Consider the following 61608-nt stretch of genomic DNA (forward strand, 5'->3'; position numbering starts at 1 on the left):
TAGACCCCATTAGAGGTTCACGGTGCCATAAGCTCGTTGAACAGGCTTTGTGTGAAATATAACAGCCTAGGACTGCTTTTAGTATCCCTGTGGTCCAGCGGTTAACTTTCCCCGGTCACAGTCATGGGCCTGTGGGCCATGGGTTCGAACCTAGGAGTTGAGGTGTTGATTATATATATAGGTATGTGTATGTGTGTGTATATATATATATATATATATATATATATATATATATATATATATATATATATACATACATATATATATATATATATATATATATATATATATATATATATATATATATATACATATATACATACACACACATACATACACATATACATATAAAATAGAGTGGAATTTAAAAACATAAGTATAATGGGGGAGCAGTACAACCTGGGTTGTACAGTAATAAGGTTGAACAAGAGGACAGAGCTTTCCGGATTATGTCTAGTTGGCAATTATGTGTATTGCAATGGTAATTACTTATTTATTTACATGATAGTTCCCGATAAAACGGATTTGGTGGTACAATAAAAGCAGGTACTGTAAATATAGTAAGTGTTACAAGAAATATTAATTCTTCGACAATATATATTTTTTAGAGATGATTTAAAGGAAGGGAGCGTAGTCTTTGCTCGGATGGGTGGGGGTAAGTTCTTCCATACCTTCACACCATGATATTTTATGGAGGTCTGGGACTGAGAGGTGCACACGGGGGTGGTCTTAGTTGCTCTGGGTGCCTTAAGTTTTATCTCTGATTATTCCGGAACTGGAAGTAATTATTGTCAAGCAAGTGATTGATAGATTTGTAAACAAAGAGGGCACAGCAGTAAGTGTTAATATCTTCGAATTTTAAAAATTTCAATATAACAAATTTTTCGTTTGTGTGATCTGTTTTTTTCAAGTAGGTCATTGTCCGTACAACTCTCTTTTGTGCAGAAACCAGAGATTGTGTTTTTGAAGAGCCAGAGGCCCCCCATACTGTGTGACAGTGTATCAAGTGTTGGTAAACAAGATCATGATAGATTTATTTCATTGCTGTGAGAGTGAGTGACTGTCGAGTGTGATACATGATACCGCACTGTTTATTGATTTTACTGTGTATGGCTTGTATGTGGTTTCTCCAGTTAAGTTTCTCATCAACAATAACTCCGAGGAATTTAGTATTTTGTTCGCGTTTGAGGACTATATTACCAAGGTACAGGGGCTTCAAATCTGGAGGTAAGTTTTTTCTTCTGTGAAAGATCGTGTAGTGGGTTTTCTCAAGATTTAGGGTCAGTTTATTATGTATTACCCAGGTCCCGACTTTAGTTAATTCAGTGTTCATAGTTCTCATCAAGGAATGGAGGTCTAAGTTGCTGGCATAGAGATTACTATCGTCTGCAAATAAGTTGTATTTTATGAGTGGGCTGGCGTGGACTATGTCGTTTATGTACAACAAAAACAGTACTGGACTGAAAATTGAACCTTGGGGGACTCCATACAAGATAGGCGAGGAGTCAGATTGGTGGTTATTATAACAGACATACTGCATCCTGTTGGACAGAAATGAGGTAAACCAATTGTGGGACAGGCCCCTAACGCCGTAATGTTCAAGCTTTGAAAGGAGGATGGTATGGTCGACAGTATCGAAGGCTTTAGAGAGGTCCAAGAATATACCGACTGTGAACTGACTGTCATCAAAGAAATTTAAGATGTCGTTAGTAGAGGATAGCAGAGCACTCTCAGTCGACCTTCTAGCTCTAAATCCAAACTGGGAGTCTGTAAAGATGTCATTGGCATTGCAGAAGGAATTTAGTCTATTACATGCTAGCTTTTCCAGTATCTTACTCAAGGCTGGGAGGACTGATATGGGGCGGTAGTTTAATGATGTATTTCTAAATGAGTTTATTCATAATCGTTGGAATGACCGTTTCTGGGGAGAAAGATATTTAGCTAAATTATATAAAGATACGTACATTAATTTTTTTCAAACTTAAGCATGTAGGAAGTTTATCAGAAATATTTTACATGAATTAACTGTTAAACTCTGGTAGCAAATTTACGCTTTCGGAAGACGCATTTAATCTACTTATTCTTGCTCACAATAAGGCATACTAAAACAAATTACGTATCAGTAATACTACATTATGCAAGAACTAACATTTGAAAAGATCAGAATCACATTGAAATATTACATGGCCGCCAGCAGAGGCAGGAAATATGACTGCGAACAGTTTGTCACACTCATCCACCAACTTTCAGCTCGGAAAAATAACACTTTTTTTTTATTGGCCACCCACCACCACATTAGGCCACCCATTACCACCCACCAATACACTAGGCTACCCAAAACCACTCACCACCACACTAGGCTACCCACCACCACCCATCACTACACTTACTGTGCTAGACCACCCAGTAGGTTTGCTCCTCCTCCTGATTGTCCTGGACCCAAGAAGAACCTGGTGTTAGGGTCTTGTCCTCCTTGTTCTCCTCCCGTTGGGATTCCTTGTCTTCCTCCTTGTCTTCCTCCTCCTTGTCTTCCTCCTCCTTGTCTTCCTCCTCTTTGTCTTCCTCCTCCTTGTCTTCCTCCTCCTTGTCTTCCTCCTCCTTGTCCTGCACCTCCTCCTTGTCTTCCTCCTTCTTGTCCTCCACCTCCTCCTTGTCCTCCACCTTCTCCTTGTCCTCCTCCTCCTCCTCCTCTTCTTCCTCCTTCTCCTTGAGGTGTGACCACATCAACCAGCAGGAGACAGAAGACCGTCACCAGAAGTATATGACCAACCCTCATGTTGAAGCCTGTAACATCTGTAACACACATAACACCTGTAACACATATAAGACCTGTAACAATATAACACCTGTACACACAACACCTGTAACACCTGTACCACCTGTACCACACATATAACTCTTATAAGTTCTGTACCACACATAACACCTGTAAGATTTGTAACACAAAACACTTGTATCACACATAAAACCTGTGACACACATAACACCTGTAACACACATAGCACCTGTAACACACATAGCACCTGTACCACACATATAACTCTTATAAGTTCTGTACCACACATAACACCTGTAAGATTTGTAACACATGTAACACCTGTATCACACATAAAACCTGTGATACACATAACACCTGCAACACATATAACACCTACTACTACTACTACTTTGATGTCACTCGGAATCGAGTATGACGATCATCCACCTATGATACAATGATATGCGCTATTAAGGATGTCACCTACGTTAGTGAGTTCTGAGGTGACTAAAGAGACCGATACGGGACCGGCAGGGTCGATAACAGATGTTGCATATGTGGGGGGCTACATCAAGTGCGGAGGGGGGGGGCAGCGGCAGCGTCTTTCCGGCGTTGGCGCTTGTCTGCCTCGGTTTGCAGTCGGACTAACTCGAAAGTATTGACATCTTCTTGTGTGGTGATCCCCCAAGCGTTATTGTGTGGAGTAATCGTCTCCCAGGTAATGGGGTCTATTTGGCACTTTTTTCATGTTTGTCTTAAGACTATCGTTATACCTTTTGAGTTGCCTGCCAGCGTTACGTTTACTGTTCGTTTGGTGACTGTAAAGTAGCTGCTTTGGCAGTCTACTGTCGTCCATGCAGGAAACATGGCCAGCCAAGTGTAGTTGTGCAGGGATAATGGTAGCCTCGATGCTTCTACAGTTGGTGTCAGCAAGAATACTGGCATTTGTTCTCTTGTCTTCCCAGCGAACTCTGAGAATGTTGGCGAAAGTTTTCAAGGGCCTTTAGGTGCCTCCTGTATGTGATATATGTCTCGCTGCCATATAGCAGGGCAGGGAGGACCACTGCTCGATATACATATTACTTTGTAGATAATATCAGCTCCCTACAGCGGTGGTGGACAGGTGGGAGCCGAGATACCGAAAGAGGGTAACATAAGAGAGGGTAGTACCATTAAGCTGGATGGGTGGTGGAGGTGAGGCTGAACCAGGGGCAGGCTGAAAAAGAATTTGAGTCAGCCACAAATATTGGAAAAGAGAATTGGTGCTAGTACACACCCTTGTTTAACCCCCGATTGGAAGGGGAAGAACTCAGACTGGGTGTTATTGTGCGGGACACTGCCGTTCATGCCATCGTGGAGTTACCTCACAATGGCGATGAATTTTGGTGGGCAGCCAAAGCGGGTGAGGGTCCACCAGAGGGCTTCCCCGTTGACCGAGTCGAAGGCCTTGGTTAGGTCGATGAAAGCCATGTGCAGGTCACGACGCTGTTTTCTGCACTTTTTCCTATATCTGACGGGCATCAATGATCATGTCAGTGCTGCCACGTGATGGTTTAAAGCCACGGACAGCAGCGAGATCCCGCGGTAGTTGCCACAGTCTGACCGGTCTCCCTTGTTCTTATAAATATTGACGATGGAGACGTCTTTATGAGCTTGAGGGATTTCCTCCTTTTCCCATATATTCTCATACTCTCCAGGAGAGAGTGCAGACGGCTGGTAAGCAGAGGTCCTCCTGCTTTATACACCTCGGCTGGGTTTCCATCAGGCCCTGAGGTTTTCTTATTTTTCATCTGTTTGATGGCAGAGGCTACCTCATCCAGGGCTGGAGGATAGCTGAAATGGGCCAGGTCTGGATGCTGAGGGACCAGCTGGGTAGTAAGGAAATTCACATCGATGTTTCGGTTGAGCAGCGAATGATAGTGCTCTTTCCAGCACTGGCCTTCTTCATCTTTAATTAGGGAGTTACCGTCGGATGAGCGGAGGGGGGCTGCACCATGAGTGATTGTCTCTTAAAATATTTTAGTGGAATTGAAAAATTCGTTCATCTTGTGTTGATCTGCATGTTTTTGCGTTTCACATGCTTTATTTTTCAACCATTTGTTCTTTAGATTGAGAAGTTCGTGCTGGGCCACCACTTTCTTTTTTCGGAAGGTACCAGCTTTGATCCAAGAGTGATGGTTGTTCTGCCAGTCAGTTAAAGCAGTACGTTTATCATTGGCGAGTACGTTCATTTCCGCATCATTTTCATCAAACCAGTCCTGGTGCATTCTTTCGATTTGGCCGAGTGTGTCCCTGCAGGTTTTGTCATGACATTAACGAGAATACCCCATCCGGCACTGGGTTGTTTGTTGTCGGGTTGTTTATCAGCCCATGATCGAGCTGCTCTCTGAAAGCATTTGCTACCGCTGGATCCTCCAGACGCTAAGTGTTAAAACCTCTTCTGGAGGTTTGTTGCCTTCGCCATTTTGGGCGATCTGAAGTGAGAGGTTGGTTCTAACGAGCCGATGATCTGTGTCACAGTGGTCTGAGCCTTGCATGGATCTGGTGATGAGGACATCTCAGCGATCTCTTTCTTTGACAATGATGTGTTCAATGAGATGCTAGTGTTTGGATTGTGGGTGTTGCCACGAACCCTTATCTTCTCTGGAGATAAATGTTAGCACTCTGTCAAGGTCAATATAAAAGGCCTCCTTGATGTCATCATCTGCCTCCAGTGTTGGAGCGTATGTAATGATGAAGAAGGCATGGCATGAGTGATTCATTGGGACTCGGAGTGTAATATGGCTCTCGATGATCCCAACAGGCATTTCAGTTAGCCTATTGGTGGATGGCAAAGCCAACTCCATAAATGTTGTTTCTCTCCGCAGCAGGCTTACCCTTCTTGAAGAAGGTATAGCTAGACCCTCGTTCAGTGAGTCGACCATCGTCTGGGAGCTGGGACTCATTAATGGCTGCTATGTTGATCTTATACCTAGCCAGCTCTTTTGCCTCAAGGGCGGTTCTTCTTTCAGGCACTCATTTCTTCCAGTATCTGGAAGGGTCCTGACATTCCATGTAGCGACCAAAAGAGGTTGCATAGTTTGTTTTTGTTTAGAGCTGTGATTATGATTGTGTTTTCGACCACATAAGGATGACCTTACTGAGACGGGTGCGGTTGCCCAGTTAGGTTGGTTCTTTAGGCAGGCTATGTTTAGAGCACCTTTTCTCGCCCCCCCATTTAGGGTGAGCAGAGTGGCTCCTCGAAAGGCTGTACAGATAAGACCGGATTGCACTGCTGCCTAGATCCCAGTGCATAAACGACCATATAACACCCGTAACACAACATCTGTAACACATAACTCCTGAACACATGTAACACCTATAACACATATAACACCTGTAACATACGTAACACTTGTAACACACACCACTTGTAACACACATAACACCTATAACACATATAACACCTGTAACATACAACACTTGTAACACACATAAAACCTCTAACACAGTGGTTCTCAACCTTGTTTGCCCCATGCACCCCTTTCACCATATATCAGAATGTCATTCCCCCCTCCTTTCCAAGATTGTCTGCCTCAAAAAGTGCATTCCAAATAATATGCATATAATACTGAAAATCCTTTATTTTTTCCATATTAGTATCAGTTCCCCCCCCCCCTGAAAACCTGAGGGGGGAAATTCCCCCCTGGTTGAGAACCCCTGCTCTAACACGCATAACACCTGTAACACATATATCACCTGTAACACACATAACACCTGTAACACACAATGCCTATAACACATATAGCACCTGTAACACACATAACACCTGTAACACATCACACCTGTAACACAGAAGGTCTGTAACACACATAACACCTGTAACACACAATGCCTATAACACATATAGCACCTGTAACACACATAACACCTGTAACACATCACACCTGTAACACACAAGGTCTGTAACACACATAATACCTGCAAAACCCATAACACCTGTAACACACAATGCCTATAACACACATATCACCTGTAACACACAATACCTGTAATGCACACATAACACCTGTAACACACAAAGTCTGTAACACACATAGTACCTGTAACACACAATACCTGTAACACACAATGCCTGTAACACAACAGCTGTAACAGGTTTGTATTACAGATGTTACACTTGCAACACACATAACACCTGTAACACGCATAACTCTTGTAACATATAACACCTGTAACAAACATAACACCTGTAACACACAAAACATTTGTAACACACACAACAGTTCTAACACACTAAAACATCTGTAACACATAGCACCTGTAACATACATTACAATTGTAACACGTAACATATGTAACACACATAGCACCTGTAACACACATTGCACTTGTAACATGTAAAATCTGTGACACACAACAGCTGTAATATATATAACAGCTGTAACCCACATAACAACTATAACATATATTTAATAATGTTGCCCGTCGTGTACGAGGATGGCCCCCACCAAGGCGTGAATTTATTTAAGGTGTAAATGCGGTCGCCAATACAACAACCAAAACCCTAAGTTAACTAGCTGCATGACCCAATGTCAAGTAATAGTCCGAGAAGACCGGACAACTCGCCAACTGCACAAATCGATTAACATCCAGGGTCCCAGTTACTACTGGGTAGACCGAGGCAAATGACGTAAAGAAAGTTGCCTATATTTTTACCCCGCCCGGGGATCGTTCCACTCGATTGCGAGGCGAGCATGTTGACTATCACGCCCCTGTAACACACGTAACAACTGTAACACACAGAACACTTGTAACATACATAATACTTGTAAAATATGTAACACATGTAACACACGTATCATCTGTAACACAACACCTGTAACTCATAACATTTGTAATACAAACCTGCAACACACGAAACACCTCTAACATCTGTAACATCTGTAACACAGCACCTGTAACACACGTAACATGTGTAACACAACACCTGTAACACGCGTAGCACCTGAAACATCTATAACACAAACACCTGTAACACACGTAGCCTAACATGTAACACCACCACCACAAAAAAACTTTCACTTACCTCCACCTAGTTATTTTGGGTGACTCTCTAAGTCTGTGGTTACCTGAATCTCTTTGTACACACACACACACACACACACCCACACACACACGCACACACACACACAGCATTATGTTAATGCTAAGGTGCAAGCACTGCTTGCTTCCTCTCGCTTTCAGCTACCGCCGCTGGCTATCCCTCGTGGCAAACAGGGAGGCAACTTGCATAAGTCTTCCGCTGCCAGTACACAGCTTCTTCACCACCAGGGGATCTCGGAGTAGCAGTGGGCCCCAGAGGGACGGCGTAAAGGCCCACTGGCATATGGATACGTCCTTGCGGGTTAACCTTGGTAGGTATAAGGCTAAGGGAGTAAATCCCGAACGAAAAATCTGCTGTGGAGCCCCGCATCTGGGAAACTTGCTTACAGAGCTCCAACAAGACCCCAACGGCGGTTTAGGCGGAAGAGGTGACCAGCATGGGGACCCAACGACTAAACCGGCGGAAGATGGCACTGCATGATGGACAGGGCACTAAGGCGAAACCCAACAAACTGGGTTATTGGCAGTCCATTGCAACTCTCCCTCTCCCCAGTCGTTGCAACACTTGTACCACTGGATCAGGAAAAGGGAGAGCCAAGATGTGTGGTTGCAGTCTGCGCTCCTGCCTCACCGCATAAATCAACTCATGCGCAGCCATTATCCAGCTCATCATACTCATCAACATAAAACCCTAATGCCCCAAAAGTCCTATGGCGACGGACGAGTGGCGATGGGACAGGCAGAGATGACTGCCGGGACTCTCTAGTCATAACTCCGCACATGGGCGGCACAGATAAGATGGTCGTTTATGCGCTGGGATCTAGGCAGCAGTGCAATCCGGTCCTATCTGTACATGTGAGCAGCCCTTTCGAGGAGCCACTTTGCTCACCCTAAATGGGGAGGGGCTAGAAAAGGTGCCCTAAACATAGCCTGCCTAAAGAACCAACCTGACTGGGCAACCGCACCCAGTAAGGTTATCTTTATGTGGTCGAAAACTCAATTATAATAACAGAAAACAGGACAAAACTATACAACTTCTTATGGTCGCTGCATGAAATGTCAGGACCCTTCTGAATACTTGCACAAATGCACGCCCTGAAAGAAAAACTGCCCTTGTGGCAAAAGAGCTGGCTAGATATAACATCGACATAGCAGCCATTAGTGAGTCCCGGCTCCCAGACGAGGGTCGACTCACAGAACGGGAGTCTGGCTATACCTTCTTTAGGAAGGATAAGCCTGCTGCGAAGAGAAACCTCCTTTATGGAGTTGGCTTTGCCATCTGCCAACACATCCTACACAGGCTAACTGAAATGCCTCTTGGGATCAAAGAGCGCCTCATGACGCTCAGAGTCCTACTGAACCACTCACGTGATGCCTTCTTCATCAGTGCATACGCTCCAACACTGGATGCAGAGGATGACATCAAGGAGGTCTTTTACTCCGACCTTGACAGACTACTAACCTCTATTCCCAGGGAAAATAAGGTTGTACTCTTTGTTGACTTCAATGCCAGAGTTGGTAGAGATGCTGACATTTGACAGGAATCATACGGAGATATGGACTAGGAAAGTGTAATCCCAACGGCCTACTCCTCCTCAGCAAGTGTGCTTCACACAACCTCACTATCACCAATACCTTGTTTAGGCAGGCCGGCAAGTTCAAGGGTTCGTGGCAACACCCACAATCCAAAAACTGGCATCTCAGAGAAAGAGATCGCCAAGATGTCCTCATCACCCGAGCAATGCGTGGCTCAGACCACTGCGACACTGATCATCGGCTCGTCAGGGCCAAGCTCTTATTTCACGTCGCCCCAAAACGGTGAAGGCAACAAGCCTCCAGAAGAGGTTTTAACACTAAGCGTCTGGAGAATCCAGCAGTAGCACATGATTTCAGAGAGCAGTTCGAACATGGGCTGATAAACAACCAACAACAAACAACCCAAATCCCAATGCTGAATGGAGTTTTCTCGACACTATCATGACAAAAACCGGCAGAGAGACCCTCGGCCAGTTCGAGAGAATACACCAGGAATGGTTTGATGAAAATGACCCAGCAATCAATGTACTCAACAATGATAAAGGTGCTGCTTTAATTGACTGGCAGAACACCCCTCAGTCTAGGATCCAAAGCTGATACCTTCCGCAGGAAGAAAACGACGGCCCAGCGCGAACTTTGCAATCCAAAGAACGACTGGTTTAAAAATAAAGCAAGCGAAATATTTTATAGTCCAATCACTCATGGCACAGCCCCCCTCCTCTCATCCGACGGTAACGCTCTAATTTAAGACGAAGAAGACATCCGTCAGCGCTGGAAAGAGCACTGCATTTCTCTGCTCATCCGAAACACCCATGTGGATATCCTGACTACCCAGCAGGTCCCTCAGCATCCAGAGCTGACCCATCTCAGTTGTCCTCCATCCCTGGATGAGGTAACTTCTGCTATCAAACAGATGAAAAATAACAAAGCCTCAGGGCTTGATGCCTCACCAAAAGTAGTTCCTCACCAACACTAATACCTCACCAACACTAATACCTCACCAACAGTACTGCCTTACCAACAGTAATACCTGACCAACAGTAGTTCCTCACCAACACTAATACCTCACCAACAGTACTGCCTCACCAACAGTAGTGCCTCACCAACAGTAGTGCCTCACCAACAGTAATACCTCACCAACAGTAGTGTCTTACCAATAGTAGTTCCTCGCCAACAGTAGTGTCTCACGTGTAGTTCCTCACCAACAGTAGTGCCTCACCAACAGCAGTGCTTCACCAACAGTAGTACTTCAACAACAGTAATTTTTACGTGTAGTGTCTCACCAACAGTAGTGTCTCACGTGTAGTCTCACCAACAGTAGTGTGTTACGTGTAGTGTCTCACCAATAGTAGTGCTTTACGTGTAGTGCCTCCAGCAGAAGTCCCTCAACAACTGGTCACCACAACACTGGCTGCTCAACACAGGCTCGCCTCCACAGTGTCCCTGAATATATCTGGGGAATCCCGCTGCCAGGTGTAGTTATATACCTGGCTACCTGAGAACTAATGAACACAGGTAAATTGCCTCTACAGTTTAGCATCGACATCTACATAACACAATTTCATCAAAATCATCATCAGTAATGTATAACATTAAGAAATATTTTACTTCATAATTACAGAAACTTAATAAATACTGCTGTGTTTTTTACTGTATGATATTTTTCTGTGTTCACTCAATTTAACAATTATTGTCTTGTGTTATTATATTGCAGAAAATGAACGATGTGATATGGAAAAAAAATTCATCTTATAGTATTGATTTAACCCCGTTACTGTGCGGAGGCCACTTTTAGTATGTTATTTGGCTAACGTCAGAGATTTTATTGAGTACAGACGGGAGCCCTTACACAAGGGAATGTTCTTCCTTGTGTTTGTGGTGGTGTGATAATGGTAGTGGTGGTGCCCCAACTCCGACAACTGCTGCAGATATTGACTATGAGGCTACTGTCACTGAATGCCGCATAGATCTGCGGCTCAACTAATTTAACACAGATAGGATAGCTACTTATGTATTAGGATATTGAATATTAAGGTAATTAAATGGTGGCGAAGGTATGGCTATTGGGGGAGGCTGGAGGCCACGTTTAAAAAAAAAAAGTAGTAGTAGTAGTAGTAGTAGTTGTGATTGCGGTGGTAGTGGTGCCGGTAGTGGTAGCAATAGTGGTGGTGGTGGTGGTGTTACGCCGTAGGGACGGTAGTGGTGGTAGTAGTCCTGGTGGTGGGAATGGTGGGGATGGTGGTAGTGGTGATGGTAGTGATAGTGATAGTAGTGGTGGTGATAGTTTTAGTGTTACGCCGTAGGGACTGTAGTGGTGGTGTTATTGGTGTTGACATTGGTGGGTGATTGTGATGGTAGTGGAAATGATTATGGTGGTGGTAGTAGTATTGATGGGGTTAGTTGTGTGGGTGGTGGTAGTAGTTGTGTATGTGGTGGTAGTAGTTGTGTGGGTGGTAGTGATAGGGGGGCGATGGTGGTAGATATTGATATTGATATTGAAACAGCTTATTTAGTCAGAAAAATATAGATAAAGTCGATAACAATATTAACATGGCTGAGCCAGTTGAGAGCCTGAGCTCTCTTGTAGTCATCTGATATATACTGTACATTTATCTCAAGGAAGTATTATGTAACATTTAGTATCATCTGGAATAGTACAATAGCATGGTGGTAATAAGAACATATCAGAATGTTACCACGGTTATCACTTCGTTAATTTTTATTTTTTTTACATTTATAATATAAATACCTATTTTATAGTGGTGTCGTTATACATAAATATGACAAGGGAGGGAAGCAGCACAGCATGGGTTGTATTAAGTTGGAAGAAGAGGACAGAGTTGTCAGGATTATGTCTAGTTGGCAAATATATTTATTGCAATGGTAATTTCTGTCTACTGTACATGACAATTTCTGATATAACGGTTTTGGTGGTACAATAAAGGCAGGAATATAAAGTAAGTATTACAAAAATATTAATACTTAGACAATAGATATTTTTTAAGAGATGATTTAAAGGAAGGGAGCGTAGTCTTTGCTCGGATGAGTGGGGGTAAGTTGTTCCTCACCTTCACACCGTGACATTTTATGGAGGTCTGGGACTGAGAGGAGCGCCTGGGGGTGGTCTTAGTAGCTCTGGGTGTCTAAGTTGTATCTCTGATTATTCCGGAACTGGGAATAATTGTTGTCAATCAAGTGATTGACAGATTTGTAAGCAAATAGAGCACAGCCGTAGGTGGTAGTGATAGTGGGTGGTGGTTGTGTGGGTGATGGTGGTAGTAGTGATAATGGTGATAATGGTGATAATTTTGTGGATGGTAGTAATAGGGGTGATAGTAGTGGTTGTGGTAGTTGTGTGGATGGTGGTCGTAGTGGTGGTTGGGGTGGTGGTGGTGGTGATACGGGGTGTGGTGTTTGTGGTAGTGGTGGTTATTAGTGGTCGACTGGTTGACCTTGTGAGGTACAAGATAGAACGAGGAAGAATGTATTCGGCAGGTGGTGTAGCCTCAGGATGTGTGTGTGTGCGTGTGTGTGTGTGTCGTGGTCAACAGGCATGGAAGCAAACAGAGACAAGCATACATAAACACAATTGAACACACACACACACACACACACTCACACGTCCTGTACGCATATATTCATGCACACACAAGCTTTTTCCACTTTGTTCGACTGCTGAAACAATATAAACACACACTATTATTGTAAAGGAGGACACGACTATTAACACCACTACCGCCACCACTACCATCACCTTCACTACTACCACCACTACATACTTCCACTACTAGTCTACCACCATTTTTCTCATTCTTTTGGTTATATGACTCACTGACTCAACAAGTGACTCACACCCTAATGTTTCATGCCAAAGGATTTTTTCTGATAAGGAGCCATCAGGCTTATGTGACCCACTTTCAATTATAAGGTATTAGAGTAAGTTAAAATTCATATAACACGTGGACTTTAGAAGTAAGTTTTGGTTTGGTTATGTTAGGTTAGGTTTTATTAGTTAAAATCCAAATGTTAAGGGAGAATTTTCGGCGTTAGGTTAGGAGGGGTTGGTTTAGTGAGGTTAGGTTGGTTAGATTAGGTTAGGTCAGTTAGGTTACGTTTGGTTTTGATAGTTAAAATCTAAATGTCAAGACAGAAATTTTGGAATTAGGTTAGGATAGGTTGGATTAGATATATTAGTTAAAATTCAAAAGTCAAGACAAAATTTTGGAGTTGGGTTAAAGTTTATTAGTTTACCATCCATATAATATAACTCAGACAAGAGTAAGAGAAGGATTTATTATTAAACTCCTTATATAGTATCATGACTTATGTGACTGTTAAATAAGATTATCTTAAGATACCCGAGTTAGGTAAGATTTTCTAGACCTAAAATCCATATCAGGAGTTGATATCGGTAAATGACGATCAATTCCGGATACAGGGAGGATTTGTTGGTTAAAATCTATGTATACTGTGCTCGTATTTACTCCCTGTATATAAACAGGTGTCCAGTACCTTCCAATACTAGCCATTTTCTTTGTATTTCTGTAAGTTCACTTTACAGCAACGGTAGGGAAGGTCATGTGGAACGGGTAACAGCTCTGTAAGGATTGGGAATGGGAACCATGTTGCTCTAACATTTTTGACTCAAAATATCAGTTTGCCAAATCTCCTGAAGTTTGGCAGATGGTTTGTGGGACACCAAGTGTACTACAGTATCTATAATACTGTAATAACTTTGTAATGTAACTACACTACTGTAGTGAATTTACTTTTGTTGTGACAGTCACATAAGTGCTCAATAACACTTTTTAGGTGTCAAGGATTTTCTTTAAACACATTATTGAAAGTTTTTCTTTTATTTGTGGTAACACTTTACTTTATATACAGTACTGTATAAATGTTCACAGTATATATAGTTATTTATGGGAAACATAGTTATCAGCTCCTCTACTTGGACATGCAGACTATGTTTTTCTAGTGGCTTGCGATGTGTTATGAACGATTTATACCTTCATTTCTATCAGAAATCACTACTTGTGTATGTTAAGCTAATCTTATAATTTATAATATAATTTAATCTAACCTAACCTAACTTACCATATGACCCGTATTTTCTTATGACCAAAACCAAAATAATACCAATATTGTTTGGAATGTTTTAACTATGAAATTTGTAGTAGGGCAGTAAATATCCATTGAATTAGTTAATGTGCTTAGTAATATTTATATATTCAATATACAGGGAAATATTTCTGAGTTGCACAATAAAGCACAATTATTTATCTAATAATATTTATTTACAGAGCCGATCAGCCGAGAATGTTGGACAACTACTTCCAGGGTTCATCAAGGCAGATGAAAGAAATTTACCAAAAGTAGATGTCTTTATGATAGTAGAGTATTATTTAGAGCTCCGCCATCCAGCTTTGAAGCTCGTTAAATTACATTTGTTATCTGATCATCTCAAGGCCATCCCCTGGCCATGGACATCCCTAGTCCATCCACAACATTAAATATAGACATCAGTGACGGAAACTTACATTTTCCAGACATGAAATACAGAACAGTGATGAAAACTTCCATGTTGGAGTTATCGGTCTTTTGCATCATTTTGGCACCCAGCAAGTAAATACACACAATGATACTTGAACAGTAATTCATTTCAACCCAAAAATAAGGTATGCCTGTGCATATCAACATTGTATATGGCCACAAGTCCTGTATTTCTGCTGGTAACAATGCATACACCACAGCTGGCTAACTCAAGGCTTCCGCTCTGCGGCTCGCACTCATCAGTGACGTCACAACCAATTACAGAGCTTTTCGCAGTCACGTGACTTTTTAGCAACTTTAACCCTTATTTCTTTCACTTTTTGGCCCAATTTATTTAAAAAATATCATTACCATAGTGAATTTAAGCGTTTTCCTTACTCATTGACCTGCTATCTTACGAAAAAAATCCCACCGACAACTCGTCCATTCCCTGTCCACCTACCTTTCCTCACACCACAAAGGCGGACCCTCCTCCACTTCAGAAACAATTAGCTCTAAATACCATACACAGACTCTCTACCTCAATCCCTGCCTTACACCATCTATACACCGACGGTTCCCTACAGACAGACGGAAGAGCGGGTTGTGCTCTCTTCTCACTGGATGTGGACCCACCGGCGGGAGGTTGGGTCGGCTGTAAACTTCCGAACTGGTCGAGCTCAACCTATAGTGAATTACAAGGACTATTTCTTGAATGCAGTTGATCTCCTCCTTCAGAGGAGATTGAACGGTATAATCATGTGGGATTCTCAATCTGCTCTCCAGGCCCTCTCCTCCTCTAAGTCTTTATGCTTCCCTTTAATTCAACAGTTATTACGTCTATTAGCTTTAGCCTATGATAATTCTCTTGTCATACATATTTTGTGGGTTCCATATCATGTTGTGCCCGGTTGAGCTAATCCCGGTAAAAAAAACAAAAAAAAAACAATGACACTGTTGTCAGTCTCGCGAGGTATACCTGTGGACTGGCCCTCCCTGGTGCTGGGGCTACATCCTCCCTCCTCTGCTACCGAAAGAGAATACGTTCAGCCACTCTTCTCCCTACAGTTCATCGCAGGGAGAATGAACGGGCTGAAAATATAACCATCCAACATTATTATTCTATGTTTGTCTTTGGTACCCCCAAAATGTTCTACACTACTGAGGGTATACACAAACACTTGTTATCTTGAAAAGAGGTTCTTATTCTCGTATGGGAGATGAATACAGATGGACAAAGAAACTCGCTTCCACACCATAAGGACTGGTGGTCTCAACTCTTTGTATCACTGCGCGCTGGCATGTACAGATGCCAGCATTCACAAGCTGAATACATAAAATGTAAATATGATAATTCATATACATAACATGGTGCATAATAAATGGAAATATTACATAGGATTAATACATGTTCTGTAATACTTTACTATACAAAATTAATAGAGTAATATAAGATTACACAGCTTAAGGTACTACTTCGTGTACATATTATACACCTCCCTCCCCCCTATTCGCTCATAGTTCCATCTTGAGCGGACCTTTTGTTTCTGAGTCGCTCGGACCTGCAGAGTACCGGGGCAGAAACACAAGGTGGGGATGGATTGACTGTAAGGACATCAACATTAGGGGACTCTACTGGGGAAGGGTCAACACTAGGCAGCTCCACAGGTCGGAGGAAACGACGGTTCCTCCACCATACTCTACCACTAGGAAGACACACTTGGTAGTCCCTGGACCGGCCAATACCCATGACAACCCCAAACTTGTCCCAGCGGTGAGATACCGGATCTTGAATCCTGACCTGCTGGCCGATACTCAACCTGGGAAGGGGGCGGGCATGACAGTCGTACCGAGCAGCGACATCTGCGGCTCGTTCTGTTGCACGGCGGTCACATTCTTCAGTCTTGGCTTGCCATTCTTGAGAAAAAGACTTCGGGTGGGAAAGAACACAAGACTTGAGATGATGTCCGTATAGAACCTGGGCTGGGGAGCGTCCGGTGAAGTTCAGGGTGTTGCGTAACTCTAACAAACCTCGATCGAAATCCTCGCAGTCGATATTTCCTGAGGGTGACACCTTAAGGATCAGGTGTTTAACAGTCTTGACTGCGGCTTCAGCGTGTCCATTCGCCTGGGGGTAGTGGGGCGAGGTCACGACATGATGGACTCCCCAACGGTCCATGAAGTCCCGGAACTCGTGGCTGGTGAACTGGGGTCCTCCATCAGTCCTGAGGCGGAGGGGAACACCAACTTCTCTGAAGTAATGTCTGAAATTCCGGATGGTAGCAGTAGCCGTTGTATCACTACGACAGTAGGGTGGGTCATAGGAGGGAAGATCAGCTAAAACTAATGGCCCATCACTTTTTTGGTAGATTTTAGTGTATATAAACAGAAAATAATTTCAGTTTCAATATTTTGCAACCTTTTGCTTGGTAAATTTTAGCGTGAAATTTATCGAAAATCTAACGTACAGCTGCATTAGTGCATTACAATTAAATAGTGAACATTGCTTTCTGACTTCATTCTTTAACAACCCAACTAACAATATTTTTTTTCTGTTTCAGATTCTGATGCATTTATAAGTTGATAATATTTGCGATGGCTGCTTGTGTCAGGACGAGGAACCAAAAATCCAGCCATCTCAGTCACTATCTTGGGTCTGGGAGAGAGCTCCTGAAGTCGGAGTTGCCTACATTGAGAGATGCTTTGAGATACGGTGTTTTAATCAGGCAAATCAGTGAAAAGAACCAAAGAACTTACACAAACAAAGACATTGCCAGTGATATGACCAAAGCTGTCTTGGCACAGTACACTCTGGCTAACGCTCAGTTCAAGCCTCCAGTCATAACAAGTCAGAAGAAGATTAGTGAGAGACTGCTAGCCAGTTGGGAAAAGGCAAGAGATATCTCTCTTGGGAGAGGAAAACTTGCAGTTAAGGACAGCTTTGCCAAGCAACTGGACCAGTTATTTGACATAATTACTTGCAAGTGCCCAATTGTTCTCTGTCCTGAGTTTGGATGCGATCGTGACTGTAAATCCGAGGCCCACATCTCCTGTATTTGCAAGCGTGAACTGAAGATTCCTGTGATCGAACTGGCATTTGTCAAAGCACAGAGAGAGAAGACTGGCAGTATAGGGGCTCTCATGATTTCTAGCCAAGATATTCCGGAGTCCAAGAGACAGAGGCTGCCACAGAGAGACAGAAGAGGAGAAGGGTTGCCGAGGAAAAGAGACTGAGAAGGCCCAGGGTGAGGTAAAAAAGGCCGATGATTGGAGTCAAGCTGATTCAGAGTTTAATGACTTCCCCATGGCTGATCCGAGTGCTGACCAGGAGAATGGTGACTTTGTCCCTAACCCAGAAAATAATGATCCCAAACCTTCCAGGCATAAGATTCGAAATAGGAAAGATATCCCGAGCATAGCTCTGGCCAGCATGCGATACCAAACTGGTCTCAGAGAAACTGCAGAGATAGCAACAGCTGTCTGGATTGGCGGTGGTTTGATAACACCTGATGATGTTCACCTGGTGATAGATCATAACAAAGTAAGGAGAGCTCAGGAGAAACTTGTCAGTAACCTAGAAGAGGAGTTTGATAAGGGGATAAGAGAAAATGGAATCAATTGTTTGTTCTTTGATGGGAAGGATGACACTAAAGTGTTCATGAAAGTTGGAATTCTGACAAGTTGTTCCCTGCCACAGGTGAAGGAGAACACTACTCTCTGCAGTGAACCAGGAGGAAAGTATTTGTGGCATTTCACTCCAGAGAAAGATGACATCAGGAAACCAGCTGAGATAGTGGCAGATAACATTGTGAACTGGCTCAGAGAGAGGAACGTAGACCAGACCCTGCAGGCCATTGGAGGGGACAGCACCAACACGAACACAGGGTGGCAAGGGGGGGTCATACAGTGGATAGAGTGGAAGATTGGGAGGAAGCTGGTCTGGATTGTTTGTGACTCCGCAACAGTTGCCACTCAGACATCTGATCCCAGGAGCTGGATGGCAAGACTCTTTTCAAACAACAGATGGTCTGGTCTCTTGGCAAGATGCTGGACTCTGCCACTGAGTTAAGTAGTCGAGCTTTGAAAAAAAATCACGATTGGCCCCTCACTCGTTGAGCTTGCACACTGTCATTGATGATCTGGTACTTGTCAGTACTATGGTTTACATGATTTGCAGTGCCATCAAAGGCTTTGGGGTCATGCCTGATAATTTGCTTACCTGCAGGCCAGGTCCAGTCTCACATTTGGGTGGCTCACAACGGCTCTCAGGTTCTGCAGAATTTGGGTCGCTCATCATAAACTGAAAGGGAACCAGCTTCACAACCTGAGATTTATTGTCCAATTCATCGTGAGTGTCTACTTGCCAAATTGGTTCAACACCAAGGTCAAGTCATCGTTCTCCGAAGGTCCGAGGCATGTTCTCTTCCAGCTTGAGCTCCTGAGGAGTCAGCCAAGGAAGGTTGTTCAGATTGTGGAGCAGACTGTGAGGAGATCTTCTTGGTATGCTCATCCCGAGGCAGTTCTGCAGACAATGCTCTGCAGTAAGGATGAGGAGGAGAGAAGAGTGGCAGTCAAAAAGATCTTGGATATGAGACTTATGAGGAGGATCTGGGCATGACGAATCAGTTGGTGACGATTCCTTCAGGGTCAGGAAGACTCCTGAAGTCAATCTAGGTGCCAAGACCCTCACTGATCTCATAGATCTATGGATAACATCCAGGCTGGCAGTGAGCCCCTCTTACCTGCAGCCTCACCAATGTTCAAGTCAGAGCTTTCCTGGACAACCCCATGCATGTCCCTGCCTGGCCCTCGCACACCCAGAGTATAGAGCGTTGTGTACAGCAAGTGAGCGAGGCCAGCAGTCACGTGTACAGCCAGGAGAGGAGGGAAGGCTACATCCGAGCTCAGGTGGTCAGCAGGGAGGTGATGAGTAGAAACAGAAGCAAGAAAGACATGTTCTCTATGGTGTGCAGCAACACCGGGTCGTAGTAGTAAAACCGGTTTTGTATTTGATGATTTTGTTTTCTAAAGGAATATTAAATTTAATAAATGTGTCAAGATCATTCGTTTCACTATTCTGGATCATTTCCATCCTAATAAATTAACCTGATACATTTAATAAGCTATTTAGTGGTGTTGGTAAAAGGGTGGGAATACTGAATTTTCATAAGATTTCAAGTTAAAATTTACCTAGCAAAAAAGGAAAACTTTTCAAATCTGAAGATATCACATGATTCTGCACATAGAACTACATCATTAATACCATGAGCCGATTTTTCAAACTAAAAAAAAAAAAATTCGCCTCCGTATGACACACCCTAGTATTACAGTATGCAAATAAATAAGGTTTAAGGACTAAGTGCGGAAAGATCGTGTAAATATGTAGTATCTATATTATAGGAATTTAATTGGTAAGAACAGATAGTCGGTCAGACATATGATGGGGCAGTTTGTTGAGTCGGGAAACTTTAGGCAAAAGTGAAGGAAACTTTTCCACAAGAATCAATTATTAATACACTGCTACAGTTGTTTTGAATTTAATATTGCATCAGTCTGCCAATTGCATTAAATGAGAGTGGGTACCTGCTGGAATTCTACTTCAAGACATGTAAATACCGCCTATGAGCAAAGAATCGGTTTAATACTGTACTCTTGTTCGAGCACATCACTGATCCTGACAAGAGCAGTAACTGGACTCTGAAACTACCATGCAGGCAAAGGGCTCACTAATGTTTGGAAGGAATTTGAAGAACATAATATTTTTCTATGCATTTTGAATTATTTTCATCCACACTGATATTCTTTTCAACATATTACTGTCATTCTAAACTGAATCTTACTGAAAACACTTAGCAACCTTATGAAGAGAGGATTTGTGTTTCACAAGACGCCTATAAGGATGTCAAGGATGATGATGAAATGTAAAGGAAGCGGATAAAATCTGTAGCATCTGAAGTGTCATAAAGATCATCGTAAATAAAATTTTGTATAATGTCATAGTTTAGACAGGTGAGATATTTTCCAGCTATCGCAACCTTCATATATATTTCCTACTTGACAGTAAAATATTCCATGACTGGAACTCGGTTTCGTGGCACTTGCTTGTCTAAATTTGTGGAGAACTATGGGGCCCTCCCCGGCCTCGTTTGACACAGTAGGTTTTAAAAATGAGATGACAGCTCTGTATTCATCTCAAGTGTGACTTTGCTAAAAAGGCAGTTTATGCAATTGTTACATTGATGAATTAAAACAACCAAGTTTGGGCTTCACCTGGAATATATAAATTAGCTTGTCTTATACCAACAACACCACGACAGTTTCAGTTGGACTATTTTTTTCAGCTAATAAAGTCGAACTGTAAATCATTCAAAGGTCAAGGAAGACCGAGTTTGTTTGGCAATAATATCGATTAAAAAGAAATTGCTGCTTAAACTGATATAAAATAAATGACATGTAATCAAAATACAGTAATACAATCATCAAGGGGTTTATAAGTAAGACAGGAAGAAAATTTTAACCACATATAGTTCAACATTTCCAACACCCTCTACCCAGCACATGTTTTTGGATATTCAACCTCGTCCTTCCTTTTGGTAAGTGCTGTTGTGAGGCAACTTTTTAAATGTTTGGCTGTTGCCACTTTATTTCTAGAAAGTTCTTGGTTTTCTCTTATTTTCTTTATTTTCAAATTCCTTTTCTCAAAGTATTTATTGTATTTCTTTCAGTACTATTACTTTTTGGTTTATTTCTTCTTACTTACTTTTATTCTGAGATATACTTAGTTATATTCTAAACCGTGGGTTAACCTGCGATAACCACATCCTTCTCTATTTTTTACACTCTCGTGTAATTACTGCACTTACATCTTACCGTTGCCAACTCTCAGGATTTCTTTAGAATATAACATAGACAATGAACCTCTCAATTAAAGTGGTAGCGTGGTAGACACGAGAGGGTAGGCACGTGAGTGATCAATTGTATTTTCAGGGTTGGCCTTTGTTAAAGGAATGAGAGGTGATACACACATTCTACTGAATCATTATTTATTAAAATCAAATATGAATACTCTGATAATTTGAACCTTCACTCCCAACAATAAGACTTAGGTTCAATTACTGATTACTTTACTGTACACTTAGCAAAACAGAATTGACCAATAGGTTGTACTTCACAGTTACCAAAAATAAATCTTTAATTTTCAGTTACAACATACAATATTTATACCTACTTAAGGGTATAATTACACATCAGTGACAATCATGATGGTCACTTTACACACTTGTCAATAGCACACAATGATGGTATTACTTAAGGCACCATGCTATTACTAGATTAACAGGGAAAACATATACAAGCTCATCTCGGCTGTGAGTACAGGTGGTTCACTCACATACATCACAAAAAATGATTCTGGTGATAGTAAGATTTATGATCTCAATTCTCAACGTGGGACAGTTGTATTACCGAAAACCCATCCACAATGATGTACACTCGGAAACCATAATCTCTAGCCCACCTAGGTCGGTGCTGGAGGTTAGTACAGTGTCCTTTCTGGATTGGGGCCCACTCTAACTATCACGAGGCAACACAAGCACAAACACACACAGTCATGGTACGGCTGTATAGATGATATTATGTATAAGTATTGTATATGAAATTTTATACTCTGCATTATCTTCATTATATATGAACACAAAGAAAAATTACCATAGGTTGTAGATACGAACGTATGAATAGAAATAAACACTTCCAAACCACCCAGTGACTCCACACAACGTTTACAGCGCTTGTGTGTGTGTATGCTAGACCACTATCCTTCCACCACACCCCATCTATAACTTTTATTTTCCCTTCATTCGCATAACTATATGAAAAATCGTGTTGAATTTAACTACATATTTCAAAAACCGTAAATTACATGTTGATCAGTCACTCCTCATTTGACACACTTATAGTGTAATACTTTGACCATCCCATATATATATATATATATATATATATATATATATATATATATATATATATATATATATATATATATATATATATATATATATATATATATATATATATATATACATATATATGCAAGTAAATCACTGTAGTTGAGCGTGATCCACGTATATGCTGATAACCACAAGGAAAGAAGAAAACACGAAGTTCCCAAGCGCTTTCGTGTAATTCACATCTTCAGGAGTGAGTACAGACTAAGGAGAAGTACAAAACAAGGTGTATATATACAGAGAAGGGTGAGATCAGGTCCACAATGGTCAGGTATTAGGTAATGACCCTACTAATCTATAAAAAACACGGCAACGGTCAGTAGTCAGGTCAGAGGGTAAGGTGACCCAACCTTCTCACCTGGTTACAAATCTTCTTAATTACAAAATTGTCCAGTTTGTACATGCCATTACTCAAATTCATGTTGACTGCTTCGTGTTTTCTTCTTTCCTTGTGTTTATCAGCATATATATATATATATATATATATATATATATATATATATATATATATATATATATATATATATATATATATATATATATATATATATATATATATATATTTATATATATATATATATACATATATGTAATATTCAGAAATTTCAGAGTAATTTCAAATGCCCCGCCATTAGCGATACTGAGCTTTCAAGGTCGTCTGAGGGAAGAGAGCGCTCCCCTCACATAGTGGGAGGTTGTGGGACTAGGCCTATATGATATTAAATGTAATTTGCCGAATTAATAATGATGCGATTCATGAAGTTAAGGGACTATTATTGAATTTGAAATTATTATAGATCGTTTATCAGTCTGAATAATGTTACAGGTGTCCCAAGGAGTTGTTAGTTAGGCGGAAAATATGACACGTAGGCCTAAGCTAGCGCCTTGGAGAGACGCGACGCTGGCTCTCTCTCAGTCACGGGGAAGCATTCAGACAAACAAGACGTCCCTGCGCGTCCGTCACAGAAATAGTCACGTGGCCTAGTCACCTGTGTTGCACTATTGCAGTATAACAATTAAGTCTCATTCGATCTTAGACAGTGTTAGATAGGGCAGTGGTAAAGTTAACAAGAGCTAACAGTGAGTTCATTTCAGGGTTTCCATCAGAACCCACTTGACCGGAGTTTGACTGCGAGAGTGATGACTGCGAGAGATTGACTGCCATTTGAGACTGCCGTTGATGATTGAGGGTGGCGATTGTCGCCATTGGACCGATCAGTGTAGGCCTGTCACTGTTTAGCGGGATATCAAAGGATCTCTTGAGGGAATCTAGCCGTCTGGGTGCCCAGCTGACGACCGGATGATCGTTGGGGTCATCAGCTCTCCTCTACCTCGGCTCACAACACCACATGTCTCGAGCAGCTTAGTGAAACCCTCTTGCTAACGGGAAGCTAAAGCTTCTCTCAACTGTACAAGGTCTGATTTGCTCACTCCCTTCCGTTTCATGGATGTACTGGGGGTAAAGTGAGGCCAGCTGAGCGATACAGGGTCGCACACTGAGACCATGAGTCTAGGGGATACCTAGAGGAACATTTTATCTCCCTTATTACGGGTGTATGTTGAGTTGGGTGGAGCATGGTTCACGAGTATTGGTGGACCCAGTAACATATCAAAAATAGTGACTATATTTGTGTGTAGTTAATACCATTTCTCAGTTACTGATGTTATCTTGACATGTGTAGTTTAATATTTCTTAAATAATTTTGATAGTATTGTTTTTGAATGTTTGTGTCATTAAGTGGAACCAGAGTGATACTGTGATTTGATTCTTTTAATGCATCTAATTTTTATTCATAATTCCGATCTCAGGTATAACCTTTGTTCCCCAGAGTAGTGGTTAAGTTAGGTTAGGAAGTGTGCATCTGTTGGGGTGATATAATTTTGTTGAGTGCCCTTAAGGCCTATTCATTGTAGAGTTATTAATTTCTTATTTTTGAATACCATTTTCTCAGGCTGGATATTATTTTGTTGAAAGCCCTTAAGGCCTGTTTCATGTGTGCAAGCAACATTTCTTAATACTTCAAATTTATTGTTGCCTGAGTTTCTAATAATTTCTATATCAAGTATAACTTTTATTCCCCAGAGTAGTGTTTTAAGTTCAAGTTAAGAGGTGCGCATATTGGTGTACCATTATTTGATTGTGTTTGGAGTGTTGGAGGGAATATAAGTGGCTAAATTTTACAGTGTGTCTCATTCATCCCAGTCACAGACGCTATCCTTCCACGGGCCACGGACAATTCATTTTGTTTAGTAGATTTAAGTGTTCTTGTGCTGGTTCGGGATTTTTCTCAAAGGGGCGCTTCCACTGCCATTACCATCTATTAATCTTAAATAAACCCCAAGTCAAGTGAGAAAATAAAGCCCAGTATATTCCGACCACCAACCTTCTCACCTGGTTACAAATCTTCTTAATTACAAAATTGTCCCGTTTGTACATGCAATTACTCAAATTCATGTTGACTGCTTCGTGTTTTCTTCTTTCCTTGTGTTTATCAGCATATATATATATATATATATATATATATATATATATATATATATATATATATATATATATATATATATATATATATATATATATTTATATTTATATATATATATATTGTTACGACCGTGTCATATTTTTCTATTATTTTTTATAACATGTTTCCATGTTGTTCCATATTATTCCTGTATTGATGTGTTATATTTACTATTATATAATCTAGTCACCTTACCCTGTGCTGTTAAGGTTTTAACTGTTATTATTTGTTCAAGCCCATCTTATTTCTTCATTTATTATTGTAACAAGCATTCTTTGTTTCTCTAACAACCATCTGCATCGTTAAACGACCCATGTTTCACTGGCGTGTGTAGCATTGGCGGGAGCTACTCCTATATATAGTACCCCAAGAGCAGATGGAGTTCAGTCCAGTCCTCTTGTCATTCAGTTCACGTTCTTTTGAGTGACACCCGTCACCTGTTACTTATACTTATTTTATTTCTGTGTTGTTCCTGTAGCCACCAGTGTGGTATATTTTGTGAGTACCTATTCAGTTCTCTTATGTGTCCATCAGTGCTTGCTTAGTTACATTTAAGTAATTCAGTGTTGTTTCACGATAGTTAATTTCAGTGTTAGTAATTTTATATGTTTATGCAGTGTTAACGTAATCCTGTTTCGATGTTTTAGTATCATTTGTGTCTTAAAGGTTTCGATAGTGAATCAATTTGTTGTGACAGCCTATGAGGCTCAATATTGTGTTAATATTTAATTTAATTAAATTCTTAAAGGTTTACTTTATTTATTTTTATTCCCTTTTCATTTATTTCACTTTTTTTGATTGGTTATGCCTAGAACCTGGATATATATATATATATATATACAATCAACACCTCAACCCACCAGGATTGAACCCACGGCCCACGAGCCTATGATCAGGACGAACGCTAACCGCTGACCACCAGGATACTATAATATATATGTATATATATATATATATATATATATATATATATATATATATATATATATATATATATATACATATATATATATATATATATATATATATATATATATATATATATATATATATATATATATATATATTATATATATATATATATATATATACATATATATATAAATATATACATATATATATATATATATATATATATATATATATATATATATATATATATATATATATATATGTATATATATATATATATGTAACCGGTCGAATTTACTGGACTTTAATTTCACTTGACTTGGGGTTTATTAAAATTTAATAGATGGTAATGGCAGTGGAAGCGCCCGAGAAAAATCCCGAACCAGCACAAGAACACTTAAATCTACTAAACAAAATGAATTGTCCGTGACCCGTGGAAGGATAGCGTCTGTGACTGGGATGAATGAGACACACTGTAAAATTTAGACACTTATATTCCTCCAACACTACAAACACAATCAATAATGGTACACCAATATGCGCACCTCTTAACTTAAACTTAAAACACTACTCTGGGGAATATAAGTTATACATGATATAGAAATTGTTAGAAACTCGGCAACAATAAATTTGAAGTATTAAGAAATGTTACTTGCACACATGAAACAGGCCTTAAGGGCTTTCAACAAAATAATATCAGTCACTGAGGAAATGGTAATAAAAATTAAGAAATTAAATACTCTACAATGAATAGGCCTTAAGGGCACTCAACAAAGTTATAGCACCCCAACAGATGCACACTTCCTAACCTAACTTAACCACTACTCTGGGGAACAAGGTTATACCTGAGATCAGAATTATGAAGAACTATTAGATGCATTAAAATAATCAAATCACAGTATCACTCTGGTTCCACTTAATGACACAACATTCAAAAAACACTACTATCAAAATTATTTAAGAAATATTAAACTACACACGTCAAGATAATATCAGTAACTGAGAAATGGTATTAACTACACCCGTAATAAGGAAGATAAAATGTTCCTCTAGGTATCTCCTAGAGTCCTAGACTCACGGTCTCAGTGTGTGACCATTAATATACTCAGATAGCCTCAGTGTACTCCCAGTGCATCCATGGGCAGGAAGAGAGAACGCCAGCAGGTGTCTATGGCCAGTAGGTAACACTTCTAGCTGACCGAGGACACGTGGTAAGAACTGATCACCCACTGCTGATGCTGGTCCCGTCGTTTTAGTTGTCGGGAGCACTCGTTCACTCAAGAGATCCTTTGCTACCCCGCTAAACAGTGACAGGCCTACACTGATCGGTCCAATGGCGACAATCGCCACCCTCATTCATCAACGGCAGTCTCAAACGGCAGTCAATCTCTCGCAGTCAACTCCAGTCAAGTGGGTTCTGACGGAAACCCTGAAATGAACTCACTGTTAGCTCTAGTTTACTTTATCACTGCCCTATCTAACCCTGTCTGAGACCGAATGAGACTTACTTTTTATACTGCAATAGCGCAGCACAGGTGACTAGGCCACGTGACTATTTCTGTGACAGACGCGCAGGGACGTCTTGTTTTGTATGAATCCTCCCTGCGACTGAGAGAGAGGCAGCGTCGCGTCTCCTCAAGGCGTTAGCTTAGGTCTATGTGACATATTTTCCGCCTAACTAATAACTCCTTGGGACACCCGTAACATTATTCAGACTGCTAAACGATCTATAATAATTTCAAATTCAATAATAGTCCCTTAACTTCATGAATCGCATCATTATTAATTCGGTAAATTACATTTAATATCATATAGGCCTAGTTCCGCAATCTCTCGCTACGAGCAGGCAGCGCTCTCCCCAGATGACCTTGAACGCTCAGTATCACTCATGGCGGGCATTTGAAATTACTCTGAAAATTTCTGAATACATATATATATATATATATATATATATATATATATATATATATATATATATATATATATATATATATATGTATATATATATATATATATATATATATATATATATATATATATATATATATATGTATATATATATATATATATATATATATATATATATATATATATATATATATATATATATATATATATATATATATATATATATATATATATATATATATATATATATATATATATATATATATATATATATATATATATATATATATATATATATATATATATATATATATATATATATATATATATATATATATATATATATATATATATATATATATACTTATATGTTTCGCTAAATAGTGGAAACTACCCACTAAGGTTTAGTCGGCAAACTAATTGACGTTTAATGCTAAATGGCAAGAAGACATATAATTTAAGATAAGTTACCACATTTAATTATTGTGTTTAAACGTTAGTTTGCACATATTACGGAATCTCAGATTAGGGGTATGTACAGTACATATCATGCACAATGGTATAATCAATGTGCCATTAATTTTTTTTCTGTCTTCTCTTACCCCCTTCCCCTACCTACCCCCACCCCATTACGTAAGAATTTCGTAATTACCTCACCTAGGAATCATTACCTTACTCATTAAGGTAAGGTGAACAAACGATATGTTAATTAGCTCGTGATAGAAATATACATGAGGCGTAATTATTAGAGTGAATGAGGTGCATATAAAGTAGCTGTGAGTCAGGAAGTAACGAAGAGAAGTTCTAATTATAAAAAATTCCCCTCCCCCTTTTTATTTTTTCACACAGTCAGGTACACACTGTCACATATTAGGTCGTTTATTAGTCCATAAGCAATAACATAAAATAATGTCTCACACGAAAGAAGTATGAGTAATTTTCCTTCTCATAGCTTGGAGGATTTATAGTTGCGAGCTCTTTTGTAATCACATTCACCCCTATCAACCTGTGGAGGGGTATTTTGTGTTCAATTATTGAGCCGTACGGTAGGGAGCCTGTTCAGATCAAGAAAATGGAAGAGGAGCTTAAGGAGCGTCTCACTAAATGTGCTGAGGTTCAGTATCGGAAAACTAGGATACGTTTTCCCACTGAACAAAGACACCAGTTATCCCTTGAAATAGTTAACCCAGTTGCAGTTGAAAAAAGAAAGGGAAAGAAGAAGGAGGAACATAACATAAGCACATAAGAATGGAGGAAACTGCAGCGGGCCTATTGGCCCATACTGGGCAGTCCCATTTACACCTAACCCCTATTGCTCATATATCCATCCAACCTATGTTTGAAGCTATCCAGCGTATTCGAGTTAATGATGATATTTGACAACGTGTTCCAGTCGTCCACTACTCTATTTCCAAACCAATGTTTACCTATTTTGCGCCTAAATCTAAATTTGTCTAATTTAAAACCATTGTTACGAGTTCGCTCCTGGTTGGATAATTTGAGTACCTTGGTAATGTCCCCTTTGTTTAGCCCTGATTTCCAATTATACACCTCGATCATGTCGCCCCTCACTCTACGTCTCTCGAAGGTGTGCAAATTAAGATGCTTTAACCTGTCTCTGTACTCAAGGTTTCTAATGCCCGGGAGGAAGAGGAAGAAAAGAAGGAGGAAGAGGAGGAAGAAAAGGTGGAACATATGAAAATAGGACGAGGAAAAGGTATTAAAAAACTAATGATTCATATGGATTTTCAATCATAATTTTTAATAAAAAAAAAAAATGACAACTGGTTTGCCAGTAAATATCATATGCAAATTTTCCATCCAAGATTCAAATCGTGTAGGTCGGAAACATGACTTTTTTTCAGAAAGAAGGGTGGACCTTAGTGCTGACCAATTAGTGTGCCTCTATTAAAAAATAAATTGAAAATATTTACAAAATGGTTCATACTCTGTATTATTATAGATAACTTATACTTAAGTGTTTGCAAATATTATATTAAATAATTGTAAAAATTTAAAATGAAACTATTATGTACTTTATTGCAACCAAATGACAATACGCATCTTTAGTAAGAGTCATAAGATTATTATTATTATTATTATTATTATTATTATTATTATTATTATTATTATTATTATTATTATTATTATTATTATTATTATTATTATTATTATTATTATTATTATTATTATTATTATTATTATGAGATACTACATAAACTGGAATATTATGTGTTGCTAGATAATGAAAAAACTTTAAATGATTATATGTTTTTATAGAATGTGCAACATTTTGAAACTCCATAGTATAGATTGACATCAATTATATTTCTGTTGAAATATTAAAACATAATAGTCCTAACCGATCAAAGTTGTTTTTTGTAAAATATTTAAGTATTTGAAATATGTCATTATCATAATTCATTTTCATATAATATTAATTCTCCTCCACACCTTTCCATTTCATACCATTTTTTCATTCTTCTATGTTATCTTCCTCATCCTCATCCTCCTCTTCATGATCATTTCTCTCTATCCTTTCATTATTTGCATCCAATCCTCCTTCTGATTCTTCAAATTCACAATCTATTCCTACATCCATTTCGCTTTCCCATAGGTCAGCAGTTTCCCTTTTAAACCCTAAAAACAATCATTATTTTCCTCTTTGTATTCTCTAATAATTTTACTAATAGTTACAGCATACTTCTTACTTATAGCTCTCCTGATATCTTTTGATGTTTTAAGTATTTGTCTTATTTGCTGTGCAGCTGAAGAAATATTATCCATAGATACATCTGAATATTATGCACTCTTTAAATAGGACAAATATAATATTAAATTACCCTCATGAACTCCAATACCATTTAAACTAAATTAAATTAAAGCGTTCACAGAACAACTATTTTGTCTTTGAGTATCCACAAATGTTTCTGATTCGAAGTTTACCAAATTCGATCCCATACCATATATGGATTTCCCATTGGGTTTAAGCACTAAACCACCCAATGGAGTATTATAGATAATTTTCAATTCCTTTTACACATCGTTATTGGTATTGGTACTGGTGGTGGTGGTGGTTTTCATAAAATTAATATAGTGTACTCCCAAATTAATGCGACTCATCATACATTCGTCTTGATATTGTGGGTCTCTCTGTTAGAGAGGATATCCTTATATGGGAGAGGACATTTCTTTTTTCTATCGGGATCTACGTACATTGAAACGCTCCACTTGGTGGGCTATTTTAAATTTCCACCGTGGAAGTCGTTTAATTCATTAATTAACGGATCAATTAACTATAGCTGTATCATTTTATGAATATCATCATCGAATTCTATATTAGAAACTTTATTAACTACTTCTTGATAATGTCCACCTCCCGAAAAAAGACGACACTTTACTTCCAATAGATGAACGTTTAATTCTTTAAGAGAACTATCCACAATAATATATCTTTTCATCTTGTTTACAGATCCCATTTGTGGAATCCTAAGTTTCAAAGAGGGTTGAGAATTATTTGGTTCTCTATGAATACACCTATTAGTGAATTCAGATAATATAGTGTCCATATATACTTTATTTTTCAACTGGTTTTCTCGAACTGTCACCATAGAATTTAGGTGTTGGGCTTCCTCGGGTAAAGGGCCGTATTCCTAGTCATTACGACGATAATGACGATCACCATCATCATCACGATGCATCGTGTGTCGGGATGCAACCACCCGACGCTCAGTACCATATTGCTAGTCACTTACATGAGCCTTTAATTAGGAATATAGCGTGTGTAAACACAACACTTCGTTTCGTATGGCAGCACAAACGTTTCCCACGCGCGCCTGCCAAATGCATTATTTCACATAATTAGAAAGACGGTTTAGAGAGATATTTAGTTGTTATTTTATACCGGCACAATAATATATTGAAAAATATCTTCTTTTTTTTCAAATTGAACTTTAGTATCTGTTCTAAACAAATTACAGACAATTTTTTCATCTGTGTACTTGGCACCAATGTTTGCGCAGGTGTTATCAAACATGGAGAGGAGAGAACGTTCTGCAGCCCTGTCAGTAACCCTGCACATAGCACCTTTGCGCCTTATCGAGCAAAGGCCAGTCGTCGAGGACAGATCTACTAGTACTGTAACACAATAAATGACAGCAAAAGAAAGGCCTAGGATGAAATTACTGCCTCATTAAACGCCAGCAACCAAGATCAACTCCCTCTTACAGCCAAGCACCTCAAGAGGAGCTCCAACATAAAAAGGAGTAAGTATATGCTTATTTCTAAATTAAGTATTTAAAAATAAGGATTTTTGCCATTAGGTTACTAAATTGAGTAGGATTACAGTATTTAAGTGACGGGTCATGTGAGGAGTCATGTGAGTTAAAGTTAGGTTAAGTTAAAAATAGGTTAGGTTAAAATAGGTTAAGTTAGGTAAGGATAGGTTATTTTAAGTTAAAGTTAGGTTATTTCCATGTTTTGTGCCAGTTATTCACTGGCAATTATCCTAGAACCAAGCTATACAGCATATAAATCTATATGAAACATATTATTCTGCAGAGTTAGTGTACTTTCCATTAGTTGCCTGGCAATACACACTTAGCAAGCCAAATTATTCTGGCAAGATAGCTTCAAACAGGTCTATGCTCAGTTTCTGAAGGGTCACCTCGAAGAACTTATCAGAAGCACGAGTCCTTTTTACCAGCATATCATAGTAAATTTTAATGCAGATATGACTGTAGCCTAGTACTGTATAAAGCATTTACATTCTTCTGTTTCTTTCAGAACTAAAACCAGAGATATAGAAGAGCGGGTGGTGGTCCTCCAGAAAAACTATCATTAGCTTCAGAAGAAATCGCCACCCAGTGCTCGTGTCATGCGGAAGACTTCTGCAAGTGTACCTGAACTTCCTCACTCCCATAATCCTCTTGTTTTGCCTGTTCCAACACCAGGGCTATCAACTGTGTCTTCTGCACCATCTACTTCTGTTTTTCGACTTCTAATTTCACCCTCTGTTCCTGCCTCACCAATATAAATTGTACACAATGAAAAGAGAGCATGAGGAGGAACTGAAAGTGAAGGCCATAATATCAGCACATACACTCAAAGAAAGATAAAGTGAAACTGTAATTAGAGTGATTGAAAAGACGCTTGAAAAAATTAATAAATCTTTTGAATTGTTAGATACATGTTTAAGGAAAGCATCAACTGCATATGATGCCATGGCTAAAACTTATGAATGATGGTTGAGTAATAACATACAGTCATATGCAATGTTTATGATTTTACTATATACAGGGGTACTGTGATATATCGTAAAGTGGCATCTAGATTATAAATTTATTTTCTTATGTCTTACACCTTAAAATAATTTTATTTAAAGGAAATAAATCTACATTTCTTTATTTTGCCATTGTTTACAATTGCTGTCTTAAGTATGGCAGCTAAGATTTTTTTTTTTATGATATACAGGTATGCTGTGATTTTCAATAATTGCAATTCTTTTTACTGTGCTATAGACTAAAGTTCTTTTTTGGGGGGGGGGGTAGATTTATAATACAAGTTGTTATATGCAAAGTAATGGATATAGGAGATTTTTAGTTTATTAATTTTTATGCATTCACATATAATTTAATTTAAGAGAAAATTTGTCTCCGCATTTCTATTTTGTGCAAATATTGTACAAAGCATGGCAGTTCAGATTTTTTTTTATGTATATCTATAGTATAAGCTGTGATATTAATGAAATGCAGAGTCATGTATAGAAAAAATAATTTTTATTTTCTTAATTTTTGCACATTTAGAAAAAATAAATCTATATTTCTTTCCTTTGGTTTTCTTCATATTACCTCACAGGTGAATTATCATACATATTGAGGTAAGCTTCCTTATTAAAGACCTCAATGAAGTAAAAATTAGACAATTTAAGGCAACATAATTTAAGAATGAATGAAAAGGCTTTAATAAAGAAATAATATAGAACCACTGTTTTATTAAAATTTAATGACAAGAATCGTTCGCCACTTAAAGTAATGTATGGAACAAAGTAGTTACCTAACTAACTAAAGCTGTATTACTTCTTAATGCATGTCTTCTATGTCCAGTGGAAGTCCAGAAATCAAAGTAATATTATGTTGAACTGCACATGCAATTATAATATTTTTGGTAGTAGACAGCTTTGCTCTTACATGTTGTAAGACAGCAAATCTCCTCTTCCACACTCCAAATGTCCTTTCAATTGTAGTTCTTGTTTTAATATGAGATCTGTTATATTTCCTCTGCCTTTCATTAGCTGGATTATGGATTGGAGTGAGTAAGTATGGACGCAACGCATATTCACTATAACCAAGGAGAAAGCCTCGATAACCACCGGCCTGCAGACTGTCACAAAGTCTTGACGTTGTGAATATGCGGGAGATGATGTCTGATTTTTGTAAGCAGCTCCCTGGTGCTGTCCTAAGATGCTCTGTAGCACTGAATAAATTCCTTTTCATTATAATACTGAAAAGGATCTCGTCTTATATTAAATCGTCGCTTCCTCATATCATCAACTTGACTAAACATCCTTATTTCTTCGATGTCATCAAGGTGTTGTCTGTAGGTCTGCATGCTGTAAAATCAGAACATTATCATTTTATTTATAATTTCTTAATTTAAATTTTTTAATAAAATTTGTTTCTAGGACAACTGCCCCCTTGAAAATTGACCCACATTACCAGTGAATATCTGGCACAAAATATGGATCTAACCTATCTTTAACTTAAAAAAAAATAATAACCTAACCTAACTTAACCTAACCTCACTTTAACTTAATCTAATCGAATTTAAACTTCACCTAACTTAACATAACCTAACCTAACAAAATATTAAATATGACTGATCCACAATTTTTTCAATTAACCAATGTTTTTTATAGAAATCTGTAAGTGTTGCCGATTGAATACCATCATACAGATGGCAAAGTTAAAACTGATCTCTCATGTCAGTGCAGTGGGGGCCCCTGCCTTGCATTGTACACACACTTCAAATTGCATAGAAACTTCTTAAGAGCCAAACTACGTCAAGTTGATCAATTGTGCATCCAATGGGCTTTTTTTGTGACAACCAAGTTTAGTTAATTGTCACTCCCAAACTGTCTACTGTGCTGTGTGGTTTTCTGATATTGTTTAGAATATAGCTAAAAAATGTAGTTATACTTAGATGAATGAAAATATCATTTGTAAAAATTAAAAGTAAATAGATTTTTTTTTAACCAAAGAGTGCAGTGTTGAGTGTATTATTAAAACTGTGATGTAGCCGAGTATTGCAGAATTTTAGAGCCAATTATTTGTATTGATAGTAAGCTGTACTTATTCTTTATTTTATTAGTGACAGTAAATATTTAAGTTAAAGAATAAAGAAAATGAAATCTTCTACTTACTTATGTCGGCATATTTCTGCCTGACACACAAGACACTGTAGATCGTACCCCATAGCTAATATCTTGTTGAAAATAAATATTAACGTTTATACTAAACTATATTACTGGGCCCAAAACTGTGATATTTTCCTTGCTAACTCAAGATAGAGTGAGCTCACTTGGCTTGCCCCATTCCGGAAAAAATAAGTGTATTTCGTGTTTCAGATGATTGAAATTTTATTACTACTACGACAAAAATATTGTATGAATGAATAAAGATAAGAAACATACCTTAAATGATAACAGAAGTAATTGTTAATTGAAGATGAGGCTCACAGCACAGACAGCAGTCGTCATCGAAGTCGGAGCTGTGATGTCAACATTCCAATAATGTTTCAAGTTCATAACAGTGTTGTGAAAGTTCATTTATCCGTATTAACACTTCTTTTAATTGTTCTTATCAAAAAAATAATATAATTCGACGTAGACATCTGTAATATAAAGTACTGGAAGAACTTTCATAAAATATAATGATGGTTATTATTTGTCGTAAGGCAGCTATCGGGTGGGGGTAGCCACCCGATGTTGTTTCCAACATTTCAGGGATATGCGTATGGTTCCCTTCCGATACCTCGATTATCGGGATGACTATTAATAGACCAGCACGAACACTATCAATTGGCATTGTGCTTCGTAATGACTATCAATCCGGCCCTCTATTTCACCGACCGAGTTACTAATTGATTGTTCGGTTATTTGTTTAGTCTTAGTTTGTCTGTTCAACATAATGATATCGTAGTCTGTATATATTCTGTATATATTCTTGTTGAAACACAGCCGGAATATAATAATTAAGATACCTTACAACTGTATTTATAGTAAAACAAAATAACAATATTAAAAAATTACCAACAAATTAACCCCTGCATCTTGGAAAAAAAATGGATACGATAACAAACACACTACCTATATTTTATTGCTTACACTGTACGGGTTTTTACTCTCGGTTAAAAACTAAACACGACGAAATGGTGACAACGTGTCCCAGGTGCTTATCTACCTTATCGGTAAATTTATATATTATTAATGGAAAAAATCTACTGTATCGACCCAGTTAGCAATCAACAAATCTCTGACTTTACTGAGGCTGCTTTCAATTCACAAAAACCCACCTCTCTTCTAGAGGACCCTGTGATATTTACACTGAACCTCATGCGAGAGAAAATACCATATATAGAACAAGAATCCTCACAGGTTCTTTCGAAAATGGCACATCTGAAAATAACAAAAAATAAGTATAACAATATTCTTTATAATCAAGAAAGCAATATTTCTTTTCTTTACCTTTATAATGGGATAAATAATACTATTGACTATACTTATAATATATTTTTAAACGCTCACCCATATTTCAATTGTATTTCTTTGGCAATAGACATATCTAAAAACGATGGTGTTCTTTTTTTTAATTAATATTAGATATGAGAGTTAAACAGACACACATATGTTCAATACAATTTACACCATTAATTATTTTATGTGAAAACTCAATTTCAGTACAAAAATTATTGAAGATAAAACGTAACATAGTTGATCATCGACGATGTTATATATATCTAACCGAGAATGTAAAATATCATAAAGAAGTTTTATGATCCTTAATAAATTAGACTGGAAGGAGCACGAACTATGACGCACACTCTACACAGCATACATTTGAGTTGATTTTTTCAGAAATTTCGCCGTTTTGTAGGAACTTACTGTAACAATAACTTACAGAAACAATGACTGCAAGAAAAAATAACTGGCTTTCCCTTTTTTTCTTCTAAACAAATGAGACAATCAAATACAATATGTCTGGAATATACAGCGATTGTTTCCCCCGATTTCAATTCATAGAGATAACAATCTTCACGTTCTTCATTGGAGTATATTATATGCTGGTAGGGTCTATGAATATAAATTAAATACATTTATTGGAAAGACGGAGGATACTGTGGTAGTGTTACATTTTTGACACAATGTCCCCATAAACGCTTCATGGGAAGCTTTATTAAAAAATATACCATTATTTGTTACATTATACGAATAATTTTTTTATAAAATTTATATTGTTGTCATAATTATTGTTTTTATTATTACCATTGGTAATATCTTCATAAAGATCATAACATGTTTTATAAGAAAAAGTTTAAATGGAAGTGCTGAAAATAAATTAGTATTCCATTTAGCTGCATCACATATTGATTTTTTTTCGTCTTTTTTCTTGTAATGTGTCTATAATGTTCTAACAATTTATTATTTTGTAGTGGATTATCAATATATCGTTTCAATAGATTGTTTGTTTCAATATCCATTTCATTAGAGAATAACAATACTATTATTTTTATTATATATTTTTATCACTAAAGCAGCGGCATTTAATATAAAAGAGTACGTGCGTTGTAAAGGAATTTATAATTTTTAACGGTGTTACAATGATGTCAGGAAATGACATCTACAACAATGTGAAAAACCTACTGTATGTGAATCTAAATTCATGAATTATGTAATGAGACTTCTTCACAGAAATGGACAGCTCTCAGTCTGTATTAAAGAAAAATTACGAAATTGGTTTCATGATGAATTAGTTGACGGAAATATTGAAGAATATATTGAGGAATGGAGTGATGAATTGTTCACTTACATTTTTGAAGACTACTCTGATGCTCATTATCATACATTTATATATCAACAAATATATGACACGATGATCTTGCATCGATATTACAATACGATGACGTGGAAGGAGGTAATATCAGACTACTTGGAATACTATCACCGATAACTCCATCAATACCACAATCAAGATAAATAAAACCAAGATCGACTCGTTAATCGTTAAGGTACATTATATTTAATCCCTCTCTCACCACCAGAAAAGTCTGATACAAATTTACTATAAAAACCTACACAAATTTGTAACCCATCCATCTTCGCCTGTATAAATAAACTTAATTGCAACAACGTTATTGGCTTGTTATTGGTTGAATCGATTTATCATTGTGTCAATGCAGATGCACTAATGTGAGCTTGTGAGATGGTTTTACTGAATATCTATCACTTTATCTATCTATCTATCTACCTATTAAAACTGATATACGACGTTTTTTGTGGTACAAGCATGCAGGTCCGGTACGTGGTGGCGGACTTACGATAACAAACATTCCCAACATATAAAGTTATGCGATTATTCATTTTATTTCTTCCAGCAACTAAATAAATCCTCCCCAAGACAACCATAAACACTAATACCTCCTTACCTCACTTGTATTAAGGAAAGGGAAAGCGGTGAGTTGGTATAATATTGTAAATAGAGGAGGGAGGATGAGGGAGACGGAGGGGTGAGGGGGCTATAACGTAAGTTCGTTCTTAATGACTTGGAAAGTATGGCGCAGTACTCCAGTGTACAGTATAAACAATGGACTACAGTGGACTAGGCGCATACACTACATTAAACGGGTATCGACTAAGCCGGTTTATATATTTAAAGAGCAGTGTAATATTTGGAGAGAGATTTCGTTTTATTATGTACACCGGTACACATAACTCCCCCTCTCCCTCCTCCGGAAGCATAATAATTTAGTGGCTCATAAACCATTTTACAGTCTGTGCATGTACATTGTACAGTCAGCCAAAGATGAAACGACCCCACCCTGGATCTCGTACTCGCAATTTTACCTGGTAATACTTGGTAAAGTAAGGTTGTATGCAATAGTGATTGTGATTGGTGGATCTATTTTTGGCTGTATCACTGTCAGGATAAATATTAAGCATTGCAAAAGTAGCATTTTATAAAAATAAACTATTCATTATTATTTAAGGTAATGAGAAGTTTCCAAATGATCGTATATTTGCTTAAATAATGAAAAATTATATTAATGAATTGGCAACGCAACTACAATGAGGACTGCCACAAGATTCTCAGATCAAATTTTCTTCATTATTTAAGCAAATATACGAGCATTTGGAAACTTCTCATTATCTTAAATAGCAATGAATAGTTTATTTATATAAAAATGCTACTTTTGCAATGTTTAATATTTATCCTGACAGTGATACAGCCAAAAATAGATCCACCAATCACAATCACCTTTAAATACAGACTTAATTTACCAAGTATTGTCAGGTAAAATTGCGAATACAAGATCAAGGGTGGGGTCGCTACATCTTTGGCTGACTGTACATGCTAACGCACTATGTCCTCCCTGTGACAATTATCCAGAGGAATGCAGATATGTGCGCGTGCTCTGTGTGTTCATATCCCCAAGCTGTGACTAAAATAGGTACTAACTTTGTGGCTGTCTGCCTGCCGTTACGTGTGTACAGTGTGTGTATTAGCGGCGTATATACGAGAGAAGGTGACATTACAACCAAACTTATTTTAATGCACCACAGTGACTTTATCCACCTGATCATTCCGTACATTTAAGTGGTGTGGTGTAGTGTAAACTGGTGATAATTATGGTGCAGTAACAAAATAGTAATAAGCGGTGTATTTAACACTTTATTCTATATTTTTACGTATATAATACATTTGAAAAAATTACTACTGTATATTTCAGGTGAATATAGACCACAAACAAACCACCCAAGACCAATTTGGTCAACTATGGTTGCCCCCATATAACACAGGTGATCTGGTCAGATTTCTTGTGCGTTTTCCGGGTAGTGGCTTAAACAGGACGGCCGACCAGGTCTGTCTCAATCTGGGCAGGGTATCTACCTTGGTTGCCTCTAAGCCCATGTCAACGATTTTACCCACCGCTCTCACTAGATCCAAGACCTCTAAGGTCAACTCCCAAGAGAACCAGACTAGTGTAAAAAATAAGCTGGGAGGAGATACTAAGGGAATACAGTATGAGGTCATCAAATTCTGCGAGAATATACAGGTAGGTGTTGCTGCGTCTACCACAGCCTCCCGCAAGCGATCACTATCGGGCCCCAAGGTAAGCGGCTTAGAGGACCTGCCGGTGAACAAAAGGAGGTTCAGCATAATTTGCATAACTCCTCAACAGATCGCTGCCGCTGCTCAAGCCAACATCACTATTGGACAGCTTCAGGAGGAGGTAAACACCCTGAAGAAGGAGAAGCAGTTTATTAAACGTCAACTGCTTCTCTTCATGCAGCTCTTCAGGAAAAAGGACCGCTTGGCTTATGTTATCAAGCGATTAGGGATTAAGATATAATGAACGTATTTCGTATTTGTTTTAAGAAGTGATGGATAATACCCCATCCAGATACACTATATATTTTGTGCTTGAGTTAGCTAGTTACTCTATACTTTATTTGCTTTATTTGTTATTTTGTTTTTCGACAAGAAATATCATACTGAATTCAATGTAATACGTAAGTAATACCCTGTATTCAATAAACAATGTAATCACAATATGTTATTGTATCAAATCCCTGTGGTTGGCATTACCAAGAAAGTAGAATGGGATAGCGTTTGGTGTTGAAAGGACTCTACCAGCCCTTTTCCCTAACCTAACCTAATGATCATACAACCATTAGTCAGCCTGTTTCTCAGAATGGGAATGGGGTGGTACATTCACAAACATTCTTTGTGTCCACCAGCCTCCCCCTCCTGATAACGGGAGAGCAAACTTTATTACCATGCTATAAAAAATGTGGTGTAGTGTATAAACCACAATCTTGGAAAATGGGATGGCAAATATAATAAACAAGACTTTTCTATGATAAATCTTTATTCCCAATAACAAATAAAATAAAAATATCCATTAATATATCACAAAATATCCATTTACATAATAAAAAGTAGTTCACAATACAGTCCATCTTCAGAAAATTTTACATTTTACGTTACATTTGTTATATTTTTCGTTGTAATAAGAGAATGAATAATTCTTTTTTAAATATTGCCTATTTATATCAGAATCTTTTTTCAATATGAACCTAACTGAAGAAGAAGAACAAGAAGAGTTTTTCAAATAGAAACATGTCAGCGAATAACGCTTCAATAAGAGAAGGCTCTTCAATCCTCTGGGAACGTAACCGTGAATTTGTCGTGATGGATGCCATAGATGTCATATAGTTTAAAACAGACGTAATGTATGTCTTTTTTGTCTTCCTTGGTCCATGAAGAATTAGTTACTTCAATATTATATGTAGTGTACGAAAGATAAATAGGATTCTTCAAAAGATTATTTAGAGGTGGACTTAGTGTAGAGATGATACTCATGAGATCTCTGAACCAGCGATCATGTCCTAACGATTTCCTGAGTTTATTTTCAATAAATAGATTGGTATGAGGATATTGTTTTAGTGGAAAATTTGTCTTCAATATTTTCCTAACTGACATCACTTTGCTTTCCAATTGACACTCCTCCTGAAATTGTTTCCATAAACAATCAGAATGGGTATTGGTGGATTTTGAAAATAACCTTTTGTAAAAAAGTTTAACGTTGTTCTTTGCCCTTTTGCTATGGTCTAATGTTTTACTCCATGTCAAATATTTAGCGTTGCTAGTGTCGTTGTCAATTGTGATGTGGTCCGAAACCAGAAATTGCATAATCGACATAATATCAACTTCTCTGAAGTATGAACCACAATCCACCATTATAAATTTACAGTTCCTTATAATGTTATGCATCAACTCCAATGTGTGGGAAGATACCGGTGTGAATAGCCCATTTTGTCTTCGTTATTATCTTTTCCCTTTTGTTCCCACTCACAAAAAGGAACCAATAATTGATAATTTTCCATGACGGTATACTGCCAGATTCTGGGGTCACTAAGTCTAAGGGGATAACTTAACTCTATTCGTAATTTCTAAGGGTTGCTGCCACCAGACCCCCTCTGGGCAGTAACTCGTTAGGTAGCGTGCAGAGTGGACTAGGCATTTGGTTGGGTTTTTCATTGACCAGATCTATAAGGGAAAGAAGGGTGAAACAATAACATGTCTTAACTAATTTTTTCCTTATAAAACTCATTGCATTCCGTTAAAATACAAGTGAGTTGGCCTTCCTCAGAAGAACAACGTTGATTTTGGTTACACTGCTCAACAACAGACGTCTTACATTAATTGTGTGTCATCCACATACTTATTGTGCATAACAATCAGTGACCTCCTTACCTCGGTCCTCCCTTCTTACAATAACACTCAACACATCAGACTGCTCCACCTGTAGGGAATATAGCACCTTAGGTTATCATACGTAGTAGCACCATCTCACCTCCCTGTAGCATCATCTCACCACACCATGTTACATTCCACACCTGCAAGTATGGGACTCCTTGTAATTTCTAGGTATACATATCAGGCACCTCGTTCGCACACCGCCCTCGGTGGGTAGAGACGAGGGCTTCACCAAGAGACATACCAGTACTGTTTCTATGCCTGGTATTATAGGTCGCTCCAAGTGACGACAGCGGAGTTTCTCAAGCATTCCATTATGTATTCCTACTCATTTGTGGTGGTAGGTCGGGAATCCACAGGTTCACATGGAGTAGCATAGCTGGGAGTAGTCATCTCACATGGTGGGATGCTCACAGGGATAAAGGCCGACGCACAGAAGGGCGCTCTGACCACATGGGACCTGTTTCGATGAGAGAATGAAGGATACTGAGATAATGCCTGATGGGCCGTTATTACCCACTGTAACACATTACTACTTCACTTTATACATCAGGCAACGTCTTAAACTGAAATAACTGCTATATAAGTCTTTTTAGGGCGGGATGTAGTCCGATGGAGGACACTGACCTGTTTCGATGAGAGAACGGAGGATACTGAGGGCAGTGTCCTGCTGCTTCTCACCGTGTAGGCCTACAGTTTCCAATCTTTAATTTTCACTTTGATTTCTTATGGTTCTCACATGAACACTTTCCCGTTTATTGCGACCTTGTGTCTTATAAATACATATTTTAATCCTACCTTACATACTAAGGGACGGCCCAGGTTAGAAAGTTCTTGGGGAAATTAATTGGGCGATATCATTAACTCGAACCTGTAGTCTGGGTACAAGGGACGCTACCCTGAAACAAAAGCCGAATGTTCATAGCGTGGGTATATCCAATTCACTTAAAACTGTAATTAGGGATCCTCCTTTCACACATTGCACTACCTGAACACAGACATAAGATTCTCTGATCACTGTACATGCGTGGGTATACGTCACCCGAGAATACGAAGTGTATTAAGTTCACACCAATGCATACAAGATATTTCCTTTCAAGTATAGTTTCTGGGTCATTTCCAACACCTCACATAGTTCTGATACATCTATCCTTTTTCTAGGTCATTGTTCTCATGTATTTTCATATGATATCTGCGGAAGTTATGTTCGCTAAACGCTAACACTTAGTCCTAAAGTACACTAGTACTAGTACACTAGTCCGGATCAACTGGACTTTGTCAATCATTTTATAGATACCTGGAGTTCTCCTTAATTCTATGAGTACATATAATTAAGATTATATACCCGTAGTTGGGTACACTTCATCAAATAATTCCGTAACATTCATTAGTTGAGTTATTCTTTATCAATATTTCCCGTTTTCTGAAATTCTACAAGCGCGGTGGATTTGAATGCCATGTAGCTTAATATAAATTAAAGGGGTTTAGGAATGACTATGATGTACGCAGTACAACGGGAAGAAATAGAAATCAATTGGGAGTGTGAGATATTGAATCATAATGTGCATAATTAATATATATTGCCGTCGTTTCCGTTAAAGGAGCTGGAGCTGTAGTATAAGGCATCATCTTCAATAATTCTTCATTATCGGAGTGGTTTTCTATTATTGATGATACGGCTACAGTTGCTGTAGTTAAGGAGGTTAATGCTTTTACAGAGGCATACAGGCGGGATTTTACTATAAGTCCTTCTTTAGGACTAATAAATGTTACAAGAACACATTCTTTGAGTTTTGGGGGTATATGTCATCCTCCTCAGATTGTATATGACGTTTATAATAGGTTTTTGTTTTCTTAATCTTGGATTCTGTTGGTTCAGCCTCTTTTTTACCTTTTCTCATAGCACCTCTATTCTGTGGTCGTGGAGTAATATTAAAAGATCCTAAGATATTGTCGATGCGTTGCCAATCAAATCCCTTCAGATCGATTTCTCCACCGTTATCTCTGTCACCACTAGGATCCATGAGAGTAATATTAGAGTTTGAGGGTTTACTAAATCCCCCTGTCGATTGACTCTGGCATATGGGAGCATGCGTCTTATGAAGTACCTCTTCGTCTGAGGAGACTTTTTTTGTCTAGTCTATATTGTTAATTAGACGACATATGACATCGAGGTTGAAAAGTTCATCGCTTTCGTCGAATTTCTCATACCAAGTAATTTGTTTATATTGTTCGAGAAAACTATCAATTGTAAGTAATTGACTGTCGAATTCCATTATCACTGTCAGTTAATATTAGTAATGGTTGCGTTTAACCCTTTTACCCTTTATTTAAAGAAAATATGAATTATAAATATTTTAAAAGCAAAAGCAAGATTGAAATGTTTAAACGGATTGTTAAATAATTAAATAAACAAACCAACAAACTACCAATCATAGAGGTTAATAGGCACGGTTTGTTTAATGTAAATAAGCTCTTCGAAATTCATTTGTATTTTCGTGAAATATTTTTGGGTATAGAAATTCAAGGACCAACACATTTTACGGACATTACACAAATTAATCGCAATTTAAAAAAAATGGAATTAGCCGAAAAAATCAGCCTTAAAATTCTGTACATAAGTTTAAATAAACAAAAAAGGGAATGATATACGGAATTGTATTAAATATATTTTGACAAAAGGAATACCAACTACAAAAAAAACAAGATTAAGTACAGTAGATTAGTTATAATTACTCATTATAAAATAATTAATTAAAATGATGGCAGAAAACAAACGCCAATCCACGAAACACAATAATGTTGATGATAATTTAGAATATTATGAGAATTTCTATTGTGGCTATGGGATATTAGAGTATGCAGATTCGTATATTGAACCACTGATGGGGTATGTATCCGATTATTTTTGTAGGAACTCATCAAAATCTTTTGAAAAGCCGAAACAGCCAAATATCCAAACACAGGTCAAACTTTGGAGGTACTCACTCTTAAAACATGACTACTGTAACTTATCTATCGATTCCGATATCGACGAATCGATTATCGATGTTATAATTACTAAAAAACGTAAGAGTTGTTATAAATGTGGAAAAATGCGAAAATTCGCTGCTATTACAAGCTGCAACCTATTGTAGACTTGCTGATGAATTAATAGAAACCCATCATTATTGTGACGAATGTATACAATTAAAAAAAAATGAACAGTAAGATATTTTATAGTAATTATCCTGAAACTTTTCTATTATTATCGAACAACAATATCCTCTAATTAAATATACATCATTTGTTTGTCCTAAAAATGATTTCAAGCAACAGCAGCAGGATTACTTTGATACCCTATGTTTAGAAGATATCATAGTATATGTTATATAGATATTCAAACATTAGTATGTCCTATAAAAGTTCAATCACTTATGTCTATTAGTAACAAGATTTTTTTCCGGTTCAGTACAAATCCTAAACCTCTCCCATTTCCCAGTAAAGAAAAATGTATGTTGGAAAATGTTTTCCGTTATTCAGTTCTCTTACAGCTTATTCCTCAATTTGTTAATTTTTGTAGGGAGAATACTTGTTGTGTCATAGACGGTAAACAAATTTGTGAAAAATCAAATTTACCTACGAAAGAGAAAAATTAGTTTTTTTTATTCACCCTTTGAGTATATTTGATGGGCCTCAATTCGACATTCTTCATTCGTTGCTTAGTTACACAATAAGCAAACAATAAGCTCGTAGCAAGCCCTGGAGTATATTTGGTGTACTCGTTACGTCGACCCTTTTAATAGCAACCCCCTGAGTATATTTTGTGCGTGACTTACCTTAGTTTGTTTAGTTACACAATAAGCAGCTTGAGCGGCATGAGTTTCTGCAGTTTTTGTTACAGCAGCAGCAGCAGCAGCAGCAGCAGCAGCAGCAGCAGCAGCAGCAGCAGCAGCAGCAGCAGCTTCTTCAGGAAGAGGAGGAAGCGAAGCAGCAAGAACAAGAACAAGAACAAGAGGAGCAGCAGAAACAACAACAGCAAACTGAGTTTTACAAATTCATTGAAGAGGGTAGAAGCGGCCGATATCAATTTCCTCCTCCTCCCTATCAACAACTACTCCCCCCCCCCCACATATCAATCTCCTTCTCCCTTTTTTCAATATTGATGGATGTCCTTGAAAATGGATTTCCTGTTTTTGTTTCTGATCTTAAGGAGGTATTTAATGTACCTTTGCGACAAGGTGCATATTTAAATATATGTTTAACCTTTCTGCGTTATCCAGGATGTAATTATCCTATACTTAGAGACTTTAACATTCTGTCTTGCAATAATTTCGGCAAATATATTTATGGACACCCCATTGATAAATATAATAGCAATGGTCATAGGGCTTACAAAGCCATAGGTCATAGGGCTTCTGTCGTTAAAATTAATAAAGAGCCTGGTATGGTTAGGATAGTGGCATCTATGGCTCTAGACAAATGCAAATCAATGCTTCGTGTTAGATGTTGTGAATGTACACAGCAGGAATATTGGCTTGCCTCTCATTTCATTCACCTCACATCATATTAAATTGTATTTTTGTATTGTTTAAAGGGAAATAAAGGGTAAAATGAATAAGCTCTTATTTGCTTTTCCTTTAATATACTCCTAAAGTGCAGTGAAACCAGCAGCAGCATACTGTGCAGCTTTAGCGGCATAAACTTGTGCAGCAACACTGTCGGGTGCATCTTCTTCGTCATTAGAACTCTGTGTAGCAACAGCAGTAGTGTCTGGCCAGACTTTCCTCATTGCACCAGTGACAGCCATCTTCTCTAGCGGCGGCATAAATTCAAAGACTCGGGGTACACCGTCGAGCTTAGGGAGCAGCTGAAGTACGAGTTTAGGGGGCAGCTGAAGAGTGTCGGCAGCTATCTCTGTAGGGGGCGGCTGGAGGGGAATTGCATCCTTTTCTTTTTGTCTTAATTTATTCTCCTCCATGTTACCTGAATAGTATAAAATAAGAGTAATATTAGGAACATCATTTCCACAAAATAATACATAATGGCTCTAGACAAAGAAGCAAAGCTTAGACAAACTGAATAAAGGGTAAATGAACAAGCTCTTTTTTTATTTTCCTTTAATATTATTTTGTTGATACAGCCTCCTTGAGTGAGAGTGTATTGGGCCTGACTGGCCTCATTGCATCAGTGATGTAGCCATCTGTTGCACCGACAGGTAGCCTACATCAGTGACACCAGTAGCGGCATAGATCTGTTCAGAAACAGTATCGGCAACTACTCCCCTGTATATCTGTGTAGGGGGTGGCTGAAGGAGAATAGCTGTACCAGTTTCATCAGAGTTCTGTTCAGCAACAGCAGTAGTGTCGGCAGCAATCTCTGTAAGGGGCGGCTGAGTAAAGAGGTTCTTCTTTCTTATTCCTAGCTAGTTTTAATTTTTCATAAAATTTAAAGTCAACCCGGGGTACACCGTCGAACTGAGGGGGCGGCTGAAGTTTACCAGTGTCAGAGTTCTGTCAAGCAACAGCAGCTGTGTCGGCAGCTATCTCTGCAGGGGGCGGCTGAAAGGGAATAACAGTACCAGTGTCAGAGCTCTGTTCAGCAACAGCAGCTATGTCAGAGTTCTGTTCAGCAACAGCAGCAGTGTCAGAGTTCTGTTCAGCAACAGCAGCAGTGTCAGAGCTCTGTTCAGCAACAGTCGTAGTGTCGGCAGCTATCTCTGTAGGGGGCGACTGAAGGGGAATAGCATCCTTTTTCTTAAATTGATTCTCCTCCATTTTACCTGATAGTATAAAATAACAGTAATATTAGAATAATACATTTACACTAAATATAGCAACTAACACAACAATTTACAAATAAATTATGCGTAACATTGACAAACCACTACAATGTTACACACACTGGCACCGGAGCCGGGTTGATGTGTAAAGTGGTGGCTCAGCCATGTTAATATTGTTATTATTATCTACTCTATATCTATATTTTCTGGCTAAATAAACTGTTTCAATTCAATTCAATTTAATATTTATACTAACGTCCCCCCACCACCACCACCACAATGTTACACACTCTGTCATTGCCACCTGAACTGGGTTGATTGTAGTAAACTGGTGGCTGAACCTTATTATTACTACACCACCTACTCATTATTTCCTTAGTTTTCTCTTAATTCCTCATAAAAAAAATACTTAAAAAAAAGAACAAAATACACAGTTATATAATTGTTAATCCTACTACCCCCACAAGCAATAATATCAGTAACACTATCACAACTACTACAGATATGCTGAATAACACATTACCATTTTCACCTCCAGAAATAAGTTTGGTTGTGAATAGTTCAAGAAAGGACTCGACAGACTCGACAAAATCTACTCTAATTCGCAAACGATTAAAAAAAGAAAGGGAACAAAATATTCTTCGTTAGGAAATTAAATTAAACATTTGGGAGCCGGTGCCTATGGTAAAGTGAAGATTGTAGCCGTTCCTATGAAAGAAATTTTAGACCCTCATCTTCCATGAAAGTGGAGACAATTCCGGCGGTTATATCCCTGGACAACTGTGTTTTTAAAGAAAAAGCCTGAACTCACTAAACAATTTCGGGGAACTCATTTAATTGCGAGAAAATATTTCCATGACGAACAAGATCGGTTACGCGAATTATATAATTTTAATCGACTATTATCGTTTTTACGGAAAGAGAAATTCGTTCAAATTTATCGCGCGATTAAAAACCAAAACATATCCAAAGTATTGCATAATCCCAGCGGTGAAATAATTACCGAAAAAAGTTCCCCATATGTTCCTTTGAGTGTTAATGAGATGAAATACAAGACGAACTTAATTAAGGACACCCACTCAAACTTTATAGACATGGAGTATTTACACCCTCCTGATTGGGTCATTTTATAAAAAGGCAGTGAATTCTCATTCTCTTATGTATAAACTAAGCGTTTTTTTAAATCAAGTCGCCAGAACGTTGATTTGTATTCAATTACAAATTGCTCAAGATTGTTTGGGTGGTACATATTAGGATATACATCCTTATAATGTGTTCATCAATTTATCTTCAACGCCATTTTAGCTGAAGTTCATTGATTTTGGGGGATTGTATATTCCTTCAGAAATAGCATTTATTCTTCCTCCCCACTACCACACCCCTTTAAAGAGACAAAAAAAAAAGAACCAGACGACTCTTCACAATTTCCACCAACCTTATCTATACCCAATAAAACAACAAAAATAACTCCAAGGAGCACTATACCATCACCACCAACACCACCACCACCACCACCACCACCAATTATTAATGTAATACTGACCAGTTGTTATGTAGAAGATAATTTATCTGATCCATTTAATAACTACACTAAAGGGAGCGAGGAAATAAAGACGTACTACTCTAATATGTATTTTATTAAACCTGATAATAAGAAAACAATAAAGAGACAAACTAATAAACGAAAATGCTGATAAGAGAAAATGTGCTTATTTATCCAGCATTTTATGGTTTAGTAACAGTCATAAATATGTGTAGCGATTTACTATTAACAGTTGCAAGTGATATTACTAATGGCTACAAAACTATTCACCGATGAATCTTCCGACTATATAATTAATACAACCACTGTCATTAAAACAACCACCGTTATACCCGCTAGAAGAAATGGTATAATATGTTACTGCAGATAATTAAAGCGTATTTAATAGTAGAGCGGATAATGGAAAAATCGTGCAAATGGTGATACAAGCATGAAATTTGGTATGATCATACCCTAGGGGCTACTTGTCAAATCTGCCTCATTGGCCATTTGGAAATCCAAGATGGCGGCCATTTTTCATGATGGCTGCCAAATTGACCTTCGAAAGATGATTTTTTTTATAGAAATTTATGTAGTTGGTCAATCTAAATGATCTTAGTGTCGATATGTATGTTTTCAAGCATACTCAGATGATTTTTTTCTATTTCTGATACGCTCAGATATATATTTGTATTATTTATGACTGGTTTTATGTACTGGTTTTATGTTTATGCTTGTGAGGGAGTGATTGTCGGGCACTACCAGGGCACACTGGTGACATCACTCCTGTGCAACCCAGCATGGGGTTCAGTGTCAGCTAAGAAAAAGCATGTCATACTGCAATAGCTTAGTGTCCCAAATTGCTGCTTAACCAACCCCAAATCAGTTAAGCAGCCGCACCTGAATTGACAGGATGTGCCAGCGCGGGAGAGCCCAACCAAGGATAACGGGGTTTGTTATCTGGATGGTGTACAGATCGCACGGGACTAATGACACTGGATGAACGATCGGACAAGGTGTAGGGCAAAAGGCATGAACCTAGTTGTATCCCATACAAGAAAGTGCTCATCAGGGTGGTAAAACGATAAACCCTCGTCCCTGAAGATCAAAAATAGTTATGGACACAAAATCTACCAACAAATCATTCCTCACTGACTGGGCAAAGTGTTGTCTTTGTCAACAGAATAAGAAGGAAGATCTTAAGTCTCCACATGAAAATCCTGCCAAAAAAGGAGATGACGGTTACAAGAGCTTGGCAAGGAATATTCCTCTATTTCATTCAATCAATGCACTGCCAATCAAGCTTGACCCTGCAAGACTTGTTGAAGATGATGGGATAGAGGAAACCTTGAGGAGAAACAAGGCACAGTACCATGAGAGTTGCAGACTTCTGTTCAACAACACAAAGTTAAATAGAGCTCAGAAAAGGCGAACCTCTGCAGTTGCTACAGAGGAGAGCAGCAGTAGCAAGATACCTCGAATGGTCAGAGACCACAAAGCAGCAGAATGCTTTCTATGCGAGGAAGAAGCTTCGGGAGATGACATAAGACATGCAATGACAATGAAACTTAATAATAGATTGAATGATTGTACGAAGACCACTTAGCGATGGAAAACTCCTTGCCAAACTAAGTGTAGGAGATGTTGTGGCACAAGAACTGAAGTATCACCCTCGCTGGCTGGCAGACCTGTACAACCGAGAAAGAACACACCGAAATGCTCATGAGCAAGAAGAAGCACAAGAGCTTCATCCGAACAAGGACGCATACCCAACTGCTTTCTCTGAACTGGTCACTTACATCACTCACATGAAAGCTTCTAGTGAAGGTAATGAACCACCCATTTTCAGACTTGCTGACCTGGTCACACTCTATAGACAGAGACTTGAGCAGCTGGGTGTTGGATCGCCCGATGTTCATGCTACTCGACTGAAGGACCAGCTGCTTTTTCACATCCCTCAGCTTCAAACTCATCACCAAGGAAGAGATATCCTACTGGCCTTTGAGAAGAACGTTGGCTCAATCCTGGCACAAGCAAGCAAATACGGTGAAGCGATCCATCTGACCAAGGCTGCTGGGATGATACGACGGGACATGCTTCAGCACAAGTCACACTTTAGCAGTACATTTCACTGCTTCAATTTGTATGCATGATCGAACATGGTGCAGATATCAAAACCCAACTCCAGCCTGGCGCATCGAAGTCTGACCTTGCTATGTCACAGCTCTTACAGTACAACTGCTTTGCCAACTACAAGGTAGGAACACAAATCCACAGACACTCCAAGGACCATGAGACACCTTTTGCTATCTACGTCGGCATGTCTGTGTTTGCTAAGACAAGAAAGAGGCAGCTCATCGACATGCTGCATGAAAATGGGGTCAGCATTTCATTTGACAGAGTTCTACAATTATCAGCCCAGCTAGGAGAAGCAGTTGTATGCCAGTACTTGGAAGATGGAGTGGTGTGTTCACCAATCTTGAGGAAGCAGTTGTTCACGACTTCAGCAGTGGAAAACATTGACCACAACCCCAATGCGACTACGGCCAAAACGTCCTTCCATGGGACCAGTGTGTCCATCTTCCAACATCCAAGCCCTGAGCAGGCTGGTGAGGAGCGTGAGCCACTCAGACGGAATGCAGATACGATGGCCAAGAAAGTTCCTGAGCTTCCAAAGGCATTCACCAATGTCCGACCAGCTTATATTACGAAGAATCCCAATCCTCCCTTGGTAGCACCTCAGTCATTGCCAGCACCTGAGTCAATCCAGTCACACCTGCAGGAAGAGTATGCTTGGCTGGAAGAGGTCTTGCTCACTGAGGATGTGGCTGATGAAGTCTGCATCACGTGGGCAGCTCACCATGCAGCACAGAAGAGGAGTCAGCCATTTGAAGTGAGCATTACGTCTCTGCTTCCCCTGCTTCGAGATCAGGCACACTCTGTGGCAACCATCAAGCATGTCATGGAAAAGGTTCGTGATACAGTGGCTTTTCTGAACCCAGGTCAGAAACCAGTCATAGCTGCTGACCAGCCACTGTATGCCCTGGCAAAACAAATCCAATGGCATTGGCCTGAGTATGCAGAAGACAGGTATGTTATTATGTTCGGGGGACTTCACATAGAGATGGCTGCACTGAGATCACTAGGAACACTACTACAAGACAGTGGTTGGACCAGTTCCCTTGTTGAAGCAGGAGTGGCTTCATCTGGGACAGCAGATTCCTTTCTGTCTGTATCAAGTGTAACTAAGACAAGACTAGCACATCAAGTCACAGCATGCAGCTTGTACAAACTGATGAAGGAGGCATACTAGGACTATTGCTCTGATGAGTCTGAAAGGTCAACTTTGAGCTTTGTAAAGTACTCAGTATAGGAGATGTAAACAGGGAAACCAGATACCAGATGAACAACGATGCCATAGAGAAATCCGACTGCGAGAGAGATTTAGGAGTAATGATAAGTAGGAACCTTAAGCCAAGTAAATAATGTGTTTTTGCTCGTAACAAGGCTAATAAAGTACTTGGGTTCATACAAAGGAGTGTTAGTTTCAAGACTAGCGAGGTCATCCTAAAACTGTATCTTGCTCTTGTGAGACCACACCTGGATTACGCAGTTCAGTTCTGGTCACCGTATTACAGAATGGATATAGAATCCTTGGAAAGAATTCAGAGGAGAATGACAAGACTAATCCCGGGCATTAGGAACCTTGAGTATAGAGACAGGTTAAAGCATCTTAATTTGCACTCCTTGAGACGTAGAGCGAGGGGCGACCTGATAGAGGTGTATAAGTGGAAGGCAGGGCTAAACAAAGGGGACATTACAAAAGGTACTCAAATTATCCAACCCAGCGAACTCGTAACAATGGTTTTAAATTAGACAAATTTAGATTTAGGCGTGAAATAGGTAAACACTGGTTTGGAAACAGAGTAGTGGATGAATGGAACAAGTTACCAAATATCATCATTAACTCGAATACGCTGAATTGCTTCAAACATAGGTTGGATGCTCATATGAGCAAAAGGGGTTGGGTGTAAACGGGACTGCCCAGTATGGGCCAATAGGCCCGCTGCAGTTTCCTCCATTCTTATGTTCTTATGTTCTTATGTTTGAAGACTGGTGTAAACAACGGAGGCTTGAGAGTTCACAGTTCCAATTCTGGAACCTTGTGCTGGACATGGAGCTATTTTATGTGGATGAAAATGTTACAATGGACTTAAAACTATAAAACATCACCTGAGCATGCTTGAAAACATACATATCGACATCAAGATCACTCAGATTGACCAACTACATCAATTTCTATAAAAAAAATCAACTTTTGAAGGTCAATATGGCGGCCATCTTGGAAAATGGCCGCCATCTTGAAAAATGGCCTCCATCTTGGATTTTTAAATGGCCAATCAGGTAGACTTGACTAGTAACCACTAGAGAATTACCATGCCAAAATTGGTGTTTGTATCACCATTTGCATGATTCTCCTGAAAAATTGCATTTAGCTGCCCCACTATTAAGAACGCCAGAAACAAGAAAATATCATAGAATTCTTGAACAAGACATCTAAAAATACTGATACTTTGAAACTCTAGTTTAAAAAAATATATATAAGTCCTGCTGTTTCCACCTTTCTCTCACCCCACCCTACCCTGCTAATTACTCACCCCATCAACGGATAATATCTAAAATGTCTAGTCTATTTTTTGTACCACCGGCCTACAGAGAAATTAACACCAATTTTTATGTACCTTTATCCAGTTTTATCTAATTTTTCCATGTTTTATGAACCAGGAGTACATAATAGCTCCCCCTATTATTTACTGAGGTATATTCACATTTATGGGGTACAAAATACAAGACAAGATTTGAAAAGATTTTGGAAATAGAAAAAATCTGTTGAGATTGGATAGGTTTAGTAATTAGATGAACTAAACTAGTATTCTTTAATTCATATTATAGACTATTGAGTGTCAAAACATTTTGTTATTAAATCTACTCTTGTAATAATTCACCCCTGTAACAGTTCATTGAAGTTATGTATAATATTAATGTATTATTTAAATAGTTTATTTGTGTAATATTAAATAATAGTTTTTAAAAGAGTTTTTTAAAGCTCCTCATCCTCAAATAATTTCGAGCTAAATAGAGAGGCATCTGGGAGGTAAACTAATTTCTATTTCACGGATAATTTTGAAAAACAAAAAATGTTGTTAGTCTAAGTTTCGTGTCGAGGACTCGAGGATAATAATCCACGTGCACTTCTTCAACAGGGTTAGTCGGTGCTCCGCCCTCTTCGAGGGTCTCGGCAGCCAACAGTCGGCCCCTTGTGCCCCCAGCAACACTGTCTATAAAACCAGGCCACACCCACTTTCTCAGCAGTTTAGAATGCACATCAGTGTTAGCGGCACTGCCCGACCCAACTACCCTCGGCGCCAAGTTTACGGGTGAAACTCTGGGATCAACGGTTACTCCTTTATCCCGAGCGCCCACCGCCTTCCCGCTGGTCAAGTTAATACCATATTGGGATAAACACGTGTCACCTACCAGTGCTAAAACAACAAGCTCCTAAACAACAAGCTCCCAGTAGTATTCTTAAATCAAGATTGATTAGGCTGCCAAACGGATCTATGATGCGTGGGGTTGCTCCCCTCATATCGCTGGGGCCACCGTGAGGGCGCCCTTCCCTCATTCTACAGGGGCGCAAGTTGTACTGCAAGTATTGTCAACGGGTGTTTACTAAGAGCAACAACCTGCGGCTCCACGAAATAACACACAAAATACACTCGAAGGAGCGACCCTTTCTCTGCGAGATATGCGGCAAGGCCTTCAAGAGAGGAGACACCCTCCGCTACCACAAGTTCACCCACAGCGAAGAGAAATCCTTCAAATGTGAGATATGTGACAGGGGATATTTTGGGCTGACCGCCCACAAGGCCCAGCACGGCGCCCTACGGACCTTTCCCTGCGATATATGCGGCAGGGCCTTCAAGAGAAGAGACAACCTCAGCTACCACATGTTCACCCACACCAAGGAGAATCCTTTCAAGTGTGAGATATGTGATAATGGATATTGTCGGCCCTCCACCCTGACCGCACACAAGGCCCAGTGCACCCGTAACAAACGTATATCTTTGTTCATCCTACCTACCCGTAACGATAACGACATAATAGAAGACGAGGAGGACGATGATGAGCTCCCTGAGGTAGAGCCACCACCCAAGAGACTCTGCTGCACCATCGCCGACATCATGATAGAATTCCCCCACCGTGCTTTAATAAATATGTAGAACTGTACATATTGTGGCTGTTATTAAATGTGTATGATTTATGGACTATATTTAATCAATATAATCTGATAACAATATATAACAATATATAATCCTGATAGAATTGAAAATACTAATGGAATGGAGAATATACAAACTCATGGAATAATGAAAAAGATAGCCATACATGTATTCTAAAGACAAGGACCAAATAAAAGAATAGTACCTTATAATGCTTTATATAACCTATAGTATACTAAGTTAACATGGGAGAGTAACAGCCACCCGTCGCGCAAATTTCGCAATTAAAAAATTAATAACATTTCGAGGCTTTAGAACAATTTAGTTTGTTGTTGTCAAATTACCTAGATTATTGGTTTGTTGAATAATATTTTCTTATAAACTAACAGTTCCTATGAAATATTATATTTATGGTAAAGAAACTAGGTAATTTATCGTAAGCTATATCATGTTCAGTTATAGTTGATATTGATAAAGACTGGAGGGTGCCGGGCAGTGAGTAGATTTTTCTCGGGATAGAGTAACCAGTTTCTTGCAGTGAATTATAAATTAATTTCAATTCTTCGCTTTTTAATTGAGTACCAATAACATTAAAATACAACTCAGGATTTAAACCAACATAAATTAAATAATCTGGTTTACATTGAAAATTATCACATTTACATTCACCAGAGATGGCATGTAATTCTACAAAAACATATTCAAATATTTCATGTCTTAAACGACAGACTATTTTTTTTTATAGATGGGTGATCTTCCATTGATGGGGAATATTCCATAATAGTATACTATAGACGGTCTATTTTCCCTCGGTTTAAAATCATCAACTCACCTCCCAGCACCCACTTCTCATGTTCATCTTGTTGATAAATAAGTTTCACTCGGGGACTGAATTCTAAGTCCTCAAATATATCCATAATATCCCAAACATTATAAGTATCCTTGATACATTTTAAATTTTTATCATTATAATAGGTATCGTATTTGGGAGAATTGTGACAAGTATACAAAACCTTAAGTGTTTTGTCGTCGTCATCGGTGTAAGGAAATATATAACTTATCGATACCGCCTTATGGTCACATGTTTCCCCGTTTGGATCAGCAATACAATTAAAGGTTAAGTGATTTACACAGTACGTCATTCTTTATTGTCATTTATTTTCAAAACAAACTCTTTTATTCCAATTTGGTAAACAAAAAACGGACTACCTGCTAACTATAGAATAAGAACAAAGGCATAATGTAAAACAATAATACAAACGCAAGTTTATTCGGCGTTATACTTTACAACAGTATACTGTAATGTTAGTGTATGAGTGTGTTATGAGGTCCTCTTATGCTGCTGTATTATGGTGTTATTGGGGTGAGAGGAGGTTGGGGTCGACTGTTCATCATCATACACTGCCAGGGTCCGTCAGCCACCTCACTCTCATCATCACTGAAAACCCAAACCACCTCATCACTCTCATCATTACTGCCAGGGTCACTCACTGTCAATTTGTACTGTTTCTCCACTGGTTGAAGGCTGTGGTTCACTCGTTGAAGGCTGTGGTTTAAAAGCTGGACCATCACTCTCATCATCACTGTCAATTTGTACTGGTTCTCCACTTGTTGAAGGCTGTGGTTCACTCGTTGAAGGCTGGGGTTTTACACTGATCTTGAACAGCTGCTTAAAAGCTGTGCTCTGTTTGGATGTACACTCGGAACCATATTCTCTAGCCCACCTGGGTCGGAGCTGGAGGTTAGTACAGTGTCCTTTCTGGACGGGGGCCCACTCTAACTATCATTAGGCAACACAAGCACGAACAACACAGTCATAGTACGGCTGCATAGATGATGTTATGTATAAATATTGTATATGGCATTTTATACTCTGCATTATCTTCATTATATATAAACACGAAGAAAAAATTACCATAGGTACTAGTTACGAAAGAATGAATGGAAATAAACACTTCCAAACCACCCAGTGAATCCACGTGTAGTTTACAGCGTTTGTGGCCAGACCACGATGATTCCACCACACCCCATCTATATCTTTTATTTCCCATCATTTGCGTAACTTTATGAAAAATCGTGTTTAATTTAACTACATATTTCAAAAACCTTAAATTACATGTGGATCAGTCACTCCTCATTTGACACACTTATAGTGTAATACTTTGACCATCCCACCTGGGCACATGGAGGCCCAAGATAACTCTCACGGGGCAACATCCTTGCATTTGTTGAGAAGAGTTAAATATGTTATAATATATATATATATATATATATATATATATATATATATATATATATATATATATATATATATATATATATATATATATATACTGTATAACCACAAGAAAGAAGAAAACACGAAGTTCCCAAGTGCTTTCGTGTAATTCACATCTTCAGGGGTGAGTACAGACTAAGGAGAAGTATAAAACAAGGTGTTTATATACAGAGGAGGGTAAGATCAGGTCCAAAATGGTCAGGTATTAGGTAATGACCCTACTAATCTTTAAAAAGCACCGCAACGGTCGGTAGTCGGGTCAGAGGGTAAGGTGACCCAACCTTCTCACCTGGTTACATATATATATATATATATATATAACATAAGTACAATATCAGAACAGCATCTGAAAGCAGTGCCCTGTTCGTTCATGTTAGGAATAATAATCATCCCATTGCTTGGGAAAAAAGCTTAGAAGTATTTAAATCATCTTGTGTCACAAAAAGACTTCTGGTTGAAGCTAGTTTGATTAAGGAATTAAAATCAATAAACCTTAGTGATGGTCAGTTCAAAACTGATAATATGTTACATAAATTTATTTGACAGTGGCCCAAGGTTAAAATGCTTTGAAAACCTTTGATCTAGATGTATGATAGTTATTTAGTGGGTCCCTTATTTTTGACCTGACCTGACTAGTCACGTCGCCCCCTTCTCTTAAGCTCCTCTACGTGTGTGTTGGTGTGGGGATTAGTGGATGACATCATTATGACCTGACCTCATGTTTAATAAGGTCACCCTGTATATTTAAGCCTCTCTCTGTCCATGTAATCCAGTTGCCTCTGAAGATGTCTTGAATAAAGACGAAAGCTAAGGTGCTCCGTTGTTTCCCTTTTTCCCGTGTGATTTTATCAATATATATATATATATATATATATATATATATATATATATATATATATATATATATATATATATATATATATATATATTAAGAACCAGGCCATCTATTTTGTCATGATCTAACTACCCAGCACTACCGAGCAACGCCATCTGGGACGAGTATGACTAGTGTCACCACTCTAGGTTCCTTTCTCTATATACTGGTTGTTGCGTCACCTCCTCCAACTCTTCCTCATCAGCTCTGGATCGAGGAAGTTCAGTTCACTCTGGGAAGTGACCACACTTGGATCACCTATCCTGAAACCTCGGCACAGTGACTACCTACCCTCTTCTTCAATACTCAGCCCTACTCGTCAGACACTTCAGCGGCACTTAGTATTTGTAACTCTATTACATCCCCCTCCACCTTCCAGATTGTTGTATGTTGTATAAATATGTATATACTGTTACAATGTTTGCGTATGTTTAAGTTAAGTATGGTTAAGGGTAAATTACAGAAAGTTGGATAGTTTGTTAAGGAATTTATTGTACTTTATTATACACAACAAAAATTCGCATCCTTTGTCAACCCTTTTATAGTCCGATTGTCTTTGTTTGTTCAGTTTTTTTATTGTTGTTGCCTGTTGGGATCTGGGTAGACTTTTAACTATATTCTAAACCAGTTTCAAAATCCCCAACTCGTAACAAATGGCGACCTTGACAGGACCCAACGTTAAGTGCCATATTTCTTCCCCCCTTGTTACTCCTTGTTAATTATTCCTCCCAGTCACTTCTGTTCTTGCTTTGGTGGTTTAAGGTTCCCTTCATATGTGTGTGCATATATTGGTATTATAGTACAATAAGAGTATCATAAGGCTTACCTGTTATTACACTTAGGCAGTCGTGTAGTAAGTCTTATCGTGTGGGAAGAATCCGGATCTGTTTAATGCCGTACCCTCGCTCCAGAGTAGGCTGTTCCATAGTCACTAGTTTAGGGTGAAGTGATATCTTGGGATGCCTCTCTCTACCAGGACCCCATAATTATAAAGCCTCAATTATTGTTCTTCTCATTATCTCATTCGGGGTCAATAATATCGTAACTCAAGGGTTGTTTATCCGGATCTTTATATTAATGCCGTATCGCCCTTCTGTTTCAAGTATTTCCAAGTCTCTTGTCCTTATCTAAGGATCTTATCAGAAGAACAATATTCATAAGTGTAATTTCCCTAGGTATAACTTGGGTAGTTTCCCGGACTTTCTGGTTATCCACTGCCGTGATATTTTCTAGGGTAATCCACTTATCTTATATTTTTGGAAATTAGTTAATTTATCTAGTTTTTCTTAACAATGGCGACCTCCGGTTATGATCTCCAGGATTTTATTGAAAATCCTTCCATAGCTAAATTACGTGTTAATATCCTGAAGAAAGAATGGAAAGGAATAGCCACCTCTTACAATATCCCATATTCACAGCAACTGACTAAGGAAATGTTAAAAAATCAGGTAATTGAAATGTTGGTTCAACAAGAAGTTTTAGAAGAATCCGCTGTTGACCAATTAACGCTCATGTCCAAGATACTTCAACCACTATCCACCACCCCTCCTCACTCAGAAGTTGCCTCGAGTCTGGCTAGCCCTCAAGAAAAAACACAAAGAGTAGACGCCTTAGAACTAGAATGAGCTAGGTTCGAGTTTCAAATCAAAATGAAAGAACTCCAGTTGGAGCATGTGATGGAACAGGCCAAGTTGGAGCAGGAGGAAAAGTTGGAACAGGCCAAGTTGAAGCATGAGGGAAAGTTGGAACAGGCCAAGTTGGAACATGAGGAAAAGTTGGAACAGGCCAAGTTGGAGCAGGAGGTTAGACTGAAAGAACTACAGGTGAAAGAGACAGAAGTCACCTTAACATCGTAGTTTAAATCAAAAGAAGTGGCATTAAAAGAGAGACTAGCTGCTTTTAACCCTGCTAATGCTTCTTCCTTGTTCCCGAGTTTGATGAATCCGATATGGACGGGTCATTTAGGACTTTTGAGAAAATAGCCGGAAGAATGGGTGGCCTAAGGACCAGTGGGTGTCGGTGTTAGTTCCTAAATTATGTGGTAAGGCTCGTAGAGTTTATAACTGTTTAGACCAGACTGATGACTATTGTGATAGCCA

The 61608-nt window shown here is 38.6% G+C and overlaps 2 long non-coding RNA genes across 2 annotated transcripts; one reads left to right on the forward strand and one right to left on the reverse strand.

Moving 5' to 3' along the window:
* Positions 1-32133: 32133 nt before the first annotated feature.
* On the forward strand, positions 32134-33662 carry LOC121865349. The gene is made up of 2 exons (XR_006088750.1): positions 32134-32521; positions 33042-33662. It is a non-coding gene; the product is annotated as an uncharacterized LOC121865349 (long non-coding RNA).
* A 569-nt stretch (positions 33663-34231) lies between these two features.
* On the reverse strand, positions 34232-36011 carry LOC121865348. The gene is made up of 2 exons (XR_006088749.1): positions 35947-36011; positions 34232-34866 (listed from the first exon to the last, which is right to left on the reverse strand). It is a non-coding gene; the product is annotated as an uncharacterized LOC121865348 (long non-coding RNA).
* Positions 36012-61608: the final 25597 nt, after the last annotated feature.

This window comes from Homarus americanus, unplaced genomic scaffold (assembly GCF_018991925.1).
Source record: "Homarus americanus isolate GMGI-L3 unplaced genomic scaffold, GMGI_Hamer_2.0 scaffold15667, whole genome shotgun sequence".
Lineage (NCBI taxonomy): Eukaryota > Metazoa > Arthropoda > Malacostraca > Decapoda > Nephropidae > Homarus > Homarus americanus.